The 72089-nt window shown below is 38.1% G+C and overlaps 1 protein-coding gene across 8 annotated transcripts; it reads left to right on the top strand.

The window, feature by feature from the left end:
* Nucleotides 1-34451: 34451 nt before the first annotated feature.
* On the top strand, nt 34452-62259 carry pax2 (paired box 2). 8 transcript variants are annotated; one of them, XM_011488247.3, is made up of 10 exons: nt 34453-34975; nt 36407-36572; nt 36881-37078; nt 39659-39738; nt 39834-39953; nt 47791-47966; nt 50641-50755; nt 57272-57373; nt 59000-59086; nt 60470-62259. In XM_011488247.3, the coding sequence occupies exons 1-10, from the start codon at nt 34933-34935 to the stop codon at nt 60589-60591; spliced, it is 1209 nt and encodes a 402-aa protein (XP_011486549.1). In that variant the 5' UTR covers nt 34453-34932; the 3' UTR covers nt 60592-62259. The 8 variants fall into 8 exon arrangements, with proteins under 8 accessions (XP_011486553.1, XP_011486549.1, XP_004080478.1 ...); XM_004080430.4 differs by having other exon boundaries at nt 60451-62259; XM_011488245.3 differs by having other exon boundaries at nt 36407-36596.
* Nucleotides 62260-72089: the final 9830 nt, after the last annotated feature.

Below are 72089 nucleotides of genomic sequence, written 5' to 3'. Positions count from 1 at the left end.
AAGCTCCCTGCTCCGCTCCATTACGATGCATCTGCTTGAAATGGACTAAATCCATTTACGTCTTTGTTTTCTTTGTCTGAGCTGGTATCTGGCTGAAAACTGTATGGCTGGATAGCTCTAATATTGCTCACCATTTTTGCTGCACCGGTAATGTCAGAAGAGTGTTGAGCTGTAAACATAGAGAGTGTAAACAGAGAGCTCTCAGTAACAGGGAGGGGACGGGATTGCTCAATGCCAATGGTCCTGCTCACAACAAAGACATGATGGGATATAAGCGCAGGCTTACGATAGAAGCGCAGGCTTAACCCCTGCCCACAACTCGGAGGCAAATTTCTAATGAACTCCTGCCGCTCTGCAGAAACAATCTCCCAGAAATGAACACAGGTTTTTCGATTTTGCCCAAAAATGGCATAATCATAATTAAAACACATCTGGGAATGCATTTACATTGATCAAAAGATGATCGGAGTGGGACTTACAGCAATGTCATGTTCAACAAGGACATTGCATCTTCCAAACATGAAATTCCATACTTTTGTGCTACATTTATTTTGCAGTGATGGATGAACTGAGACCCTTTAAACCAGATATGTACTACTGCCACTTTAATAGTGACATACCTATGAATTTTACTCAAATGTTAACAATAAACACTTAAGTAAGTTATATTCTAGCTGTGTATTTGGCGGTCTGGTATTCCTATATCATGTAAATGCACATTTCTTTCAGTTTTTTAAAGCAATAAACAAAACAATGAAATAAAAAGTTAAAACAGAGAAAACGTTATATTCCTCCATCTTTCTATATTCAGGACAAGGTCAGCTTACACGGTATGGTCGTTATGAGCTACTAAATATGTCAATACATGTTTTTTTTAATAGAGAACAATTTGGGTTACTCTATAGCCCAGTTCAATTCAAAAGTAAAACATCTGCACAGCAATGATGCTCAAAATGGATGGTTTCTTTGTGTTTGTTTTTTATAAAAATTTTAGAATTAAAAATTAATTACATATTTGCTTGATTTACATTTGACATTGAGGATAACGACCTGCTCAGGGTGTACTCTGCCTTCGCCCCAACAGTAGCAGGGACAGACTCTGGCCGCCCCATGACCCAGAGAGGGATACTTATAAAATGAATATAGATGAATTGAGGATAGATCAAAAGATCAGGTCATTCAATGCCTAAAGTTGATGTGTGACATTCCCAAACTTGTTTTGCTCATATGCATCTTCACAAACAGTCAGTTAACAGACCTGGTTTGACTGAGGGGAAAACTCAATTCATTGAAATGCTATGAGATAATAATTTTAACCGTCTAATCGTAGATACAGTCTGGGGGTTGCAGGACAGATTCAATTTTTAACTTTTAAAGTTTATTAATCAAATAAAAATATTTATTGGGGAAAGTATTTGCTCTTCTTAGAAAGTGGTTATAGAACCTATTTGAGGAAGCCAAAATTGAGTAAGGCATTGTGATAAACAAGAGATATTTTAAAAGCAAAATGCAACATATAATATTTTAAAAATCTAATACAATGCAGCAAATTTGTTTTGAAGTTTGGTCCAACTCACAAATTTGAGAAAGAGTAAGCCAAATGAGAATTAAAAATATACGTAATCAATAAGGCTAAATTGTTTTGGTTCTACAAAGTTAAAGAAATGGCCAAATAATGTGAATATTAATGAGCGGCAGCAAGTAAAGGGTTGTGCAGGTTCCAAACACCAAGGTGAAGACTTATTTCCTCAAGGGAGAGCTGAAGATTTAGACAAATCTTTTTATTTTTCTCTGTCAAGTCATCACACTCCAAAAGAAAGTACAAATTGAGATGGTAGCGACGACAGTTTACTGTTGACTGCAAGGGTTACAGGGGTGATTGAGTATGTGTTTGACTGCCTGAGGCCAAGGGCTAACAGTACTGATGCACAGACAAGGTCGTCTTGCAGAGAGAATAGCCTCAGCACATAATCCCAGGGTTCCTGACTACTACAAACAGAGGCAGGCCACAAAATTGATTAAGGTGAGAGAACAATCTTTGGGGAACAAGATGATCAAGACAAATGGCAGAGTGTGGCTTTGGCCAAGAAACAGTAGACGTTATTTCACTCTACTCTGGTGTTCGCTCTTAGTTTTTAAAATTTTTGTCATTTCAGAAAGCTTTCAATAAATAAAAATTTGACCATTGCTGAATAACATGGCTAAACATGGGTTCAAAAGGGAAAAAGTACAAATACTGACCAGAGTCTCAAACCAACCTCAATCTGGTTCCCACATTCTCATCAATAACATTAAAAAGAGTAAAGTTATTTCCCACATAAAACTAATCTCTTCTTTTATTGTATTTTAATGAAACAGACTTCGTTCTAAGGCAGTAATTCATTCCATTTGTTATGTTTGGACAACTCATTACCATTATCATCTATTATCATTAGACGGAAATTTTAAGCTTCTTCTCCCTTGAGATGTCGTGCGTTTCTTTTCTTCAGTTTGCATTAAAACAAATGTGGATCTGCTGATGCATTAGATTAATCTGCTCACTCCCTGCCTGCTGCAAAGCTTTACTCCAGCTTTGAAACTACAGCTTTTTGAACTTTAAAATCTCCCTTTCCTGTTAGGTTTCTCAGCATTGCCATTTCATTGTTTGACAGTGTGAAAAAGCAGAGTTTTAGATATCATCCAAAAAAAAAACTCCTCTATTTTTGGCATTACATGTTCCCACATTATTGATTTTACTTTTTCCTATGTTAACTCACTGACATGTGTAGCATGTCAGTGAGTTAACTCATCACTGAGTCCATGTAGCATTTATAAAATCCTAATGCTAATGATTTATTTAGACTTCCAGATTTAAATTCAAACTTCCTAATTCTTGGTTTTGCTGCACCAAATCGAGCCCCTTACTAATTAGCGTTTTCTTGAATAAGTAAAATTGATTAATTAGCAAGTCAAAAAGAGTGAATTTGATGCATGCTGCATAAATCACTGTCATAAAAGCTTACTGAAACGTTTCATTTGCATTGCCAGACTTCTAATTACAAACTTTAAAGATCTGATGGAAAATGAACAGCAATGTAAAGTGAAAAGTTTCATAGAAAAGGGGAAAAAAAATCAAGCTGTTGAAAAGGTTTTACATCCCTATCCATACTTTTTTATAAAACGTTCAACGCTTCCAGCATTTTCCATCATCTGCACTGTTTGGATGATAGAGTAAAATCCTAACTGGCTCCTGAAAGTTAATTTTAACCTCTTTTACGGCAATGAAGCAATTTTCCATAGGAAGTGCTGTAACATAATTTATGCAATGTCTTGTGAAATGACAGAAGAGGAGCCTTCTACTTCTAAAAAAAAGAAAGTTACATTTAATAGACTACTTTTTTTTGCACCATGAGAGGGGTAAGGGGAGAGGATGATGACACCTGTGCGATTTTCAATGACATGTGTGTCACATAAAAGCTCAGATTACACATTATCACGTTTCTGTTCCAGCTTCATTGTTGTGTTGCTACAATAATCGTCCGCTATCATCTCAAAGACCGGTCCGTGAAAACTTTGTCTGACATCATACCGGTCAAAGGCGTTAAAAAGGTTGGGGACCACTGGTTTAATTGACTATCCTTCTATAAAGCTTAAATATGCCTTTACATTGGATTTGCTTTCTTCTCATTTTTAAGTTGGTTTTATTTTTTTCTAATTTTTTCCTTTGTTGTTCAAATTTTTGCTTGTTTTATCTTACCATTTTTGCCACGTTCGTTCACGTTTAACCACATTCCGGCACATTTACCACAAAAAGCCAAATCACAAAAGACTGACTGCTTTAAGACTACTTTTACATCTCTGTGTGACATTTTGTTCTATTAATCCTCCACAACACCTTTCTCCTATTCTATAAAATCATCCTGCAATTGATATTTAGGTAACTGATATTCCCTCTGTGAGTTATGTTGTCAATTTTAAACCTAAATCCTATTTTGGTGGCCATCTGGGTTCACTTAATTGCACCCATGAGAGCCCAGGTTGTAGACAGTAATTATTTAGAAGACATTCAGATTGAGAAATGACATGAACTTAACATGTTATCTTCATCACATTTATAATGTGGCAACAATTTGAAGCTAATAAAACACATATAGCGATTCTCAAAATCTATTTACATGTTTTTATATCTAGAAAACAAAATATTGGGACAAGCAACCTTTTTGGATGTCATCTCTTGGAAAAAACACTTTTAGAGAAAGCAACTCATTCTGAGCTTGAAAGAAATAAGTATTTTTATTTTTGTAGATGAGAGGGGAGATGGCCAGGTGGAGTTTCCGGCTTTTAGGCTCTTTCTTAGGGGATCTGTGACAAATACTAACCTTACACAGAATTGTAGTGTCTGTGCAAGTCGCCCACTCATTGCTGAGGCACTCTGTCAAATTGATTATCCAGTCAACTAATTCCCAGTCTATGTTTAGCTAAAGTATGATAGACTCATTGTTTCCCATGGGTGCGATTCTCATTTGTGTGTCTGTCTGTGTGAGGGAGTATTTATGTGAAAGAGGCTAACTAATCAGCAAACTGGGCCAGAAGCAGAATATTGAGCAATCTGGGACAGTTGTGGATGGATTTTGAGGCTCATCACAGCCAAATCTATGAATGTGGCATCTGACGAACACATAGATGAGCAACAATAGTCAAGCTTTTTCAGAAAGTAAATTCCAACCAATTGTCATTTAATCCAGAATGTTTCCCTCCTCTAAAAAGCTGCTGACTGGTACGAAGCCCATTGAGACGAATAAAACTGAACAGTGGTTTCTCTTGATATAGCCAATAGTTTATGTATTTGATTACATATTTCATGCTTATAGTCTAACAGTTTTTGTAATCCGTTTCTGATCCCATAGATTCTTTTCAGGTAACAAAATCCAGTGCTTATGATTGATTGTCTTCAGAAAACATTCATTCATGATTTCAGTAGACAGTTAGCGATATGTAATAATCATTGATTATCATAGAACACATTATCACAATAAACCAGTAATTATTGATACACATTGCAGATCAAGTAAAGAAAATCGATAGCTTATTGATTGTAATTTAAACATTTCAGTAATCATTATTGCACATTACAATGTAAAACTCCTTGATTATAATTAAATGAGCTTTGATTATTTCACCACAATCAAGTTCACACATGTATTTGGAATTTCTGCTTTGCCTCAAAGAATATTTGATGTCACACAGTTCCCATACATTTGACTGCTACAGATGGAGAAAGAAAAGACAAGAAAAAGTAAAACTTCTCAAAGATTATTTAGTATAAAAAAAGCATGTAAATTTGCAACATACAGGGGCGGAGCTATGGGAGGCCAAAGAGGGGCAGTTACCTCCTGGCAAAAAGCAAAGAGGCAACTAATTTTTGAGTCAATATTAGTATTGTTATTGAAAGAAATAAAAAAAAATCATCAATTCAAGCTTTTTTAAGCATTGAGAAAATAATAAAGGCAATATTTTTAAATTTAAGAAAAATAATAAAACTGTTAGAAATATATATTTTTGATCTTTTCATTTGTAATGGCCTTCCACTCTGCTTTTCTTATTTGCCCCCTTTCCAAAGTCTTTTGCTCCCCTCCCACACACCAACATATAAAATCATCTAGCTCCAGCCTTGGCAACATAGCTTTTAAAAAATATATATTCCTTAAAAAATCATCGTTAGAGCAAAGAAAGAAAGAAAAGTGAATCAAATCAACCAATTTAAGTTGCATTTTATAGTATGAAATATCTTGTTGCTATGTTTGGTGAAGTTTTGCTGGGATTTCTAGAATTAACTTTATTCTCCTTTGAGGAATTTTGGTACCTAATTGTTTATTTTTGTGGTTTTGGGGACTTTTTTGCTTTTATATAAAAGCACCATGTGTTTTAATTCAGTTTTAAAATCAAATTTGTTTTAAAATGTTCTATAATTCCGTTTTACTTGGAAGTTATTCATCCATTCCGACATCTAAAACCAGAATTGGAACACATTTCAACAAACCCATATAATCCTCAGCTTATTCAAATACAGGAAAATAACCAACCTCTTAGCTGTGTATCAATACACTTTTTGTTTTAAGGCTTTCCTTCCTTCCTCCTGTTTTATGTACAGTAAATGTAGTGTACATTCACCTTGCAAAAGTACTTAACTTTCATTCCATTTTTGTTTTTTGTTTTTATGCTGTATTTAATGGTTTCCTTTTTTTACTTGCCAATTTGTTTGCCTTCTTGCTGTTTTTTTGTAAATGATGTTGTCTTACACCTCTGGCTGTCTGTACTGTGCAGTAATCAGTTTACTTTTGTTCACTGGTTTAGCTGTAATTAAAACAGAGGGACTCAGCAAAGCTGTAGTTACAAGTATATTGGGTTAACCTCTAATCCTCCCAGATTCAACTAAGATTCAACTAAAAAAAATTAAAATTAGTTATTTTAGTTTTTGTAGTGTTTTTTTAATTTATTCTTTAGGAGAAAATTTGGAGCCATCAATGAATTAAATCAAACACTGAACAATAGCTTACTTTCAAAAAGTATTGTTGTTCAAGTATTCCATTCATACAATCTGAACAAGACTCAACAGGTCAAGTCAAAGGCAGAGAGCATCTATTTGTCCTGTTACAGAAATATCTCTATTTCATTAGCTTCTACATGTGGCCGAGTGGAGTCCTGTGAGAAAAGAGCGGCGAGTGAAAGAGGTCATGCTGAACCAGACAGAGACACCGGCGTGACACTGTGACATGTAAAGATGCCCTCCACTGAGCTGTGCCTTGCACGACAACATGAAACGAGGAAATGAGCCGCAAACGTTTTTGTTTTTTTTCCCTCCCAGTAGCTTACATGTACACAAGAACAAATAAAACACAACTGTAATAATGTAACAAAGGTGACGCTAAAGATAGATTTTAACTTATATTATTTAAATGTTTTGGCAAAACAGAAGGATATGTGGAGAAGTGGGATTGTTAAAGCAGACAGCAGTGATTTGACCATGCGTTTGTCTTGTTTAGTACACTGAGTTGACAAGACTTCACTAAAAGGGGAATTATATGTCCTCCGCTGGGTCTTCTCTCTAAATGAGAGCCATTGCCCCTATTAGCTGAAGGTTAATAGTCATTTGGTGAAGGAAACAGCTGATTTTATATCTAACCCAGAGCGCAAAACAACCGAGCGAGGCTCGCATTTGTTGTTCGCTTTATGACACCCTTTCATGTTCCTGCAACCTCTAAATATTTTAATTCTGACCATGTGAAAAACGGTTTTGTTCATTTTGTCTGTGCCCTGCAGGCAAGAATCAATGACATTTGAAATAATTGTTGTTACAGGAGTAATCTCTGGAGGGAGAATGGGGCAAAACTGTAGAGAAGATTTGAGTAAATTACTGTGTCAGCTTCTATTTATTTGCAACTGGATTGCCAGAGGCAGCACTTGAAGATAGCCATTAAGAGTCAGGGCAATAAAGACAGAGCGTGTAGCCATTGTCGAAAAGTTAGCGTGTAATGCAGCAAGTTATCATCAAAGTGCTCCCCGTGGAGAGAGCAGGGCGCACACTGGGGAGAATACATGTGAGGAGAACCAATTATAGCTCCTCAAATCTCTCTTTCTCAGAGGGAGAGGTCATAAATAGATGGCTGTAGTTGTGTACACTTGCTGTATATCTCACCATATGGTGGCTTTTCTCAGTGTGTATCATTAAAGGTAGCAGTTACTCTTAGACTGAGACTGCAATTACCGTACATTTTAAAAGTACAGTAAAAGCCAAGAGTTGAGAAAATGTCCTAGAAGTTTTGAAGTTAACAAAATCAGGTTCATATATTTGCAAAGTAAATAATTGGAGCCAAAACAATGAAAATCCCCCAAAAATGTACTCTTATAATCATAATTCTTTAGGATCCCTTTTGAGAGGTGTTTTTACGGAACTGAAAACCCAACCCGAAAACCAGACCAAAAAAAATCACTCAATACAAAAACATGAATGATCACAGCGACAAAGCAAAGTAAATAATTTTAATAAAAAAACATTGCATTTTAGAAATCAAAAGAAAATTCTAAAAACATGAAATAAAATAAAAAATGAAGTGTTTTGGTTTCCAAAATTCTTTTTTTACACGGAAACAAGAAACGAAAAGAAGGACATCGCTGACATGATGACGACGTTTGCCATCATTTCAAGCAAACGTCATTTGGCATGAAGTGACACGGGAAATGCTCCGTCCTAATCATTACACTTTTCTAAGAATGCAGACATTGAAGACGCATTTAAAAAAAACTCAAATGTCAAATATCAAATTTGTTTTGATTCTAGTGTAATGTTATAATTATTATTATTATTTTGTTGCCGTTGTTATGTTGTGGTTTTTTGCATTTAGAAATGTATTGCTCTGATCTGCACTTCAGGGCCACCATACTTTTTTACAGTCACAACAAAACAAAATGTTGAGAGTTTTTCACAGCTGTGTCAGTGAAGAAATCAAATAGGGACCAAAAGCAGCCACTTAATACACAAAATGAATAAACAAATGAATTACTGACAAAATCCTTGCAGGCTTGGTTGACTCAACTTTCAATTATTTACTTAATTGATGAAATTTGTGTTTGATGGGAGTTTTTACTTTTTTGAAGATGTTTTTCGACAATTTTCTAGATATATTTAAAAGGCTTAAAAAAGTTTTTTGTTTTTTTTTTCTGTGAAAGATAGAATGAGGTTCTCAAAGATTATTTGCAAGCAGTGGATGCAGCTTATTTTTTAAAAACCGTTCAGGTTGCTGTTCACACATGAGGGACAGCATGTAGAAAAGAAATGTGAGGCTCCAGTTCTTCTTAATTCAGGAAAAGTCTTAACTGGAAGGATGTCATGAGCTTCTTTAAATAACAGTTAAATTTTGCATTTCTGTTGGCAGCAGTTAAGTCTGTGGTTAAGAAAGTACAAGGTTCCGGGAAGTCTATTTTGGTATTTATTTAGAAAAAAAATGTTACACTATTATTTCTGCATGTATACTTTGTCCACAATTGTTATTTATATTGTTTGTAAAATATTTTCTTTAAAAACATTTTAATCCCAATTTTTCATAAAGTTTAAATTAAGTATTTATATTGTATTTTTATGACAGATGGGCGCACAAATAAGTTAAATTAGAAGTTCATATAAGAATATATATGCTTAGATGAAAAAAAAATCTTAATATTGTGAAAATAACTCAGATAAAGAGCATACTGTACAGTACATGTCAAGTTTTGATCACTGTAGGACTATAATAAAGTCATTTAAAAAAATGTCAAAGTGTTATTTGTGTAATTTTCTTTATTGTAGAGGACTAGTCTTGGGATATATTACCTTTTGATATATCCTGATTAAAATGCAAATTTCAAAAACATAAAATAGACAATTAGCTGCAATTAAAATCAAATGAAGCTGCTCAAAGCATGAACATGTTAATCCTTTGACTCTGAATCAAAAAAATCCATGTTTAACTGCAGTTCTGAGGATAATGATAAAATAATGAATATGTAAGAGAGTCATTATCTGCAGGAAAGACACCTTTTTAATCCCCTACCACTCAAATATGTCAGGATAACGAGTGAAGGCAGTAACTTTTTAATCTGGGATTTAGGAAATGGGGAGAGTGAGGATCAAACAATGAACAGGAAGTGGAGATAAAAGGAAGGTTGCATTAATTAGATGATGCTGATGGGCTGCAGCAGTGAAGACAAGGCAGACAGAAAGGGGATTGAAACTGTTTGCAGGGTCTGCCAAACAAATGGTGCAGGTCCCTACGGGAAAGAGATTATTATGGGCTCTGTGTCTGTCAAACATGTGAAAACAATACAAAAAAGACAGGGAGGTGGGGATGCCGGGGGGCCTGAGGCAGTGTCGCAGCCTGTGAGGGCCCACAAGGAGAGCGGCTCTCCGGAGCAACACTGTCCCTGCCAAAGAATGTCTGTAATCCTCAGACTGACTGAGGTGATCCCGTGGCTTTCCCCGGCAATGCAGCCAGCTCTCTTTTGTCAGCAGTGCTCAAAGAGGGAAGGGGGGGGGGGGGGGCATCAAGGCTCAGGGGAGGTGGTGTTCTTTCTCAGCCTTGCCTTATGACTTTTCCCCACCATTGTCCAAAAATTACAATTGCAGTTTTCTGATCTTTTGTCCGGTCCTGTTGACGGTGGTTATTGACAAAGCGGTCGGACATGGTAAGGATATGACCCCCACCTTTACCCCCCAGCCCCCCTTTTTTCATCTTTGGGAGGCCTCAATGAACAAGAGAGGAAGCAGGTTTGAGGTTTACATGTAGCTTTAGCTTTTAAAAGGGTCTGAGGAGGCTTATGCCAAAAAAAAAAAAAGGATGTTAGAGGAGGGCGGGGTCTTTGCCCCCCAACGTCAGAAGATACAAAAAACAAGAGAGCTTGTTGAAAGAAGAAAAACGAGACGAAGAAGAAAGGGAGAATTCACTTATAGAGAGAAAAGTTTTCTTCGCTGCCCTTCCACTCAAACAGATGCTGAGGCAGATGGTGGAAAATTAGCAGAAAGCAGGCGAAAAAGGGAAATTAGACAGTATGTGTCCAGGGAGGACAGACATGAAGAAAATAAAGATTAAAGCACCATGGCAGAGGGGGGAAAATGTTACCCAGGGGTCATTGGAGGTGTGAGGTGTCATCCCAGAAACATAATGTACTGCTGTTTTGGTGGTGAGTGATGTGCTCTGGGCCCTGTGTGGCGAAAGACCAATCATGTGGCAGCAGTTGGACCCTCAAAAAAGGGATTGTGAGTAATCTAGAAATGGTTTTAAACGTTTTTTGACAAAAATGTCTCAAACTCAGAGAAAAGAAATTTTAAAAAAAGTTTAAATAATGATAAAATTACAACTAATAAATCAAAAAGCGATGACGACGATGAAGATTAAAAGGATTTGCACCAATTTCTTTCAATAAAGAAATGTAGAACATTCTGTGGATATTTCTGCATCCATTAGCTTGAGAGATTGACAGAAATAAAAATAGTATGAGAGCAGACTGGGTTAAGACTACACAACATCACAACCAGTAATTCTGGCTGCCTATTAGATTTATCTGTTGCAGGCTGAGGGAAAGCATGCACTTTGTCTTCAGACATGAAAACAGCATCTCAAGTGTTACAATTCCAGAGGGGGTAAAGTGGAATTGCTGTTTTTACATTTCCGTACCATTTTTGCCCATAAGGAATATGGATAACAAATGAAATATTCAGCCACATTGTCTGATTTATCTCTTTTATTATCTGCAAATATCACCCTGGCAATTTAAAGGATAGCTTGCTTCATTCTGGGTCTTTTCGCTGGGGGCTTGACAACCTATCAACTTTATACCGCATAAACAGGTCAGGATTGTATGAGCATTCCTATTTGTGAGGTTTTGAGCTAACAGAATTTCTAAATAGAAGCTGAAAAAAGGGAAAGAAATGGGGGTGGGATTCTTAAGGGGATGTTACAAAGCCTGCTTTGCCAGGAAATGATAAATCTGCACAGTGTCCATTTTTGAAACGGAGGAACAAAATGTTATTAATTTCCGTATCACAGTTTCTCAGACTGTAAGTAATAAGGCTTTCCTAGAGGGGGTGATTGACTGACAGGTGCTTCAGTCTGCCTTTTTGTTTAAGCTGACTTATTTTTTCTTTTGAAGCAATGAAATAAATATCTGATTTTTAACTCAAACCCAGGACAAAATTGTGGTCAAACCAAAAAAGACTCTCAGTTCATTTCAGACAATTTTGATATATCAGATTGAATAAGAATTGTTTTTAAAGAACAGTTTCAATATGTCTATAATATGTTTTGCAAAAGACAGGGATGAATGCAGCTGTTGTTGTTTTTTTTCATTTTATTATGCATTAAAATAAAAGGTGTACGTATTTGTTTATTTATTAAATGCACAGTTGTATTTAAAGTGACTTAAAGAGGCTTAAACCCATTTTCATGTAGTTGTAAGTACTTAACAGACATCAAAAACCATTTTTTTGCAAGGGGAAAATAATTTACATTTTTTGTTTTTCATCGTTTAAATTTGGATATAATTAATTTCAAGCAATCGAAAAAGAAATTAAAACTAAAAAAAACAAACAACCGAAATATGGTATATATCTATACTGAGATGTATCAAACTTAAGAACACAAAATATGTAAAAGTATACATAGGATACATCTACATACACATGTAAATAATTCAATTATAATCACTTTTGATCATAATTAGACCAATAATCTCTTGTGCGTTGACACAGAAACCATAAAATAAGTTTGTCAAAAGAACAAAAACGTACAGCAATAAAATCCACTGCACAAAATCAATCAAAAGCAAAGCCTTTAAGGCGAAACAATTCCAAGTATCATCCAATTTATATTTTTCAAAAGTGCAACTGTGATGAAAAACAAATGCAAAAAAGCCTAAATACTGAAATAGGAGGTCTGTTGTGGCTGATTAACAATAGACTTGTGAATAAATACTTTAAAACACATTTCATTAAAAAAAGAGGCTCTGCCCTATGACCTTGAAAAGAAGTGGTCTGTTGTTCCTTGCAGGTTCCCGTCCCTGGTTTCTTCTCTGCATTTTCAAAACACTGCATGGCTAAAGATAGTTATTCCACCTTGAACCGATCTCCATCACCTCCCCCGAGAGCACAAGTCCCTCATGTGAAACCTCATATGGCACAGCATTTCTCACTTCCTAAAAGGGGAATAGAATGGCAGGAGAAGAATATTCAGCAAGCTTCACTTTAAATCAAGATAAAAGACTGAAATGAAAAATTATAGGAGGAACAAACCCCTGGATAGTCCGGGGCTCCTAATGGAAACACATGGCTGAAGGCTGAAGTGTTGTCAGCAGCCAACACTGTGACATTCCTTTTTGATAATCTGGCCTGCCATGAAATTAGAATAGCAAATACTTCCTGACAAAGATGCATGTCCTTCTTCCATTGTACCATCATAAAAAAAGAGAGGAAAAAAGGAGAACTCCAGTGGTGACTCTGAATGCCACATTACTTCAATTTAAATTTACAGCACTACACAAAGAGAAGTGATATGCATTCAGAAATTTTAATAACCTATTAAGTTACGACTTCAATTTCATTTTATGAATATTTTCCTTGGGGAGCGCAGCCATCACAGGAAAAAGATCGAAATTTAAAAAAGATAAATAGTGCCATTAATCTACACTATTTCACTTTCATTATCCCTGAAAATGAGGAGTTATTTTTGCTCAGATCCTCACGTAATTAGCTTCTTACACTTGATTCACTAGCCAGAAAATGACCATGTTCAGAAAATTAAAAATTTGTCATTAAGTGGAATTTAACATAATATCATTTATCTTTATATATTCCTCAGCTGACAAGCAGCAGCCTTGGATGCTGATCAGGCTTTGTGCTGCAGGACCTGAAACTGGGGGGGCTGCTAATGTGGTGCTTGGCTGCCACGTGGACATTTTGGTTGTTTCACATGGAAGATCCATCCTTCTAATGCTTCTGCCATTTAAACAAAGAGTTGCTAGTGGGGGAAGAAAAGAGAATTGACACACAGCAAAATATTATATCATACTAGTGGCTTTTTTTAAAAAGTCTAAAACCAATAATGTAAGACATTATACGATAAAAATGAGGACATTTTTTTTTCATAATAGAAAATTAAACCTCCACTGACCTGTTTATTACAATAAAAGAGCAACTATGTTTTTTTTGCAATTTTAAACGTTTGTGGGATCCAAACTATAAAACATACTTTCACTCTATTATTTAAATTTCTATGAACAATTACATTAGATCTTTTGGACAACTAATCATCACTATAAAACGCAGTTTGGAGAACACTGCACTTCTTTAGGTCTTTGTAAAGACTGAACGAATATTCCTAGGTTTAATATTTAACCTTCATATTTCTGTTTTAAAATTATATATTTTTTAAACTCATGTAGAAAATATTATTATAGCTAAAAGAATTCCAATTTCAATTTGTAGAACCAAGCACTTCAATGTAAAGAGAAATACAATTGATCAAACAGTAAAAAAGTACTAAAGAAGCAGCTTTTGCTAAAATGCATCTCTAAGTTGTTGCGTTCAGCTCAGAAAACTACGGTGGCCCTAAAGTGCAAACCACAGCAACAAATCACTCAATGAAAAAGCATCTTAAAGATCGCAACGACAATTAAAAAAGCAAAACAATAATTAAACAAAATAAAAATTAAAATTAATGTCCAGAAGTCAAAATGAAATGTTAAAAAATGAAACACAATGAGAAACTGGAAAAGGTAAATTTTATGGAACATCGCTGATTGGATGATGATATCCATTATAGCTTCACAGCAAAATCTTTTGGTTAAAATGATGTTAAAATGTCATCATCCAACATTACATTTTGATTCATGGAAATTACTTTGGTTTCCCCAAACATTTCATTTTTATTTCGTTTCATTTTTTTGGGAATTGTGTTTTGGTTTCTGGAATTTTGTTTTGATTTATAAACTGCAATGGTGGTAATTTATTTATTTCATTTTTTTTTAATTGTCGTTGTGATCTTTAATACGTTTTTGAGTTGACTGATTTGCTGGTGTGATTTACCCTTCAGGGCCACCGTAGAAAACAGATTTAGGAAATCTAGACCAAATAGCTTCTTATCTGAGCTCAGTGTTGAGCAATAGTATGCAGAAACTCTGAAAGCCAAAAGAGAACAAACAAACAATCGCTAAGTCTTCTGGAGCCATGATTGATTTTAAACACCAGAAACCAAAATAAATACACAGAAAATATTAGAGCAAATCCAACGATGATACATTTAAAAGAATGTAATCAATGACTGAACAGACAGCAATTTGAACTGGGAGTTCAGTTCTGTGCTGGTGTCTGTGGTTCCGCCATTTACTTAGTTCAACACAAAAACACGTTGGTCATCATCTCACGGCACAGCAGGCTATCCATTAAGATCTAATTGATCATCACGAGGAATGGAAGGAAGAAATGGAGTTGATAATGGTGGAGGAAACCATTTTGCCTCCCTCCCATTATAGAGTAACAACATTCTTGTTTAGTTATTATTCTCCTGTGACTATGAAAATAAGAAGAAAGGGGCCACATGCCGCACTTTGGTATTGAAAACTTTCACTTCTTATAATAGAGCTGGGACTCTTTTAAACCTATAACTGCCTGCACGCAGAGACACTAAGGAATGTGTCTTCAAACATGTGAAGTAGTAATAAAAAAGTTTAAATCTGAAGATAAAAAAACTGCACTTAAATCATTTACTTTTTCATTTTAGTATAATCATGTGTTTAAAAGGAATAGTCTTATTTCTTGTATGATGCCAATGGCCCTATTCAGGAACAATCTTCACATCACATGGCCATCAGTATTAACGTCCTTACAAAACTCCTTTTTTCTCAAAAGTTGTGTTTTTCCTGTGAAAAAAATCAGGATAGCTGGAGAAAGGTTTATTTTTGTCCTCGGTGGAAAGAAAAGACAAAAAAGGATAAAAGAAGAGAATACAGTTACATATTTGTTGTAGTGCAGTGGCTCCTAACCTGTCAAAAAATATTTTCCTTAAATGACCTGTACGAGGCCGAAGTAGGTGTGTTGTTTTTCTTTTTCTTTTTAGCATTCAGTTTCCCTTAACTTCTGAGGGTAAGGTTTATCTTCATATTCTGTAAAATAACTGCAGCTGCTTTAAACTTTAAACTAGACTTGGTTTAGGAACATTTAAGATGTGATATAGAATTTCCCTCATAACCCATAAGTGTCGAAGTGGAAGCTAAAAAAATCAGACGCCAACTTCAGCCTCGTCCGACTTTTACAGAGCGACAGATAAATACAATAAGGTTACTAAAACTGATATTTATATTTTCTAAATATGATAATAAATGTGGACAGCCAGTTGCTGAATATTATGCATTATCATTATGATGTGTGGGAACAACTGTTGTAATAAATCCATATTTTAAGCAAAGACCACAGGTTTTTGTCTGTTAAGCGCAGCTTTCTCTCATTATGAGGTCAGAGGTTCTTCCTCTGTTTCCTCACCGACTCTTTTCTGTGAAAATGAACTTTTCTAATACGTTAGTGTTTGTTAACTTTGCTAGCTTGGAGGTCTCAACTTACTGGTTGGAGCAGTCACTTCAAGAAAGTAGCGGATCTGACCAAGCGACTTGACATGCAACAAGAATGAGTCAGATGTGGTGGAGAAAATTCAGTAGTTTTCCAAAATAAAACTTCCCTTAGAGTCAGATTATAAATAAAACCTAACATGAACTCTGCCAACATTATCCTTCTTCTAAAACCAGACAAAGACCCCACGAGTCCTTCAAGCTATCGCCCCATTTCTTTAATTAATGCAGATGTAAAAATTATCTGCAAAGCACTAGCACAGAGAATAGAAAAAGTCACTCCTCACATAATTGACTTTGATCAAACTGGATTCATCAAAGGCAGACACTCGGATGACAATGTCCGCAGACTCGTTAACATAATAGACTTTGCCACCATCAAAAACCAGGAAATGACTATACTATCACTGGATGCTGAAAAAGCCTTTGATAGAGTAAATTGGAAGTTCCTTATTGCTGCCCTCCATAAGTTTGGGTTTGGAGAATCATTCATCAATTGGATCAAAATATTATATCACAACCCCAATGCATCAGTTAGAACTAATAAACAGACTTCCAACAGGTTTTTTCTTGGAAGAGGAACTAGACAGGGTTGCCCACTCTCCCCCTCTCTTTTTGCAATATTTATCGAGCCTCTAGCTGCAGCAATAAGACAGAATGAGAGTATTAAAGGAATTAAAACCAAACACAGCCATCATAAAATTAGTCTCTATGCAGATGACATATTACTGTTTTTAAGTAATATACATTCTGTAAATGAAACGGCAACAATCATTAATGAATTCTCTTCTATATCAGACTATTCTATTAATTGGAATAAATCTGTTTTATTACCACTGAACAGTAATGCGGAGCAAGGACTCACAATACCAGTTAAATCAGGCAATATAAAATATCTAGGTATTTATTTTTCCCCCAAAATATCAGAACTGGTGCAGCTAAACTACACCCCATTACTGAAAAACATACAGGACGATCTAACACGCTGGACCAACCTGCCTTTGTCCCTTATGGGCAAGGTAGCCACGGTTAAAATGAAAATCTTACCCAAAGTTAATTATCTCTTCTCAATGATTCCCACACAACCGCCATTAAAATGGTTCAAAACATTAGACTCATCCATATCAAGCTTTCTATGGAACAATAAACCTGCAAGAATTAGTCTAAAAACTTTAAAATCTGCAAAAAGCTGTGGAGGATTAGAATTACCTAACTTCCACAATTACTTTCTTGCAAATAGATTACAATACATCTTAAAATGGTTCAAAAATAATCCAGAAACCAACTCATGGTTAGACTTGGAACAGGCGTTATGTGGAAAGATCAACCTGTCAGATCTTCCATTTATTAGTCAAATAGTTAAAAAACAGGATTGTTTCAAAAGTATTAATATAAATGCCACTTTAACAGCCTGGTGGGAATTTCTCAAAATATCAAAATCATCAATTCAACCGTGCAAAATGACACCCATCTGGAACAACCCAGACATCCTCATAAACAAAAAAATTATCCACTTCCCAGCTTGGCAAGCAGGGGGCATAAAACAACTAGAGCACATAATTATTGATAGAAGATTCATAACTCCCCAGGAACTTCAAGACAAACATGGAATATATAACTTCTTGGAATATCAGCAACTTAAATCAATTATTACTAAAAAGTTTAAATACAGAGACAACGATTTAAAGCTACCAGATGTAGTTACCACTCTGATCAATTTCTCAATGAATAAAACTCTCTCCAAAATATACAAACTTTTATGTAATTTAGATAACAATATTTCACTTCCGACAACAAAATGGGATGCGGATTTGAGCATCAGCACAGATGAAAGTTTTTGGTCAGAACTTTGTCTAAACACCTTTAAAATGACAAAAAGTCCAAATCTGCAGCTAATCCATTTCAAAACTCTTCACAGAATTTACTACACTGAACAGAGGATGTTCAAGATGGGTCTCAGCACTGTGACAGTAATCTACCCGACAATTACATGCATGCACTATGGTTCTGCACGCCTGTCCAGGCTCTCTGGCAGCAGGTATGTGCCGATCTATCAGTCTGGCTTAAGGTTTCAATCACAGCTTCACCGTCACTGTGTGTGCTTGGTGACATGAGTGCCATCGATGTAGAAGGAGGATTGGGCTCTATCATTTTCATAACTCTTTGCATTGCTAAAAAAACTATTTTAATAAATTGGAAAAGCAAAAATAATATAAATATAAGTCAACACAGAAATCTGCTGCTTGATCATATCAGCTTGGAAAAAATGTCAGCCCAAAGTTCAAGTAACTTTGAAAGAATTCGGTCTCTCTGGTCTCCCATAGCTAACTCCGTGACTTAGGGGGTGGGGGGGGCATGGTCGTCGCTGCTCCTTGCCCTTCTGCCGTGGGCCGGGGTGGGGGTCGGGGCCTCCGGTGCCTGGCCGGGGGTGGTGGGGGCTCCGTTGGTCGGGGGGTCGGGTCCGGCGCCTGGGTGGGGCGGCCTGGGGCGCTGCGTGGTCCTCTGGGCTTGGGTGGGGGGGGGGGGGGGGGTGGTCTGGCTTGGCTTGGGGGGGTGGTCCCTTTGCCTGTGCTGGGGGGGGTTGGCGGGGGGCGCTGCTCGGGGGGGGGGGCCCAGCGGCGCTGGATGGGCTGGATGGGCTTCCCATCTACACCTGGGGCTGGGATCGGCAACCCTCTTGGGGCCCCCGGTCGCTCTGGGTGTCATCCGCTTCGGCTGCGGGGTCTGGGGGTGGGGTGGGGGTCTTGTCGGCCCTGTCCTGTGGGGGGGCATTCTGGGGGAGGGGGGGGGGGCACTATTGGTACGGGGCAGGGGGGGTTGACGGGTCGGGGTCTCCGCTGAGGCCATCGGCGGTTTCCCCGGCCGGTTGGCTGCCTCGGTCCCGTCGAGGCCTGACCAGAGCTCTTCTAGGGCCGGCGTTTGGGGGTGGGGGCCTGGGCTTGCTCCGGGGGGGGCTGGCGCTTTCTGGCTCCTCTCTCTCTGTGTGGGGGTGGTGGTGCTGGGCCTGGGGTGTCTGCGCCTCCGGGGGTGGGGCCCCGGGGCTGGGTGGGCCTGGCCCCCTTGCTGGGGGGGGGGGCGGGGGACAGCTGTTTGACCACCGGGGGACAGTCTATCATCTGTCCCCAACTTACCCCCTTCCTCATATAACCTCATAATAGGGTGAGGGGGTGGGGGGCTTAGCCTGCGATGAGCCTTGGGGGGGGGGTTTACTAGGCAGTGGCCCCCCTCCTGTGGTTGCCATATGGAGTGGGCCCCCCCCTCTTTCGGTTTTATTTGCACCTTAGACATGTAGGGCCCTTGGTAGGGGGGTGCTTGGACATCACTGCCAGCAAGCAGCGGATGTCCTCCTAGCACCCTACCCGCCAATTTTAACCGCACCTTAGACATTTAGGGCCCCTTGGTGGGGAGGGTGAGGGGACGTCACTGTGAGTAATCAGGAGATGTCCCCTTAGTGCCCTACCCGCCAATTTTAACCGCACCCCCCTTAGTACACACACCCCTCCCCCCTCAATATATACATCCCAACATAAACACACACACATGAACACACACACCCTTTCAAACACACATACACGCACACACATTTTGCAAGGAAGGTGGGACCTGGGTCCGTCTGTCCCCTGCCTCTTCCCTTGTGGGGGTACGGGCCCCTTTGCAGCGGCGGCCGTGTCCCCGGGGTGCTGGCTTCCTGGGCCCGGCGGTGCTCTCTCCGCGCGGTGGGGGGGTTCACATTACATCTGAGCCGGGGGTGTCTGGTCCCTGGGGGGTGGGTTCTGGTCCTTGCTCCTGAGTGCTGGGCCCCGCCATATTTCCAACTGTGGCCGAGCCTGGTCGGGCCATATTTACAACACCCCTTGTGGGCCCTCTTTTTTCCCCGGGGTTCCCCCCTCCTGGGCAGGGGCGGCGGGCCCCTGCCTCGCTCCTCCCTGGACCAACCGTGGGCCGGGCGGGTGGCTGCCTGGAGTGCGGAGCGGGTCTCCCTTGGGGGTCCTGGCTCGTACCTGGGGTTGGGGCGGGGGGATGCCCGGAACTCCTGGGTGGTGGTGGGGTGCTCGTTTGGGGCTGTGGGCGTCCTTCTCCGGTGGGGCCCTGCGTTGGGTTCTCCCGGCGCGGCGGGGGGGCTGCTCTCCTGGTTGGGCTGGGGCGGCGCTCTCTTTCCCTCCGTGCGTCCCTGGCCTCTGGCTCTGGGGGCCTTGCGGCGGCCCTGCTGGCCCTGGCCTGGGTGGCGGGCTTGGTCGCCCGGGCGGCGGTTGTTCCCTGCCGGTTCCCGTGTGGCGTTGGGGGGATTCCGGCTGCCGCTGCTGCTGCGGTGGGGGTCTTGGGGTGGGGATGGCTGGGCACTCTCCCTCCTTCTTTTCACGTTCCACCATCCATTTTAGAAGAACATAAACACTCACCTGAGCACTGGTGTTAGCTCACCTTTGCACTAACAGTTTGCATGACTGAATGACTGAAATATTTCACACTAGTTGGTTTTAAGGCATAAGTATGCGGGTGAACACTATCTGTTTTGTGTACATGTCGACAGGTGGACATTTTTGCAGCTAGCAGGTGTGTTTATAACATTTGAGTGTGTGTGTGGACAGGCTCCGCCCCCTTTTTTTTTTTTTTTTTCTACATTTGAACCTTACCATAATGATTAACAACGAGTAAACTTGTTGCTTTATGCTGCTTCATGGTCTTATCCCCCTTCCCCTCCTATTATCACCCCCTACCCCCCCTCTCTCTAACGTCCCTCTCTCTTCTTCCCCTCTTTCCTTTTCCGTCCGGTCCAACACCAAAGATTTTCAGACATGATTGAAATTAATAAAGTTTGGCCTCAATTACAAAAGGGGTTTATTCAGACATACCTTTGGTTTGTCTGAAGATTAATAACCCCTCTTGTTAAAGTAAAATATGTCCAACACAAGAGGCCCTCAGCACCTAATCTGTCTGCCCAGCTGTTGGACAGGACAAGTTAAAAAAAAAAAAAAAAAAGATTATAAATAAAACAGAACAAATGAAAGTCGTGTATTTTTCTCTGCGGTCCGGTAACAACTGTCCCACAGACCAGTGCGGGACCACAGCTCAGGGGTTGGGGACTACTGCTACAGGCACCTTTTGCAACACTGTGTGTATTTTCCCATCTTTATTCAATCTTTTTGGAACCTGGGCCTAACCAACTTGGTTTGATCATAAAACCAAAGTCAAAAGAACTCAAATTTGACAGGAAAACTGTAAAAGTTGAGGAATGCTGTGCTTTTATTCTGAAGGCACCCCTCCACCTTTAAACATAACACTTCTCAACAATTCACATTAGACTACACACGAAAGGCGGCATGTGTCAACAGCCGTCAACAATCAGGAAATTCTATAAAATAAGAGCTTTGTAAAACTGTAATAAAACAACAAATATAAAAATGTATCTTTCTGCATAGCTATGGTGTTTTTTTCAGAGGGATTTTGCTTGCAGCTGTATGTGATGATTCTATTAACCCCTTTAAACACTATTACAAAGGCATCAACAGAATCTTAAAAAAATAAAATAAAAAACTGATAAAAAATAAGATGATGTTTCTATGAAAGCCACAACACACCTTTATATACTCTCAATCATAACCAAAACGATCCTTAAAACATTTTGGCTCCCTGGAGTTCACACCAGTCTCCTGATTTCATGTCAGTTTTCAATTCAACCTACAGAAGCCATTGAATCCATTATTCCATCTGTCAAACGTGACTATGAGTGATCTCGCTGCCAAATAATCAATTTCTGTCTTTCTTACTCTCTGTTATAGTGTCGATGTAAGGAGAAAAAAAAATCAAGTATCATTGGTGGTTCCAGCAGTGCGATACAATTGAGTAATAAGGCAGTCAGCACTTGACCTTGGACAGCACTTAATTTATCTGCCTATCCGTCTCAATAATTTCCTCTGAAATGAATACAGAAGACAACCTGAACATTTCATTCATTGTCAAATGACACTTCCATCTTGATGCAGGGGGATTCCATTTTTCCTTTCACATGGCTATGTTTTTTTCTGTCATTAATTTCAGGAACAGGTCAAAGGAAAATGCAGGAAAGACTGATGTTTGCTACACACAAACCCTCAGATTAGAGCTTAAAAAGAGTCAAAGGTAAAAAAATTTTTTTTATTCCCTGAAGTGGTTTTCTGCAAGCAGTCTGCAAGTGCTGTAAAAATAGATACAAGTAATACATACTTTTTTTTAAGCTTAAAATAATCAAAATAAATGACAAAAAGGCACAACTGTGGAATTTACCGATGAGAACTTGAGAATACTTATCTAGAGCTCTTCTTTCTTCATTAAGGCCCAAAGTGCTTTCAAGCTGGAAGTCCTATTCACCCATGCACACACTTTCACACACTAATGGCTGCTATAGGTGCAATGTGGGGTTGCTCAAGGGGCAAGGCATGGGCAGAAAAAGCGGAAATTGCACCTGTGACTCTTCTATCTAAAGTCGAACACTCTACCTCTGCAAGCTTGAGCTCAAATCTTTTGGTGTGGAACCGGACTTATGTTTTATGTTTAAAACTTCAGAACAATGAAATTTTGTTCCACTTTATTATTAATTTAACCCATCACAGCTACAATGTATTTATTTATTTCTACATTTCAGTTGTTTGATTATCTTTTGTGGATTTTTCTGAGCCGAATGGCTAGAGGTTGAATCTGTCTGCTGTCAGCTTCAGAGTGCTGGCAGTTGGAGGCATTTGTGGCTTGTCAGTCTCAGTTGGTCTTCATTCAGTGGTCTTTGATTCTGACAGATTTACTGCGAGCGCTGGTTGTCGGTCAGCAGCTAACAACTAGCTGAAATCTCTTTGTGAAAACTGCAGAGATCATGTAAAAGACCGCAGGACATTTAAAAAAAAAAGAATTCCCGGATGATAAAATACTCCGATTTGTAGCCATAAAAAGCATTTAGCAGGATCCAATAGACTTTCAACAGCCTTTCAAAGAGTTCATAGTGAGCCTTATGAGTATGCAAAGCAGACCATCTGACAGCAGAAAGCAGAAGGAGGCATGTGCATGGGAGAAGCGAGCGGAGAGCATTTGTCAGGACACTGTGACAAAAGGGAGTTGAAGGGGGCCTTGCTCAATGCTATTCAGGAACAATTTGTAAGCCTAGCTGTTAAAGCCAGGCCAAAGACTTGCGAACAGCTGGAGCCCCGCCGTGATTGATAAATGTGGGCCTCCAAGAACTTCATTTCGATATGAATGAAGACAAAAGCGCGACAACATTCTGTTAGTGTTTAATATTACCGTCATTATGTGGCAACAGTGGACAAACGCCCTGTCCTCAGCTGGGGATACACAATGCCAAAAGGGAGGTCAGAACCCCATTGTAATTAACATTTTATGGCAAAAGACCCTTTTTGTTGTGGCTTTGTAATTAATTCAGGTTTCAAGCTAATTAAAAGAACATTTCATCTGCACAGAAAGGCTGATGGACAACAAGGAAGGACAATTTCTTTCAGAGAATTCAGAGACATTTATAAGCCAAAAACAATATGATAAAACTGAACGATGTGCCTTTTTTTTCTCTGGGATGTTGCCAAGCTCCACACACAGAGGCCTCACTAATCTAATTTTACTGCAGGACATTTCTCATGCTAATCATGCAATAACCGAATTTCAGCATGTATCGACAACACACCGTGAAAAGAGTTTAGCCGCTTCTCTGTCACAGGCTTTTGCAGATGTTGTGACCCATGTACACATGGGTCAGTGAGAGCACTGGTCACCAGCCATGATCTGCTCGCTTACTGGGTTCACTGACTTTTAAACCTCTTTATTAACAGCTCAGGTATATATTACATCATGGGGAGGCTTTTCATCGACCTTTTCTGCAAATGCAGGGTTTTTTTCTCCTTTTTTTCTATAACTAAAATTGTGTTTTAAACAACAACAAAAAAAAAATCCTATCTCTGGGAGCAAACAATGCACATTCAAGCCTGACCTATTTAATGGCTGGATAGTGCTTAAAACCCACATGGGAAAATTGAAAAGTTTTCTGTCTTTAAGTGATATATATGGATGTGACTGAAGTCCGTAGAAACTGGGAATAGTTCTATTTTCATTTAAAAATTCCATTTCAGATACTTCTCACTGCAACAAAAGAGAACATCCATCCAGTAAAATGGTTGAGAATTTTGCTGCCAGGATTCACGATGAATGAGTGAATACTGATGAAGTAAAAAAAACAAAAAACTATCGGGTCCTGTTTTCTACATCACTCCAGCAGAGGATGGGATGGGGGGGGGAGGGAAGGGCCATAAAAGGTTTCCATGGAGAGGCACCTTTCTCCATATTCACAATCCCTGTGTTCTGAGTCTCAAAAGAAGATCAATCTCACTTTAAAGCACTGGAGGCTTCATTTGTTTGTGAAGAATATGAGGTGCTGCCAAAATGACTGTGCCAATTCTTCAAAAACCTGCTTGCCGCGATGACACAGAGTGGCTCTGAATTCATTGTTTTTTGGGGGCTCAAGTTCACAGAGACGTGAACAAAGCCACCCAGCAAAGGTTTAGACACTTTAGTTTTTTCACTCAAACATAATGATGGACACCTTACATACAAGAACAGGGAGTACAATAGAATTTGGTGAAGGGAATTAAAAAGACTGGAGCAACAAAAGGACAAAATAATTGTAAATAATAATACCGAAATGCTATAGGCACCTGTAAAAATAAAATAAAAAAAATGTAACCTATAACAACCCAGAGCTATTTTTCTTACAAATAAAAAAATAATGTGTATTTTACCATAGGGAAAGTGGACTAGTATCCATTTCTAATGTTTTTTCTGTTAAACTGATGTCCCCATGGATTGTTATGGGTTATCACAAATAAAAATTGTTGATCCATGTTTGATCAGCTAAACCTGATTTTCTGTGAGAAAGTCTAAAAAAATAAATGACTAAAACTAGAAAAAAGGTTTCTTATAATTTTTAATTTACCCAATATCTAATTTCTGATGGAAAAAAACTTTTGAAATTACATTTCTAACCTAAGATTAATAATAATTTGCCTTTTTGCATTCAGAAAGATTGAAATCAAAAACAGTTACCTAACCCTAAAGATATCTATGTAAAAATGTTTGACCTCAGTGTTAATTTTGATGATGTTATAAGGTCTTAAAAATGCACAATATTAATAACTTTAAGAACATTAAAACAAGAAAATATGTGTTGTTATTTCAGTTACATAGAGAGATTAAAAAAAACGTTTTATTTTATTAGGTTTAGGGATTTATCTTCATCTCTTGTTGAAAATGTAACCATTTTCAATAAAGCTTTTAAGAAAAAAACTGGTTTAGGAAATTCTAAATTTTGAAAAGCAGCCCTCAGCAATATATTGCAGCTTTGAAAATACGACTGCAACAATGTTGGGGAAATATTTATGAAGCCTCAGTGAAATCTTTACATATTGTGCTTTTTGAAATTTTTACATTAATAACTGAGTGCTTCATTAATGTGTTAAGATAAAATAAGAAAAATAAGAAAAAGTACAACTTTATGAAATTATAAAAAACATTCCAAAACCATGCATTATTTGTTGGTATAGAATGTGATTTGGAAGATGTCAAACAATCTCTCATTGTCTGCTCAGAAGACTCCACACTTCTGCCCGGCTCTGCCTGGTTTACCAACACTATTGATTGCAGGTGATGTTCTGGACAGAGTCCATCTGACCTCTGTAGGGGCTTAAATACATCATTGTCCAGAGAGGGACCTCCTGAGACTCGACTTATATAGTGAGAGCAAGGCAGCACCTCACTCCCAGACAAACTGATGAAGTGGCAACACACACACACAAAGTAAATGGGACACATGGATAAGCACTTCTTGCTCCTTTTCACTCCCTGGCAAAATCTAAAAATACAGTTGGAGACAAATAGTATTGCCTGGTGGAAATGTTGTCACTAACATTTTTTCTGTTTTGAAATGGAGCACAAAATTGTTTCCAAAGTGGCTTGAATATGTGATCATTTCAGACCCTTCTACTCATCTTGTTGTTTATCGGGCTGATCCGATCTTCTTTGTTTTCTTCTTGTGAATTCTAATTGGCTTTATTAATCAGCAATCATGTTAACACTCTCCCCAATCTGTGTGGCAAGCTTTTGTTCCATACACACCTCAAAGCCATTGATGGAAATCCAATGAGACATAGCTTTACCTGCTATGAAACCTCAGCAGCAACCATCAGTGCAATGTAGGGAAAGAGGTTGGGAAGTACACCTTAAATTAATTAACATCAGACCTCATGTAACACTTCATTTCTGTAAACAAATGCTTTAATATGGGTAATTAATTAAATATGCCAAGCTTCCTCTCTGTTTGTGTTAATCTCTGATCATGTTGTTCACTTTTAATAGATTATCTTTGGTTGAGAATACTGGACATAAACTAGTTTTGTTTTGTTGCTATTTTACTTTGATTGTTATATTAAATCCTATTTTAAAATAACTTTTTATGTATAATATGCTAGTGTTGTTTGGGTTTTTAAACCCATTTACCCAACATCATGCTTTACTTTTGTTATTTTGGTCCTAACATGAATATGAGTAGATTTTACTATTAATACATTTATGTGACACACATGGACCAAAAGTACCTTTTAATTTCATACCTCTACTTTACTTTTGCTCATACTCTCTTTTAGTTTAGGAAAATGCTTTTTTATTCACATGATGCATTTATTTTCCTTTCGTTTTTTTCTATATTTTAAAAAAAACCTTGTCACATCTTTATTTGTAAAAAAGGTCAAATAACTAAATGTGTAAAACTACTTTTCTCTTAAATTTAATGAGATATTATTTCTTAAGTGACCCTTGATCCGTAAACGGCATCAAACTTTGACAAGTTGTGCATTGATATATATTCATTTATTTGAACTCGCCCCTTTATGTGAGATTTCATTTGTCTGCTTGTTTGATGCTTGTTTTAAAACACACAGCTCAATGTGTTTTAGCTTTCCTGATTTCCATTTCATATCTGTACCCTTCACGTGCCCAGCTCTGCATGAGAGCTGCTCATGGGTGATGATTCTTGAATTGATTTGCCATTCTCACAAACGAAGGGCACAAAAGGCTGAGCAATCAGTCCAAGGCTGGCTGCCTTTGGCCCGGAGAGAGGAGAGATATTCTGTGAGTGGAGGCAAGCATGGGTGATCTGAATCATGAAGAATAATGTTTAGCCTGGCACATGATCAGGGATGTTAATTCTTCTTGAGAGGGGGATGGTGCAAAGGGGGCTGGCACTTGGTGATGTCATTTTGGCTATTTGAACAATCTGGCAGGGCCGACGCTGGCGAAACACTGCTCAATTTGCCGGGGCTCCTGCTCCATTTGCCTGTTAATGAGCACTGTTGCTGGAGGTACCCATGTGTACCATGTCATGAGCCGAGCAGGCAGCACCTTTACCTGACGCTCTGACCACAGAGGAAAATGGCAGCTGCTGTGACAGATGTTTTCACTGTCCTGAGAGGAGAGCCATGGGACGCCGGTACAGTCAGAAGGCCTGGATGAATCACTGGCAACAACTGCTACAGCGTGTCTGCCTGAGTGTACAACCACATTGCACCGGAAACAAGGAGAAGAACAAGGAGTCAGACCTTTCCTCACAACAGCATCAAACAGAACAAGAAAAGGCCCCCACTGGGTTCTGAAATGTGGAAACAAAAGTGGAAAAGATTTAGTGTTTTCAAAATACTTACTGTATCCCATTCAAAAGGGAAACAAATATAGAATATTACTTTTATGTTTATTTATTTGAAACTTCCAGTTTTGCCTAAATGAAGAGCTCCCAATGTTTTACACTCTTAAAACAATCGGTTATTTCGTTGACCCAATTTCTGGGTTATTCGTGTTGACATGTATTGTTGGGTAACTTTTTGGAGCAATACTGGTTTTGGGGGTTATAGTGGTGTCATTTTAACCCAATTTAAGTTTTTTTTTCAGATTTTTATTTATTTTTTTATTTTTTTTATTTTTTTATTTATTTAATAGTTATCCTAGTTTAAAATAACTATGAAAAGAATGTACCGGTAGTCTTTTTTTAACCTTGGAGTTGGGTTAAAAGCAACCCAACTTGGGTTATTTTAATAGAAATCAGTGTCTACGGCTGAAATGAAGGAAAAATAAGAAAATTACATCCTAATTTTCTAAATGGCCACTAAATTCCAAAATAATTTACTTCTGAAAACAAAAATCAAAAAAAATATAGTTGTATCCCCATATGGCTTGATGGGGAAAAATATATATGCAGCACGGCTGAAATAAACATCAAGGAAATGAAATAAAAATCAAGGATTTGTTTGGTAAAAAGAGCAAAATTCCTTAGTCAGTGATACATTGAACAGATCCATAAAACAGAAAAACCAGAGTACAGTTTTAATGATGGAGCGTGGATGGGAAATAAGCATACATACAGTGTAATTCAGTTAAGTTTCATGCCTGGTTAAGCATGTACATCTTTTGGCGGGCCCACTAACTGATACCACTTCAGTGCAATATTTCAGAGCACATCAACATGTCTGTGAAATTAACTCTGATGTGTGAGTGGAGTCGAGTCTTGAGCTTTAAGCTGTCTTGTGATTATATCGAGATAGATAGAGCAAGTTGTTGTTTTTTTGTTGCTTTTTTTGTTTTTTCCAAAAAACTCCCTACAGTCTCCAAGCTGTCATGGCAAATTTAAATACACCTCAGAGGAAATAATGTCAGAATCATTCTATAATGTTCGTGCTGCTGGAAAATAGGTAATAGATGCAACCCCCCGAGAGTGTTTTCAGAGGCAGTTGATTTTTCCTGCTAAATCTTGAGTTGAGATGTAAATATGCTGCTTACAAGCATCATCCTCCGACCCCCCTATTTCTGATTTCTTCCATCTGGCAGACAATAGTTAAAAATTCTTAATCCATGAGCAACCATTGAACATTAGTGAAGTGCAAATTACAGATGTTTTACTGTCTCTCCCCCTTCTTTTTTCCCCTGTTTTGATCTGTGCATCCCACTGTCACTCAGTGTCATTTTCGCATCCCTCGCTCCTCTGCATTCATTAGACACCCTGTGCCATCATGGCACCATATGACACTGTCATCATTTGGTAATTAAACCTTTGCTCGTTTAAATATGAAAAGCTGGCAAGGGTGGGATCATAAACAATGTTGTGCAAACCAGATTTTCCCTGACTAAATGGGAATTCAAAGAGAGCATCATGTTTTTTTTTGTTTATTCTCAAAGCAAAATAAAGAAGGTAAAAGTTCATAAAGTGTGCGGAATTTACGCACAGATGTGTAAAGAAGAATAAAAAAAATGTCCACAACTATGTATTTTCAGAGATACACAAAAAATGATTATATGCACACTCAAAAAATATGCATGTTTGCTTTTCAATGCAAGGACTTCAACGTCTTTTTTCTTTCATATGTGAATTTGAGCCACGCAATAAAATCTCTTCTCTGCCTTATTAGGACAAGATTCTCCTATTTTCGCATCCACGGAAGCCTTCATCACTCCAGAATTAAGCAAATAGCTGTGAAGAGGAGGAATGCCCGAACCATTACAAGCCAAACGGTGGCTTTTTATTACCGCCTAACAATCTTCCTCAGAGCCGTCCTTTAGCGCACCTCCGCGCTTGGAGCCGGCGAGAAAGTGCGTGGGAGGAGGCCATTCAGTCACATTATGCCTTTCCATAGATCAAGGTCACAATTTTCATGATCATTACACCACTGAAGGTGACAGGAAGCATTTACAGAAGTGATCGGGAGCTTATGTGGAAGCTGCTCATCCGTAGATTTCCGTGGAGAGGAAGATGTGTATAAACAGCCCGGCGCGCACCCACGGACCCACAAACTAATCAACAAATCACACTGAGCAGCTCCTCTTCACTGTTACACCGAGGAAAACTAACAGGATTACACACAAAAAAGATAAAAGTAATAACAATAAGAGAAACAAAAGCAGAGAAAATCCGTCCTCCTGTGTTGCTCGCATGAAACCAGGAGGAGTCTGCTTCATTATGCATTCACATGCCATGGGCTAACACATGTCAGAGGCCCACTGGAAAGAAGCTCTGTTTCCCATATTGCTGACATGTGATTGGAAGCTGTTGGCTGTCTGGTTGGGGCAGAGGCAGCTGGCGGGACACTTTATAGTCGCCTCAGGCGGCTGACATGCGCATGGACACACAAACTGATGCGCTGGTGGGTCTTGAACCTGCAGCTTGTGGGAAATATATGTTTTATCTTCTTTCATCAGGAAAAAAAACAAACAAACATCATACAATACAAAAGACATTACGTGGCCATGCAGCTACAGAAAAAAAAATCAAATTACTGCCAATATTTCTGACTTCAACTCACAGTGCGCACTTTAGGTTACAACCAGAGGGGCGCACATTTAACTATTCATGTGGAAAGTTTGATGGGGGGAGAAGGGATTTAGCCCTTGTTCCCAGTGCAATAAATGCAACGTGGAGAATACTTTTAAAAATGACAAGATACAGTCCTATTTTAATCCGGCACTGCAGGGCACATTTAACAGTACTTGGGAAGCTGCATAATGAATGAAGAGCTGCAACTTTAGCCCCGGATTTAGTGTCTCAAAGCGTGCTGGGAGATTTTAAAAAAAGGAGCCACTGCACAAATTAATATTCTTTTGAAGTGGATTTTAAAGATACATTGTAAAAAGTCCCCCATTTCATGTTCCACGTGTATGTAAATGAGATGTTAATTTTTCTTAATGATTTGTTCTACCTGAGGCATGGAGAAGCTCCCAAACTGACTGCTTTTGTGCTCAGGGTATGAAAAGTCATTTGGCAAAGGGGTTTTTCCAATCAGTGCAATTAAAACCTGCATGGTCTCACCTGCATTTGAATCTTAAGTGCAACCCAGAATCACCCCGGAACTGCTCAGAAGGGGTGATGGAGGGTCGCGTACTGACGGAACACACCATCAGCTGAAAACATTGCAGGAATCAGCGCAGGTGTAATTGGAGCGCAGGTGGCAGCCTTAAAAAGCCCGTGAACCTGTACAGTTACAGTGCAGACTGACTGTGAGCTGCAGGGAGCTCCTCCTGCACCGGTTTTTATCATCTAAAATATGACCCTGCCAGCTGTAAACTGGATGCATCGACTTTTACGCATGCTTTTAATTTTTGATGCTTTGCTATGAATAGTTGATCTGAGCTACAACCTTCCTTTAAACCATGAAATGCAAAAGATTATTTGAATTTTTACCCTGTAGATGCAAACAAAAGCCAACAGTATTAATTTCGACAAAGTATATGTTTTTGTAACAAAAAAAATCAAATGTTATTTTTTTTTCTTTAATCCTGACTGTATTCCAATTATCGAACGGCAATTAAATTCGCTCAGTTGAGTGTAGATTTACACCTCACTGAATTTCAAGGAGCTTATATTATTTAATTGCTCCAAGGGAGGGATAGACACCATCAGCTGAAAGTCCAGCATATTTTTCATTTGCAGAGTTTGACACGAGTCTGGTTTTATTTATTAAACACTATTTCCAAAGCAGTTTGGCTATGTTAATTTGAGAGTGAGAAGAAGCAGCCACATCAATCATTTAATGTGATGTGAATTGTGCATATTACTGAGGCGTTATAAGGTTATAAGGTTGACGTGTCTGCTGCTCTTGGTCAGTATTAAAAATGTAGGACTTTGGCAAAAAAGAGCAGAAGATAGAAAAAATAACACGTTATGAGATTAATACCTTCTGAATTATGCTATAAAAGAAGACAATATTTATTTTAAAAAGTTAAATAAAGATTTTTTATATAGTAGTTTCTCAGATTAACAAATGAAAAGGAAACTAATTAGTCAAAGATACAGCTTTAATTTTAAAATGTGAGTGATCAATAGAAAATAGCTGTAACGAGCCAAATAATTATGGACAAAATTAAAGCAAGTGCAAAATCAATCTTTCACGGTGTCGAGGATGGAATCAAATTGATGCTCCATCTGTTCAGGCCACCGATCTTCGTGGCCCGGAGTGACTCCAGGAGTCCAGGAAAAAGAAAACGCGTTTGTGGATGAACATGTCAGCAGAATCCTGCTGAATTAAAAGTGTTGTTTTGTCGCACTATTTTTTCTTTTAAATGACTAATGCCATGCAATCATTGTGTGTGAGGGTGTGTGTGATTATTATTATTTTTTGCCTAAATAAAGTCAGATAATACATATATTTATATAAAAAAGTGTGTAACCGTTTAACCCCCCCCCCCCCCCCCCCGATTTTTAAAAAGGTGAGTCAAACAAAAATTTCGAAATTAACCCAAATCTTCTTAAAACTCTTCTTCAAGTCCAAAACGATCAATATTGACCTCTGAATGGAGATCGATTGATGGCTGGCAGCCAACACGAGAGAAAAAAGAAGAAGAGAAAGTTGATGTGACACCTTTAGAGGAAATAAAACTTCTTTAGGACTTCTTGGACCGTCCTCTGACGCGCCGATTTCCCCGAGAGTGGAGGCTGATGTTCGGCGGACGAACTGCTGGACCATCGACGCGTCTTCTTCCCTCTCTCCTCCTCTTCCTCCCCCTCCCCACAAGCTCCTGCATTCTTTTTCTCTGCTCTGCACAGGCCATTAGGAAGCGGTACAAAAGATAAATTGCTCTCTGTCAATGCATTACACCTCTCCTAATGGGTGCACGCAGGCTCCGAAAACATTTTTGCAAACTCTTGACATGCAGTTGCGCCGTCTAAACACCGCATCTGGCAGTCGGAGTGGACACCGAACAGGGATTTGGGCTCCAACTTTACATCTTTAGGACATGTTTTGATCATTTTTGGAACAATTACGCGTCAGTTTTCCAAAGTTATCCTTAATGATTTCCATGTGAGTAAACAAACAAACAAACAAAAAAAGATTTATTCGTGACAATGAATATTTAATTTTAAAAAGGAAGTGAGCGCAGGGCAATGAAGGAGGAGAAGAGGAAAAGGAAGGGGGTGACTGAGGGAGTGAGTGACGGTGGATATGTTGTTGGTGGGGGTCTTATAGATGGGGGTAGAAAAAAAAGAATGTAGCTTTAAGGGAAATGTGCAGCCGGGTGTGAAATTACAGCCTATAGTGCTACATATTGTACCAGAAGCTCTCTCCAAAAACAGTAACAAAAAGAGAAATCATCCTCTAACCTGACCAGGAGGCTGCACCCGTCTGCCCCTAAGAGATGCCCCCAATAGTCCCATCATGCCCCAACACAGGACCCACCCCCACCACCCTAAATATACCAAATATACATCAATACATGCACATATGTATTTTTTTATTTTTCATAATTAGATATTATATTTGCTATTCCATAATATGATTATCATAAAAATAATTACTTTGTTGCATGAAAAATTTAAGCAAAAAATCGTTTTTTTCTGATTCTCTTAAAAAAATTAATTATTGCGTTAAATGTTTAGAAATATTTATTGTTTTTTTATTATGTTATTTAAATAAACATGTGAAAAACACTTAGAAACAAACAAGATTCAAAGCAAATCACCAACAACAATATTTTTATCACCTCCCATGAAGCTGTTTTTTGCTCCAATATAAGTTTGACATTTTTTTTTAGCTTTTAGTTTGCAGGCCCACCTAAACTTTTACTTTTTTTTATTATTTGGAGCTCTGCCCCGCTTCCTCCTTGAGAAACGATGCAGCGCCATCTACAGAGGCTGAAGGGAATGATGCGCAACGGCACCTGAGCCACCCATCGTCCGCCGCTGCATGCGCTTCCACTTTGTACCTGTTATCATCACAATATCAGCTGCGCGCAACAAAAGGTCAGTAAACCTGCGTTTAAACCTCCATGCAAGTCTGAACATTCCCCATATAAACTAGAGGGAAGGTAATTTTGGACCTCCATGTGGCACTGTACGATCAAATCTGAGAAAATGGACAGTGCTGTTTTTAAAAATCCAATCAAGAATTTAGAAAACGCTGCTTTGTTTATTCAAAAATTGAGAAACATTTTCTTAATTTTATGTTTTTTCAAATAAAGAAAAAAAAACATTCCAAAAAACACAGACAAAAAAAATTCTTTCAATTTTCAAGATATATTTTTTAAAATTCTTTCCATCCTCGTTGGTGTGTTCAACACAGAAATCCCCTCATTTGGACTCCCTAAATTGTAATCATTTCATTTTTTTAAAGTTTTCAATGTATGTATTTATTTTCTTCCGTCGGCGAATCAAAGTGTTGGCATCTATTGCCTTTGTCTGACAAGTCATCCATATAGGAAAAAAGGGGGGTCTGAGAAGGGGAGGAGAGGGGGGAGGAGGGGAGGGTTGCAGCTTTTAGAACCACAGACACAGACAGAGGCTTCATTCCTGGCTCCACAGATTCAGCCTGACGCATCCAAGGCGCGCGCAAGAGAAAACCCCGGCGTGTGTGAAACGCGTTTCCTCCATCAGAGGCCGCCGAGATTGAGGAGATACTTGGCCCCCCGCACGCTGGAAATCTCTTTATATATTTTTTCTTTTTTTTCTTCCTGACATGCTGTGAGATTTACCTCCGTTAGCCTCGCGGCTTTGCAAGCGCACCGAAAAACTGAGCAATCCTTCGGTCATGTGCACCTGCCAGAGCTCCGCTGCGGGACCGGACTGCTGAAGAAAAACAGGGGGGCAACTTTGGAGAAGAAGTTGCCATATAGATCGTTTGTTGGCGCTGGGGTGGAGGGGCGAACTGAGTCCCTCCATCGTGTAGAGTCACCTTTTATTTTCTTCACGTTTTCATCCCTTGACAGAAAGGCGAAACGGCGACTTCAGTTGATTATCTGTCTTTCCTTTGCTATCCAATGGATATTCACTGCAAAGCAGACCCCTTTACGGCGATGCACCGTAAGTAGCACAACCCCGGTTTCTTGGTAGCCTTTTGCATGCACGCGGATAAAAAAAATAAATAAAAAAAACACAAGATTTTTTTTTTGTTGTCCCCAACAGTTTAAAACGTGCATCCGGCATGTTTCCATATAAAAATAACACAACCCAACAAGAGAACACTGCTCACTACGACAAAAAAAAAAAAAAAAAAAAAAAAAAAAAAACACTTCATACTTAAGCATTTGGATTCACGCATGGCGTGCGCAAAAGTTCTACTTGCCAGAGTAAACAAAGAACGTGCTTTAGCAGGTGTTCTGTCATTTGAATCACCCCAAAGCTTCCCGCGCGCCACGCATGTGTATGTGAGCGTGAGTGTAGGCCTAATAAGTCAGGACACATTAGTTACGCATCTAATATTCAAATTATCCAACAGAAATCCACTTCAATTCGTGTATGTTTTATTCAATGTGATTGATGTTGTTATTTTAATAATACCTAACGTTATACTATATGTTGGCGCAAAATAACGCATAATTTCAGTAATAAACTTTTTCTAAATTACTATAATAATTTAAAAGGAAAGACAGAAGGAACCCTCGTGCAAAAAAAAAAAAATCTAATTTAAATAATATTAAAGACCATATAAAATAACCCTTTTTGACTAAGCAAAGCATTTTAACATACATTGTTTTAATCTGCACCAGTAAAACCTAATCAACATGATAGACATGCTGCTTAATTGGTGTATTTTGTATTTTTTTTTATTTGAGAATAGAATTGTATATGATCAAAATAATTACGTAAAAATGTCCTTCGCTTATTCTTTGACCAAATAAATATAATTTCTATTTTAAACAAAACTAGAATGATAAAATCATAGCACACAAACTAAAAAAACAGATTTTATAAACCTTATTTTTTTAATTAACTGCATTTTTTCCATAATATCTAAAGACAATAAAATATGTTTGCCTCATTATGTCTTGAAGTGATTGTTTTTTTCTGCTTTTTCAGTCATGTTTTTATTTAATTAATGGTATGTATATATAAATATTTATTTGTTGACTTTGTTGCTAAATAAAAATTAGAAATATGTTATCATTTCTACCAAAAAGATAAAATAAATTGCCGAAAATGTTATGTTAATTTATAATATTCCTAGGGCATTTAATGTCCATCCCAGATCACAAAAGATTTTCTCCATTTAAAATAAAGAGCACAGTTTTGCCTGCTGCAATGAGATGATCCTGAAAACTGAGATTGGTTTGTTGTTTACGGGTTAACCCCCCCCCCCCCATCCACACATAAACACATACACTCCACACACACATACACACACACTACATTCAACACACACACAAATAAAGACTCACATGCTTCTACCCTCTCCGTTACGACCTTATGTAATGTTACGTATGTGTGCGTTTGTTGCTGTTGTATCCCACGTAGGGCACGGAGGTGTGAACCAGCTCGGCGGGGTTTTTGTTAACGGCAGACCCCTCCCGGACGTGGTCAGGCAGCGGATTGTGGAGCTGGCCCACCAGGGTGTCCGGCCCTGCGACATCTCCAGACAGCTGCGGGTCAGCCACGGTTGTGTCAGCAAGATCCTGGGCAGGTGGGTGAAGATTCCCCGGCCAAGGTAAAACCCAGGGTCCACCTGTTCGTATTTGGACACAAAGAACGCATATAAAAAAAAGAACTGTCAATTAAGAAAAGGGAATAAATTATTGTTGCTACTTTAAAATATATTATATTTTTATCATGCGCCCTAAATGCGTTTTATCTGTTTTATTCGTGCGTAAACTTTTTTTTCCTGATACGTAAAGCGTTTCAAACCTAGTCCATTCTTTACGTTAGCACTAAAAAGATTAGAGTGGGCATTTTAATATGGAGAATGTTTTTGTTCTAATTGATTTTCTACAGATATTATGAAACGGGAAGCATCAAACCTGGAGTGATCGGTGGGTCTAAACCTAAAGTGGCCACCCCTAAAGTGGTGGAAAAAATCGCAGACTACAAAAGACAAAACCCAACAATGTTTGCCTGGGAGATCAGGGACAGGCTGCTGGCAGAGGGCATCTGCGACAACGACACCGTCCCCAGCGTCTCGTCTATTAACAGGTAAGGACAATGTGAAAAGACGCAAATAAATGTTGCGCATTTTTGTTGTCTGTGTGGTCTTGTGGAAATTCCGGGCTGTCGAATGGAATCACTTTCATAAAAAGAGCCCAAATAGATTTTTTTTAATCAAAAGAGTCAAAATATCGCTACAGGCGCGCCGCCACCCACAGCAAAAGACTGAGCAACTTAGCGCCGCCCGGTGCGCCGAGGCCGCCCGCGGTCTCTGAGGTGCAATTCAATCTTCCGCAGCGAACTCCCTCAACAATCAGCAGTACATCCAGGACTGAGTGAATCTGTCGAGATGAAAACCGATCAATATTCGGTGACCAGATCCCGTGGCGCTATAAAGCAGGCCAATTTTCTTTAGCACATCTAATGTGCGGGAGCAGAAGAGCAACGCAGACTCCATCCTGCCTGCAAGTTGTTGCTTAACCAACTGAGATCCGGTGATAAATTACATCATAATGTCCGTCACAATTTGAAGCGATGTCTCAGTGTAATTAGTATTGATGGGGAATTGTAAATTCCACCTTTACTATGGTGTCAAATCTTTGATTATAATTTCAAGTTATTTTTTTCCCGAATAAAATCCTCAGTTTGTTCCATTTAAAAAGTGGGACAACCAACACAAAGTCCTCACCCCACAACCAGCAGCACCACCAGAGATCCCCGATGATGAACTTTGGTTAAGAGGCACTGTTCCATAGAACCAGCATCAGCATTACATTTTAATGAGCTGACGGGAGAGCGCGGACAGCTCCACACAAGACATCTTTTAAAGAGAGAAAAGGCTGAAGAAAATTCATTTCATGCTTCATGGCTGCTTAAAAAGCTCCATTTAAGGAGGCTCAGATACATGTGTGTGATAAATTCAAAATGTACATTAATATCATTAAAAGAGCCCTATAAAGTTTTTCAATTCCAATTAAAGCATGGCTTTTTGGAGAGAGATTGGAGTAAGGCCTTATGTTTCTTTGTTTGCCAGGAAAATGAAAATGCAAACAAAGAGATGTAATTCTATCAGTCAAATATGAGACCATTGAATTCCTAATGTGATTTAGGACTGAATGTCTTCTTTATTTTCTATTAAGATTTCACTATCCTGCTTTGTAATCCAGTGTAGTAATATTTGGTGGAGCTTGGAAACAAAATATTTGAAAGCTATTGACTTTCTGAAGGAATACTTTTATCCAACTATTCAAAAGAAATAATAAAAATGTCAAAAACTGCAGATTTGGTGTCAGCTTTTATAGTAAAACTGAGAAGACGCTTTATTTTTAAGATCCTATAAGCGATGCTGAAAAGACACATCCTTATTTAAAAATGGAAAAAAAAATGGTGCCAAAGCGTTTTTCAGTTGAATGGTTCTTGATTTTGACTGGGGCCAGTTGCAAAGAGTCTGACCTCAGGACTGTTGACAAAACAGGAAGCTTTATTTAAACCTTTCCTCTGCCTGTTTATTCAGATGCTGTATTGTGTGGCATATCAGAATCACACTTGCTAGACATTCAAATCTAAAAAAATAAATAAATAGAAATGAAAATGTCTTCGATGGTGCTCGATATTATTGATTCAGAGGTAAAGCAATTTTAATATCTCTTTAGGGGATTTTCACAAACAGCCAGGTCATTAATTCATTCACCCAAATTGCTTATTCAATATGAAGAACACGGATACCATATGAAGTTTTTAAATTTATGTTACGTGCATGAGTCAGGGGTCGAATGACTGTTATGAGGAAAAGTGGGAAAACTTAAAAACATCAATAGGCACTTTCTGGAAGCGCATGTTGTTTGGTGGCTTTTCGTTAATGGGATTTTAAAAAAACATGTAAAAAATAACTGACAGCATATCATGTATTAATGTAAAGGTTTCAGTAACATTGATGTCAAACAAAAACCTTTGTTTCTGGATGATAGAATCTCCTTCCCTTTCAATTTGAGGGACAAAATATCTACCGCTGAATAAGCTCTTGGCTCCTCTTTTAAGTAGCTCCTTCGACATACATGATGAATAGTTTTAAAGTTTACAAATTATTGTGACAGCTCCCTTTCCCCCTCAAGTGCCATTCAGATTAAAGGAATCTAATGCTGGCGAAAGCTTGTGCAAGGCAATAAGGAACTATCGCTTTCCTGTCACATATAATTTATAGCTTTCTATTTGCATCTGTTTGTCCGAGTGACTAATCCCCAACTTTTCTCCCCGAGCCCTGATCAATACAACCTCATCCACGTCGACACGTGGGGGCCTCTGCTGGTTCTGTTTGATCTGGGAAGCAAAGGGCTTCTGTAAACGGCCCTGGCAAAAAGCCCCCAGCAGCACAGTGGGGGGAGAGGGAGATGAAGCTGATTAGTGTTGGCCAGGTAGAGTCAGTGAAGCTGATCATTGAGGTGAATTGATGTGATTTCATGCTTTGTTTGCAAGATCACTCAGACCAAAAGTGCAATGAAGACCTTTCACTGCACCTCACCTTAAAGAGGAACACGCACCTCAGTGCCCACCTGCGTATGACACAATGTTGGGTCTATTTGGGAAATAATGCAAGCATCAGTGACATGTGATTTCCGTCTTTTCCCTCAGGATCATCCGAACAAAAGTCCAACAACCTTTCCATCCATCTCCTGATGGGACATCCCTGTCGACGCCAGGACACACGATTGGTAAAGCAACGGTGCACCACTTCATAGAATCTGCTTTTCCAGGATGAGCGCCTTCTCCGTAAAATGCAACAATGCTGTCAACTTTTTTCCATCAGTTCCAAGCACAGCTTCTCCACCTGTAACCAGCGCCTCCAATGACCCTGCGGGATCTTACTCTATCAATGGAATTCTGGGAATTCCACGATCCAATGGTGAAAAGAGAAAAAGAGATGATGGTAAGAGGGTTTTTTTGTCCTTCAAAAAAAATAAAAACTCAAATGCTTTAAAAAAGGTCAAATTGTGTGCAACTTTTTGCCATAAAACTCTTTTTGCTGAACTTGCAATTACAACATTAAAACCTGCTGCAGCTCCAGCAGATGACCCTTATAAAACACTTGAGTCTGAACTCTGTTACTCTGCAGTGTCAACCTGCCAAAGACTCTTTTGATTTGAAGACACGACCTCCGCTGTTGTCTCCTGCAATTAATCTTTATGGAAGTGATTAAAGGGCTTTAGATAATTACATGTCAAGATGATGTAGCCAAGCAGCCAGGTCAGTCAAGAAAGGCTTTTCTTTTCCCTTCAACAAAAGTGGCTCCACTTCTTCTGCTGTTGGTGGGTATGAGGGGGGCCTGAGGCGATATAGATTATTGGTTCTGTAAGCAATACGCTTCCTTAATGTCACTACATAAGAAGCTGATGAGAATAGCTAAACAGATGCGCTCTTGTTGCAAGGCGTGCACGGCTGTGGAGTGATGACTCGGCTGCTGAAAACGGGCAGTTATCTCAAACAGGGTGGGGAATGAGTGCCTTATTTCTGCAGTTCTCCGGAATGAGAGCTAATCAGAACACGGCAGCAGTTTACATAGCGTCTTCTTTGTTCTGGCGTTTGCTGGGGAAGCACAGGGGTTTGTGGGATATTGAGTGGAATTGATGTTTTATGTGCGTGCGGGGAGGGAGGGATGACTAATGACCTGTCAGAGGTAGATTTCCTGGCAAAGATATAAAAACCAGCATGACGTGGACATGGCAAATGACATAATCAAGTCTTTCCCTGTAAGAGATGCAATCGCAGAGGCATAATGCAAACGTCTGGCATTTTCAAGGGTTCATTTTCCGCTGTTCATGGTCCTCTCATATTAAGTAGGGTGTAATGTCTAGTCACTGAATGATAAAATGCACATATTTCTATGCAGATTGCTGCTGAAGGGCAAAGAGGTATTAAAGGGTATGGAGTAGAATAAGGTGTGTGTGTGTGTGTGTGTGAGAGAGATGGAGAGCTGGTCTGCTTTGTGGAGGTCTTCCAGGTGACAGCACCATGTTTCTACAGCTATTCAGCCTCAAATGATTCCCCTGATGTGCTGCCATCTCAGTGATTTAGGTGTTCGGCCAGCATTATGATGAAAAGAAGAGGGCTGTGTGTACATGTGCGTGTGCGCTGGAGCCAGTTCGCATCAGGGGTAGGTTTTGCACAGAAAGTGACGGGAAATCTTGGTTCTCATATATCCGCGCAGAAGCCAGCTGGTGCCTACCTGGAACCACGGGTCACGGATGCTTTATCCTTCCAAAACATAAACCTCTGATCTTGGCCGCACACAGCTGCTAAAACGATGTCTTGCCTCGAGCTATAGTTTGTAAGAATAGTATATTATGTAGGCTTTCACCCTGTAGACACACTAGTCCTGCTGCTGTCTTCTCTTTGAAATGCTTCTCACCAAAACAACGAAGCAGAATTCAAAGTTTTTTTGCTGCTGGAGAGTCAAATCCAACAAAAGGGGGTTGCAGTCACAGAGTGTCAGTAAATTATGGTAAACTGAGTTTTATTTCAAATTATGTGTGAAGCTGATTTTTATCTTTTATTGTGCAAAAGAAATCCCATCATCTTTGCATTTAATTAACAAAACTTTCAGAATAAAAGCTTTTTCGTTTTGTCTTTTAGAACACTCGGTTGTTTATTTCTCTTCACTTTCACTGAGCCTTGTTTGCTATTTAAGCATATTTTCTTTGATTCACTAGGCTGTAGTCTGTATTCAGCCAGTGCTCGGATTAAATTTCAGTTGCTTGCCTGAGCCGTATTTGAGTTGGTAAGCCTTGTGATTATTATGACACAAGCAGTCATTATAAAGCGCAGGAAACATGAGAGAAAATGAGAAAAGAAGTGGGGGGCTGGAGCTGAGTACAGCACAAACCTTGGTGAAATGGATCGACTGTGCAGCCAGGCTTTGACTCACAACCAAGCAGACAAATCCTAAATTTTCAATTCAGCAGTGTCCTTAAAAAAGACCACCCCCCATTACAAGAAGGATGTAGAGATAATGTAGTGTGACACACGTTATGTACACTAGGTCTCGCAACGAGGAGTTTCAGGGACACAGGTGTCATAAAAGCCATTAATCTACAGTCGTCACGTGTTATTGCAAATTAAAAGTAGCATGTTACACTTGGCGGCCATTGTTGCAGACGGACAGAGTGTGGGAGACGCCTGGACAGCATCTCCAGCAGTGACCACGACTGTTCGCTCGTTTTACAAATTGACACGTATTAGAATTTGCAGTTCTGCAGAGAAAAGCTATTACCTCACAGATTAACATCCAAGTAGCCCACAGCACATTTCACCTCAGCTCTACCCCACCACCCCCACACCTGACATTTTCCATCTACAAAAATGATCTTAAACTACCTAATTGAGAAAAAATTAAAACTGCGTCTGAATATTTCTTATCTTATATCTTTTTTCGTGCAAAACTGACATGAACAAACAGGTCTGCAGATAAAATTAAATTTAATCGTACAAATCCCACAACCAGAATATTACTTGATATTTAATTTCCACCTCTCTAAGTAGCTTCTTTTTTAAAGAACCCTCCAGTTTGATTTATGCAAGAAACACCAAGAGAGAAATTTCTTGATAATCTGATCATTATATATGTGAAAAGCCAACAACACTAGTCAGTGGCAGTCAGAATGGATGTGATTCTGTGCTTCAGTAGCTGTTGAATTAATTATTTGTCATCTCAAAGCGCCATGAGGACTAAAGCGTTGCGTGTGCATGGAGATGAGTGATGGAGCGGGTTGCCGTCACACCCTACTCTGTGTATCAGCATCTGTTTTGGGGGAGAGGATGAAACAACACAAGACCTCAGCTCACAGCAAAATGTCAGCCTCTATATGCAACAATCAAAATGTGATTAATAAAGCCTCTAAAAGCTGGGAAGAAATATCAGAAAAAAATATTGACCAATCATAAATAAGGCCTTTGCAACCATCTGAATCTGGAAATTTTATATTTATTTTTTATTTTTTTATTTTTTTAATGAAACAAAAATAAAAATAAAAGCCCCAATATTAATATATATTACATATTTTTGAACAGATTTTAACCTAATTATAAAGAAATTTATTTGATCCATTTATTTATTTGATCTTTGTTGATGCAAATAAGTGCAAATAGTATGTTTTAGAAGCAATGTTTCATATTTTTCTAAATAATTAAAACAATAAAATAGAAAATTTAAACGGAGGTTCTAGAAGAACAATATTGTGCAATGAATAAGCGCATTAATGACTGAGATATATTTTGACATATTTTCCAACAACTTTCAAAGCAAATGGAGCAAAAGGTGAATGGAAGGAGAAAGTTCCTTTTTCTGTTTGAGGCTTTCATGACCTTAAGGTGCCATCTCACCTCCCCATTTTTTTTCTTTAAAGAAAAACAGCTTTCACTTTCACTGCATGACAGACATTGGGCTTTTATTCTGAAATAGCTTCCTTCCTTAAAAACGTCTTGCAGAGCTGGATTCTGCACAGTCTCATTTAAGATAATTGTTCTGTTCTTGTGTGGAGGGCAGTCGCTCAGTCTCAGTGCAGGCGTCAGAGTTTTGTTGGCTGAAGTTTCCTACAGGGGGTCGCGACCTGTTGGTGCCAAACCCACAAAGAGGAGTCTGCTTTATAGGGCTGGTTATCTGATCTGATGGAGGCGGTTCCCTCGTTACCAGAGTGTTAATGCGGACCGATGTCAAGCTGAATACACTCAGTGCCAACAATAATCAATACATGACCACAGAGTGGGACAGACATGTAACACGCCATCAAAGACGCTTTGGTAAAAGACTGTTATCTCTGTTCCATTATAGATTGATGTGGGAATGTCAGAATAAAAGTCTTGACGTTTTATTTGGATCAAACTTTTTTAGACACTTCAAATAGAATATTTTAAATCCAAATTCCTGTTAATACATGTTTGTTAAAATAAAATAAAAAAAATTGCTCATTGGGTTTTACATAAAATATATGTATACAATAAAACGTATCAAAAGTTATATAAAAGCTGTATTCCAAAAGTAGGAAACTAGACTCTAATTTATATAAACACATCTTTTCTTGTACTTGGCTATTCAAATCAGACTCAAAATGTTTCAAAAGGGTATTATGTTGAAGTTTAAGCCTTTTTTTCTGTACAGTTTCAGTATCTTTTACATTAGTTATGAAACCTAATATTGTGTGGCATTCTGATGCATTATTGTCAGATGTTCTTAAAATTTAAAATATACAGTAGCTCAAACAATAGCTAAGTTTATATTTGGAATTGTTGTTTTTGACATTTCCACAACCCAGTCAAACTGTTTCTCTTTTTAAAAACTAATCAAGATAGAGGAACCACAAAGCACAGCTTTATAATTGTTCCAAATGATGCAAGAGTCATCTTCAATTGCTGCTAATTTGTCAGTACTGAAGAGGGCATGTGGGACTGCCCTCAGGTTGAGTGGGAGGAAGAGTGTGTAGGCTGACCTAGGATGGTTTGTCTTGTGTGTGGGAAGAAGTCTATTCCATTGTGGTGAATGACAAATATGGTGTGTGTGTGTGGGGGGGGGGGGGGGGGGGGGGGTATTGATCAGCTGCTGTGGCACAGGCTGGCTGATAGAAAGTAATTAATGACTCTATTTGCCTTGGTACCAAAGAAAACAATAGAGTTTGATAAACTGACACACAGGAGTGTGAAGGGACCTTCGTGTGGCCCTGCACAGGCATGTTGAGAACTTACTGGATGTGTCAAACTCAGCAGAGGAAAAGGAAAGCTGTTGTTTGTGAATACGTTGTACATAAACACTTTTCAATCCTGGGGTCTTTGTGTCTTAGATATAAAGCTTTATCCTTTGTGTTTCTGTTTATGAATCAACAAGTCTTGTGGGGTTTTTTTTTGTTGCAAAGTTAAAGCTAAATGTGTATTTATTTTACAGTCTGTATGTTCAAAAATTGAACCAAAAACATTGCAATGTTCCACAAGGTTGGTTGTAATATCGTGTGCACAATAAAGGAAGACTATCTTTAAAACATGCAGGAATCATTACATTTCTGACCATAACCCCTTGATGCTTAATGATTCAAGAGGTTTGGCTCCAAAATTACCTACTTTAGCATCTTTTTGAAAGCAAGCACATAAGCAAAACTTTTTTTCATTTCATTCCTGAATATAAATTCAGGCGTCAAAGGGTTAATTAAAGCATCAAACATCTAACTCTTTTGACAAATCATTGCCTGCTGTGTCTTGTGTCGTTTATTTATTTTGTATATTTTGCAAATGATTGATATGATTTTATTTTTCCAACATTCCAATAACAACTAAACAAGGAAACACAGTTGAAAATAAAGAAAAACACCTTAAACATAGTTAAAAAAAAAGAATGGGAATATTTTTAACAAATGTGGGCATGTTGGTCAGGGAGTGTGCAGAAGCCGAGCTTACTCAAGTACCTTTTATTTTTCCTGCTGGTTTTACAACTCATGCTCATAATTTATCCGTGTATACATTTTGTTAGGATCAAAGACAATCATAATGATAAGCACATTAAGGTTTTTGTCATCCCCACCATTCTAAACATTGTTGCAAATCTCGCGTTCTTTTTAATACTTTTTTGGAAACCTTTATATCTAAAAAAGAAATACAAACATTTTTAATAATTGAGACAATTTTTTTTAATCTCTGCCACAAGAAATCTACTTTTGCTGTTAATTCAAATTTGTGCTCATTTTTAGCCAGCTGACTGGGTTTTATCTAGATGGATAGAAGCAGCAGTATTTGTGTTTAAACTTTTGAGATTTTATTTGTCTGTGTGGTTCATTTGACATTTTTTCTTTAAGATAAGAAAAGGTTAAAATAATGTTTGGAGATAGCAAACCAACAAGTAAGAAGGGAAAAACAACAAGTAAATCTAAAAGTAAAGAAAAAAAAGGAACAGGAAAAGAATATTTTTATTTCTAATAATATATTTTATAATATGTTTAAAAACAGCAACAGAAATGTCACATTTCTGATTTATAATTTATACAAAATAAAGGAAAGACCCTGTTTGGATTTATACAATTCCTTCCTGTGTTGTAAAGGTAAAATCTGAGGTTTAACGTTTTTGTGGGTTAACTATTTATAGAACAAGAAATAACAACATTTAAAGCATAGAAATAATTAATAGTAAGAAAAATATAAAAAGAAAGAACAAAATAAGCAACATTTCAAAATGAATTATGAATGAATTATTATTATAATAGTTGCTTGGAAATGTAAAAAAGACTCGTTTTTGTTATATTGCATCTTATAATACGTCAGTGGCCTTCTTTCTTTCTTCCTTTATGAGCATCATAGTTGCTGCCCCTGTCGACAGGTTTGTCTCTTGACATAAATAAATGTCATTGCACTGTCAGGCACTCACTGAAATAGGTCACAAGGTCAATCTCCATCTCAAAAGTGATGATACTGAGACATAAACATTGCTTACTTTTCCTATGTCCAATGTTACATTTTACCAGTATTGTCTGTAATGCATGTTTGTTCACCAGGAATTTAAAAATATTTTTATGTATAACTCAAAAGTTTTTCCCAGCTAATGTAGTATTAGAGCAGACATAGGGATTGGACGCCCACACCTTTCTTTCTTTTGCAGTTTTATTCTGAAGCTGTACTCTCTTGCACATGCTCACATCGACACTGCAGCTCACATTCTCTTTTATAGCTTCTTCAGCTTTGAGTCGGGTTCATCCACTGGCCTCAGCCTTTGAAAAAAGGTCAAGCAGTGGAGTAGAATGGCAATAACCCTCCCAAATGGTACTATCACACAGACATGATTGATCAATTGAATTTCATGGCAGAGAAAAATGTGGGATTAAGTAGAGTATTATACGCACAACGAGTTGAGGCATGATGTTCATTTCAAGTTCATTTCAGCTCCCTCTTGCCACCAGATCAGGCAATCAATAGTGGGCCTTGCATATCATATATCACCTCTCTCCCACGGAGAGGAGAACATAATCTGCCGCAAATTTAGAATGACAGATTTGTAAGGGAGCTTTCTGGAATCCGGGGAGGAGACCTAGAGACTCAGCCACTACAGCCAGTAGAGGTGGTAGAGACGGGGCTGAGGATGGAGGGAAAGAGGGGGCTGTGAAAAGGACAGTCAGTAAAGGTTTTCCAGCTTTGCTCAAAATGAGAAGAACAAAGGCATCCTCCTCCCAAGAGTCCAGTAATCAGGTCAGGAGTCGGGAGGAAATTCTTGTATTTGGAGAGCAGGATGATTGAACTAGACTATACAATTTTATTCAGCCTCTTGTCCTCTGTGGCTGCTTCCAAATGGAACCACAAGCTCAGAGAGAATAAAAGCAGAATTGAATTGTAAAAGGGAAACTGCGCTTTGGAAAACATCACTAGGTTTTTAGTGAATACTGGGCTTTTTGGTCAAGAGAAAATAGAAACATAATACGATATTGGAATGGAATGAAATACCATTATACAGCACAGTTGCTGCCATCATTAATACACAAGATTGTATATCTTTGCAAAACACTGTGATCTATTAATTACCAGAGAACTTCCAGATCATTAAGGTGTAAAGTCTGTGAAAAAGTGTTGGACACCCAGTGACTCATGCATCCATTAGGCTGAGAAAACCCACACTATCCGCTTTTTGCCCTACAGGGCTGGTAAAAAAAAAAAAAAAGGTTTAAAAAAAAGGGGTACATAAAGTGCTTGAAGTGAAGCTGGCTTCATGGGGTCAGTGTCTCGAATGTTGCTCTTTCTTCTTTTAGATGGTTCAGATGGTTCTGGCCCAAACAGTGATTCTCAGGGTAGTGTGGAGAGTTTACGGAAGCACCTGAGGGCAGATGCTTTCACACAGCAGCAGCTGGAAGCTCTGGACCGGGTCTTTGAACGCCCCTCGTACCCCGACGTCTTCCCCACAGCAGAGCATATCAAACCTGAGCAGGTTGGTAGCATGATTGCTTTCTTTCTTTTGAATTTTCTCCAGATATAGTGTTTCTTATCATCATGTTAAAGCCCACTACATTAAAAATTGACAGTAAATTTAAATTGTTTGGAATTAACATGTTTTTTAAATCCCTTGATTAAAATCAACAAAATATATTGCATTCCCATGTTTTATGAGATATATATAGTATTAATTATGATTTGTTGTGTGATTTAGTAAGTTTTTGTTTACAACAATGTTAGTTTAAGATGCAAAAGTTTTGACATGAATGTTGAGTAAAAAAAGTACCTTATTTTACACACTATCTCAAATTTGATCCACACATTTTAACATGGTGTAACTCTACTATAAATAATACATTATCAACAAATTTTGTCTCATTCCAATAAAATAAGTAGTCATTTAAAAAAACGAATAATAATTACAACGTTATTCTCACCATAAAGATGTTAAAATTAGTTTCCTGCCAAAAGTGTTTTTGAGATTTCCTGGTAGCAGACATTTGGAAATGAGCAGGAAAAGCCCTTCTACTGCCCCCGGTGGAATGATGATGAACTGCGGCACCGAAAACACAGATCAAGCTATATCCAATGGGTTTTTAGGGAAAGTTTGAATCATACTAATGAGATAGAGGTCTCAAAAATGCATGTTTCAAATATTACATAAATAAATGGTAAAGATAAAAAAGTTATAAATTGTCGAAGATGGTGAATCAACTTATCCTTTACAGATGCCCTTGACATTTATTCTTCCCAGAGATGCATAAAACAGCGCAAGTAGTCTCTATTTATTCCCAGCCCTACTATAACAGCCCCTCTTTCCATCTATCTTCATTAAAAAAATTAAGAGACATTTGGGGAACAACTACCCCCACACAAAAGGCCAAAAATTCAGTGCTTATTAAAACTATGAATGAACTATGGGCCTATTGCGAGGGATAACCTTTATTTACTTCCATTATACTATTAAACAACAAAACACTATTAACTTCTCCCTCCAAACTACAAGTAACACCCATAAAGCAAAAGCAGTCACCTAATTGAGTTCATTCTAATTTCTCTCCAATCGGGGCGAATTACGCAGGTGATAAATCAGTGGGACAGGCCTCACCTCCAGAAGAGGGCCTAATTTGCAGCTAATTACAAAACTGATTTCTACTGGAAGATCAATACCAAAACGAATTGGAAATGACTTGCAATCACAAAGAGCGTCAGGAAGAGTATTAAAAGGCAGTGGGGGGAAAGGGTTAGAATAAAAAAAAAAGAGGGCGGGTACGCTACAAAAAAGAACAGAGCCTAGAAAGGGTCCAGAAAAATCAGCTTTAATTTACTGCAATATTAATCAGAGCACTTTCCCATTTATGGGTCCCTCAAGGTCCCTTTTTTGTGGTCTTGGAAAATGCAGCCCTATTAGCCAGTGTCTGGGTTCTGTAGCATGGCATTAAAATCCATTCTGGAAATGCAAAACTCAATGGATTCTCCCCTCCCACACTTCTGCTAGCCATTTGGTCATCCTTTTCACACCCATCCTTTCAGTTTTCCCCCATCCTGCCCTTTATCTGCATGATAAAACGTCTGTTTGGCGTCCAAAGCCCGCAAGAATAGAGGAAAACATCCGACATTGTGCCAGTGAACAGTTGTAGCAGACAATTAGAGTTTATCTGTAATAGTGGCAGACAAGAGCGGGGTCACAGGCATCCCCCTGTGAGAGCGCAGTCCAATGAGCCACTCACACTGGGCTTTGGACAAACACTGTCAACACTCAGACTCCGGAAGTCTCATCTCATTAAAAAAAAAAAACTGCTAACATCTGCTCATGGGCCATTTGGGTGCATTTACAAAAAGAATCATGTAAGAGGAAGTTAAGACAAGAGAAAAAGAGAAGATTCACGGAAATAGATATTGGTCAACATGCAGATTTTAGATGATTAACCTGGAAAAAAATTGAATCTTTACATGGTAATTTTCAAATAAGCATTTTTACAAGAATTTTAAATGTTCATAGAATATCCTATTTTTTTTACCACATAAAAGACGCTTGAAAAAAACTGAAGATGTTGGCATAATTTATTTTCTGAAAGACAAAAAACAGGAATGCATTTTTATTGCTTCAAGTTACCTGCCATTAAGAGCACAAAAAACGTTTTCCAGCTGTCAAAAGTCAATGTCATTTCGAAATTATATGTGATTTAAGTGAAGTATTTCTTTAATGTTTCCTTTGATGTTTGAATGCTGCCTTAAACAGGTTTGAGGTGACAAAAAGTGAAGTTAAACAAGTAATTCCATTCAGGGATGAAATGTAAGGGTGGTTTAGACTTCAATATTAAAAGTGAAAGAAAAAAGAGTGAATGGTGTTTCTCTAACAGGACCACATGGTGTGTCTGTAACAAAGCAGATCTGCTTTCTCCCTTGGCTGATCAGGGATAGGACTGCAGTCAAGCACAAAGGGCCAGCTGACGCCTTGGCTTTTCACTCATCTTAAAATCCCACTTCCTCTCAGACAATACCAAAATACATTCATGATATGCTTGAACTGCCACCCTGCAGCATGAACACACTCACAATGCTCTCATACAAATTTATACGCACACAGAACTGTGTGGAGAGCTTAATGGAGGATTTCCATCTAGGTATTGTTTGGCTGTGTAATGATTCAACTGTCCCTTTCCCAGGCTAACGAGTACTCGCTCCCTGCCCTGAATTCCAGCCTGGACGAAGTCAAGCCCAGTTTATCCTCCACCGCCAACCCAGACCTGGGCCCCAGCGTGTCGCAAAGCTACCCTGTAGGTAAGATCAAGTGCTAAACAGTACGCCTTTATGCTACGAAGCCACAGCTTCAGCTGAGGGGCTCTGAACAATGTAAACCAACAAGAAAGTCATTGATAAGACAAAATGTGTGCATTAAAACAAGTGAAAAAGTGAAGCATGTACTATCTCTTTTATTTCCATTTCACACAGAGGTGAAGGGGGGGGGGGGGGGTTACATTTACAGTTTAGCAGCTATGCTCGGTCTGCTCTTTTTTATATATATATATGTTTTTTCTGCTGAGCAAGCAGCACAATAAGAAAGATTGCACTGTTCAGTCACCGCTGGACAAGGACCTTTGGGTGTCAGCACATCAGAACAGTGACTGTGTATCAGTGCAAGGTCTCGGGGGGGTTGGAAAAGGCCGTCACGCAGGACCGACTGTTCGTTGGGGGGCTGCTGCATTGCTCCTGTGATTTGTCTACCAGGAGACAGTTTGTGTGTATCAAAGCACGAGTAATGTGCCGCGGTAAATACGCTCTGGCATTTCTGCCGCCTGCTTCTAACACCATGATCATTTATTTCACCCTCCTATCTTTCCCTCTCCCCATTCCACCCCCCCTTTAGTTGTCTCCTCTCCTTGTCACAGTTAATGACTGCCTGGCTAATTGAAATATTGTTCGGTTGTTGCAGTTATTACCAAGAAGAAGGTTAAGTTTATCAAAAGTTTACGATGACTGTCGCGAGGCAGAGATTAATATACAGTTTTATTAAAATGTATATAATTATGCATCAGCCATCTAAGGCAACGAGGTCTGCGCGTGGGGGGGTGGGGGGGGACAGGATGATGGAAAATTGCAGCAGCCCTCCTTCCCAAGTGATAGTTGAGCAGTCTTATGAGAAAAGAAAGAGCCCTTTTCTCATTAATATGTGGGAGGTAGATTTCCCCCTGTAAGGCAGGCCTCCTGAGAAGAAAGGTGTGTGTTTGTCCTCTGTGCACTGATGGCCCCACAGAAAGCAGACCTGCTTCTGCGGGCAGCTTTGTTTGCACCTGGGATATTTTAGATGGTCTCCACAGAAAGGCTCTCCTTACAGCTTTGCAGGTGCAAAGAGATACGCAGAGGAATGTGTGTGTGCGTGCATATGGAAAGCCCACAACATTTTTGTTTTTTTTTTCATTTTTTTGATAAAATAAATACTTTCTCCATGCCCTTCTTAAAAAAAATAAAGGTCAAACGATTGAAACATAGTTCCATTTGGTAATTGCTATTTGGTTAGTGGCTCCTCTTGTGCGGAGGTGATACACAGGTGTGTGGGCCCTCTAATGGCTGAGTATTACAGTTTACTTGCCAGCGATAAGCTTACCAAAGGAATTTTAAGCCATGCAAAGAGTAGTAAGTTATCTGCAGTATTTAGGCTGAGATCCAATTTCAAATTAATTGTGTCTTTACGGGGGGAAGAACTGAAGATTAGGTTCATCCCAAAATGTGTTCTGAGCACCAATTAAAACCCTCACACTTATTGATCTTTTTGATTTTATGCCCTCCAAATTAGCATAATCTATTAAAAATGAATGATTCATGAAGTGTTGGTTGCCAGAAATCCGGATTCTCAGTGAACTGAACGATTTAAGAGATAGGAATCTTTTGTGTCCTCTGCTTATCCTATTAAGGCTCAAAAGTACCTGCAGAGAAAGCTCAAATAAGAGAGGGATTTAAGGGCATTGTGCCCATCATCAAAATTCAGAGGCAAGAAGCCACTTCCATTAAAACCGACGTTTTTTTCTATCCCTCTCCTCCACATTAATGCTGAATTACCTGCTAAATAGTCATCTTTATACCATAAAAAACACCAAAGGGTTCCATGAATATGTCGAAAGGACAATTGCATATTGTGAGGTAATTTCTATTGTTGATATGGGAAGTAATTTCTTTGATGAATTCCCTTTGAGAGAGATGGATTGCATCTGAAGAGCCTCTCATTCTTGTTCATTGAAACTGCTTAAAATTCAAATAGTGTGGGAGTTGGAGTTCTTCTAGAGTTCTCCTGGTAATAGCTAGAGGTAGAAAGTTTTTGTGCATTTTGAGATAAACTGAGGAAAGTTCTGGGTTTGGTTAATGGTCCACTCTATGAAAGGCAGATTGTGTGTTTCCATGAGGCAGAGATGTTTTGAAACCTTGAGACGCCAGGCAGATTCCCATTGAGTTTTAAAGTCCCGCTGTAATCATCTTTGCATTTATTTTCTAAGCGTTCCCAATGGTCTTTTAATTAAGATTTTCCATTTTTAGCCAAAATCAAACAACTTGTGTTGCTTCCTAGGACATAGTTTCTGCAGACCAGCCTCTGAATTGTGGACGGGACTGTTGGCACAGAGTAAGCCTGCTCTGACTTCCCATTATCCTTATAGTTTACAGCCTCCCTTTCCCACAAGCCAACATTAGCGGGGCAACAAAAGTGGCGCGCAAAATCGGAGCTATAAAGCCATACTGGTTGGAACTAGATGCAAGCTCAGACAAGGAAAACAAAGACATACATGGATCTATTTGTCTGCAAATGGATGCATCAGAAAGGCAGGGCAGGGAGCTTGGGGCTTGCCAACTGTAGCACCTACGTCACCATTACAAGCTTTTTTTTCCATTTATGCCTTTTATGCTTATTTTCCTTAATAAATGTCTTCCATCAAATTAAAAATGCTAAAAGGACATTTTAAAAACACAGAAAAATAACATTTTCAATGGAGTGGGTCTTTAGGTGGGAGTGTTTCCCGCTGACTGCATACTGAACAATCTTTCTTGTTGGGCCTGTTAGTGGAGGTATCCGCTACCCCGAAATCCCTTGGAGGGTAAAGCCTCTCCTCCTCAAGCACCAGTTTCTGAGCGCTCCTTTATCCCCTCCTGTTACCGGTTAAAGCAAAACTTCATCCAGCAAATTAAACATCCAGTTAAGGTGAGGGTGAGTGCTCTCAGGGTGAACTACACAAAAAGTATCAAGACCTGCTGTTGTCCGCCGAACAGCGAGAAACGAGCACACAATGAAGCTGCCATCCGTGATGTGTGGCCTCATGACAAAATCGCTGGCGTGTCTCCCCACAGGGGAGAATGCAGGCTCTGAAATTAATGCTCATTTTGTCTTCACAAAAGCAAACTAACCTTTGAGCACACATTTGATAATGAATGACTTTCAGCCGGTGGTTGGGGAATTAAAGCAATTTGGCTCTCCAAACATTCTTTACTTAGTTGTAATTAATTAGGGTGCTGAGATTTTTTAGCTGGTGATGAATTGCCCCTTTCTGCACATAGCCCAGAAAATGGAGGTCAAAGATTTTTGGTTGTTGTTGTGGCAAACATGAAGGTGTCCCTGTCATGCTAAATTTAATACTCTTGCAAGTGAAAGAGTCATTCACAAATGACTTTGTTCACGTGCCAAATAAAATGAAGGTCATCCTGCTTTTCTGCTGGAGTGTTAAGAAACCGAGTTTCGAATGAGAGTAAAAGACATTTTTTGCTGCAAGATTGAACAAAAAAACAGTTTTTTGAAAAAAAAAACATATATTTATCAACTTTAGAATATGAATAGGAATCTTGTAGTGTTGCAAAATTCTAAACCAATCCCGTTTATGGTGAAATTTATGCCAAATCAGGTGCAAACAGAACTGCATTTCCAGCTTTTGCTGCTGCAAGTCCGTTTTCAAATTAAGACAAAGATCAACGGACTGTTGAAACAGCAAAGCAAACAGAGAGAAAAAAAACACCTAAATCTTCAAATTGATTTTCTGCAGGGGACAAAAAAGAGGAAAAAAGGAAAATAAATAGCTTGATTTTCTGGCGTTCAATCTAAGGGGACTGTGAGTGGAAGGAGACAATATAAAGAACCCCATCTTTTAATGAGAATCTGGACACACATCGCTGTTGTAAAAACAACAAAGGCTAGAAGCAGCTAATGAGGCTATCATTGCTGTACAGAGAGTTCTCAGAATTGGTGCCTCTCTGAAAGAGTGCTGTAAAGGGGACATAAAGCAATAGTTGCAGAGCTGTTGGCAGTCACTGCCAAATGAATATACAAAAAAACAAGCTTCACAGTGACAAACAATTGTCATGTACATATTTTTTGTTGCCCTTATTAAATATTCTCTAATGAACTTTTCTAAAAATTCTACTTTTTTCACTCTCAACATGGGGGGGCACAGAAATGTGACTAATATTGATGCTGAGGTCAGGATAACAGGAGAGTTTTCCACTGAGTTCCATTATTGATCTCTTGATCTGATTCTCTGGATTGGTATCGGAACTAATATTGACAAAGTGACCACCTCCATTTAACCATGGTTTCTAAGCTACTTACCAGTGTTTTACATAAATGGGAAACTTTTCTATGACTTGGTTGGCATTGATTGTATGGAAAACTGAATTGTTCTGATTTAAAAATGACATGTTGCAGGACTTTGAACATTTACCCCCAATGCCTTCCCCCACTTAGCAAACTATAACTGCACAAACAGCATTTGATCAAAGAAATAATTTTTTTAATAAAATAGTTAAAAGTGCAACATTATTGTTTTATAAATTATGAAAGAAGAATATACCGACCAGCATCAACACACACACACACACCCACACACACACACACACACACACACACACATTCATTCACAATAGCTTCACCCTTGCGGGACCCCCCACTACAGTACTCCAGTGGGCCCCCTTTGACTTCTGTTCACTGGCTTGTGGCTAACTAATTGTTATTATAAATAAGAGGTCCAGCAGGACCTCACTCTCCTCTGTAAAGCTCTTAAACTCGCTGCTCGCCAGTCAAAGCGCTTTAACCAAAAGACACACAATATAACCATCAGCGCTGAAAAATGACAACAGTTGTTCAACAGGATATGAAATAATTTCCTCAAATTATTCTTGATCGCAAATGGATTTCTCTTTTTTTATTCTTTTTTATTTCTTGGCTGTGCTATTGTTCACTCGTATTGTCTGTCTTGTCTTTCCTCATTTTAAGAAATCTTCCAAATAAGTCCTAACATTTCATGAAGAAAGCTTGACATTTTATTAAAGGACAATTCAAAACAATGTGATAGTAATAAACAGGTTAAAGTAGACATGTTTCATTTATTTGATCATAGTTTTTATTAAAATGTGCAGGGTCCATTTATTAATACTAGATCATGTATAATTAAGCTTTAATTAACTCAAAAAAGTGTTAACAAATACTTTGATGTATTACTTTGTATTATAGGTAATAAATAATACTTTCTTTGGCAGTTAACTGATCCTTATTGTTCAACTTTATGTTATGCTTCACAAAGCATTAATAAAAGTTTTCCTATTCAATTTATAAAGGACCCCATTATAACAATGATTAAAATATGCATATGTAGAAAACACATGTTTGTCAAAAAGAAGTACTAAAGTTTTTCATTTAAGTTCATTTTTTGGTTACTTTTTCGTCAGCAAAGAAAAAGTTAACGCATTTATCTGTGAATTTGATTTGCTTTGCTTTTCTACTTTGCTTTTTCTGCAGGCAACAACATAACAAGGACAACCATAGTCTTGTGGAGTTATGGTGCATTTCATCCACTAGGTCCTCATTAAAGCTCCATTGGGAGATGAACTTGCCTTTGATTCCAAGTGGCCCTCACAGCTGACAATATAGCAGGGGCCTCCATTACCCAGCCTCTGTGTAGATTGGGGTTCCGTGCTGCGGTCCAAATGTTCTGTGGCCAGCAAGGACAGCCCAACCGTCACTCTCAATTACAGAGCTGAATATCTGCGGCCAGACTAGTGCCGCTCTGCAGAGAGGCCCGTGTGTTCTGCCTTATGGGGTGCAATAAAGGCTGCCATACGTGGACAAGTTTGAACTGGTTAATGAGGGGACATTTTCAGGCAACTAGCTTTCAGTTTGCCCAAAGCAGCAGCTGTGAGTTTGTGTAGATGATTAAAGGGTGGAGTTTTTTGGTTTTTTTTTTTTTATAAGTTAAGTAACAGGTTTATGTAACTGTCATTTTGAAACTTTTTACTCTGATGTTGTATTCTGAGAATTGTGAGTCGCTTTTGCTTGTTGTTTTGAATTGTCGAGCAAAAATATCAGCTTGTAGTTTTGGAACAAAGGCTGAAAATTAGGCATTTGTCATTTTAAGGTGACGAATTTTTTCTTTCTTGAAGCTTTAAGTCCTTTTACTTCTTCATATTTCATGTTTTAAAAAAAAGCAATTGTGGAGTTTTAAGTTCTAAGAGTTCTACCAATTGTGCCTCTTCTGCTGGAGCAATGCTAAATTATGTATGGAAGATATGATTCATAACAGTGGTATGAAAATATGTTAAAACCAATCCTTTGGTTTTCTTTGTCAGTACGCTAAATATGGAAAAATGAAAGAAATACTTGTTTTAAGCTGAACCCTATTTAAACATTTTGAATTTTATGTAGGGTCCACATTAGAACAACAATGAAAGAACCTAAAACTTAATGAAACAAAATTAATTACCTCCCCTACAAGGTCAGCAATAGAACAATTAAAAAATAAAGTATTTTGCTTGTGTTTTTTCTCCCTGCAGGTCGAGACATGGCCAACACAACCTTACCAGGGTATCCCCCTCACGTTCCACCCACAGGCCAGGGCAGCTACCCAACCTCCACACTTGCTGGAATGGTTCCTGGTGAGTTGACTTCACTTTTTTATTTTCTCTTCAGAGTGTCCATTATGTGTGTTCAATTCAGTGGAAACACATGGAGAAGTTAAAACACAGTGTAGTAAAAATTCAGTGGCTACCAATTTAGAGTGGTTAGCTGCAGATTGCAGTCTACACACATCCTTGTGCTTAGACGGGGAAAAAAGTGATCAGAGATTTCTTTTAATTTTTCCTTCTTGGATGGATGCTCTTGGATGGACAGCCTTTAGAAACAGCAGCACATTTAATGCTTAAGAGCATATCCTTTTCCTTTCCTCCATTTAACCTGCAGTTCAGGTTCACAGCAAATTGTTAGGGGTCAAAAGGCATGGAACGGGGAAAGGCTACATTTTCAAAGTCTGTGTCTTTTGAAGAGAGCCAGCCTGGGTTTTAGATGCTGACAATTTCAGTTTTGTAGGTGGACAAAAACAAGTTTTTTTTATTGTTTTATGTGTAATTAATTAAAAACAGATTTTTTTTTGTTGCAGCAAACTATAAATGCTATCCTTATTTTTACTTTTACCTTCCATTAACTCCTTTATGCCGTATGTCCCTAATTAACAATGTTCTAATAAATCCGGGACCCTACTTAATTTAATTTAGCATCACCTTGAAGGGAAAAAAAAAACATTGAAGAATACTTTTTTCTATAACTGGAAATAAAGTCAGGCATGAAGGGGTTACATTTGTTCAGCTTTCATTGCATTTGACTTTTTTTTTCCATTTCTATATATTTGCTGTTGGCTACTTTAATTGATAAAAAGTTGGATTCATAGAAAATTATGGAAAATATATCCATATTTTCTAGTATGTCTAGTAAAAGAGAGATAGGTTGGAGCTTGGGTTGTCTGTGTGGTTTTGATTTAGCTTGATCTACCTTGGATGTAAATGAAATTTATTTTTACTGAAAAACTTCTCATCAGTTTTGTTAATTTCAAAATTTCTTACCTTAACTCACTATTTCTTTTAATGTGAGTAGACAAAAAGATGAGTGCCTTCATGTCACGGCTTGTGATTTTGTGTTACAAGTGTCCGTTCTACACAGAGCCTGAAAGATTTAGAGACAGGAGCAAAACATTGTTAAAATAAAGCCGTTTCGCAAAGGACCCATATACAATCCAGCTTTTATTGTCTCATAAAAGAAAGAAACATGTTGAACCAACAGCAGTGTTCACTGCATACTGCAAGTAACTTCCCCTGACAGAAAAATCTCTTGCAAGAAACACCAAAGCTCAGACTCCAGAGGCTTCAGATCCAAGAGGCTAAAAGTCACTCAACAATGGCCTCAAGATTTTGTGGCAGCAAATCTAAAATGTATGCATGAAACTGTTTATATCCACTCTCTATTTATTAGATTGTTCTGGAATATGCTGGTGGAAGAAGAATAGGTTTATGCCCATATATGGGACAGGAAAATGCCCTATATTGTTCAGTGTTGCATAACTTAAGTGAAATGAAAAAGAAATAAATTACTTGCTTGACTGGTTTCACATCGATGATTATCATTTCCTGCTTCAAATTGCATCCTGTTTTGAATGACGAAAGATGACTCTATGTGAAGGCGTAATGATTTGATGCATTGAAATGCTAATTGATTTGTTGTTTTGTTTGCAGGGAGTGAGTTTTCAGGGAACCCCTATAGTCATCCGCAGTACACAACCTACAATGAAGCATGGCGATTCAGCAACCCAGCATTACTAAGTGAGTACTTAGTTAGGAACTAGAAGAGGATTACCAGTTAGTCCCCATCTCCATCCCTTTCAGAAACTGGAAGTTTAGCCTTCAGAATGCTTGTTTTTTTTGCCAAAAAAAATGTATAACCTAGCTATTTTGTAACACCCCCCCCCCCCCCCCCAAAAAAAAAAGATGCCTTTAGTGTCCCTTTGATTAATAAGTATTTCATTCTTATTTTAAAATCGCTTTCTTTAAAGACCCACTTTAATCTGAAAATCTGAAAAGTAGGAAGTATGAAAATTAAGTTAAAAATTAATTTCTTTATTCAACTGGTTGTGATTCAGGAGTAGATGAAAAAAATGCAGTTGAAAAATGAGAGACGACTGGATCAATGTACGTCTGAGTTTTTCCTCATCTAAAAACTGTTCTGCTGTAAAGCTCAGATAGTGCTCGCCATTTTTGTTGCACCTCTAATGTTACGTTGGGGTTGTGAGATACTATAAGCTAGCGGGAGAGCATGGAAACAGAGCACTCTCAGCAACAGGAAGGGAAAAGGTGGCGGGTTGCTCTGCGCCACCAGTCTCGCCCACAACTCATAGATGAATTTCTAATGAACTCCTGCTGCTTTGCAGAAACTATATCCTAGAAAACAACATTGCTTTTTTTTTTTACATTTTAGCGAAAATCTGCATCATCATAATTAAAAGACTATTGGGAATGCTTTTAAAATAGATCACAAAGCTTATAGGAGTGGGTCTTAAATGTGCATTTTACCATCTAAGTAAAAATGTAGAATTTTCTAATTTCTTTAACAATTTTCATTGCATATTTTGATCATTTTTTTTAGATTGTTTTCTGGTCAAAAAGGGTATATTTGCTCTAGTAAAAAAGCAAAACTGTCATTTACTGAAGAAACAAAAACTAAAGTCAGCTTTTGAACCAAATTTTTTGTCATGTACGGACATAACATCACAATGGACTTCATTGTAAAAAAGTACTGCCTAAATATGCCACTTTCAAAATAAGAGGAGCAAAATTCCTGTTATTTAACTGTTTTAGTGTCGTATTCTGACAATGACTCACTCATACTAACAAGAGAAGTAAAACTTAAACCGAGCTAGGAACCTAACTTTCTACATTAAAAAATGTTTATCAATGTAAAACAAAAGTAGTTATGAAGGTAAACAGTGATCAAATTTATGGAAGCTAGGAGTAAAACTGCTTTGGCCTTTTGGTTTTTGTGGTCTATTTTGTTCCAAACACAAACATCTGTTGAGATTGCGCCGTAATATATTTTTCATCAAAACCCCATCACCATACAATGATGTAAACTTAGTAAACTAAAGCTTTATTTGTTGTTTCAAATGGTTCGTTCTTCTGTTAACTTTCAGGTTCCCCTTATTATTATAGTGCCGCATCGAGAGGCTCGGCCCCTCCCACTGCTGCCACTGCCTATGACCGTCACTAGTTACCATCGAAACCAAATCAACCTGCAAGATCATAGCCTCGGCCTCCATATCCCCCCAGTGTGATGAGAAACACCCATTGGACACTGCTGTGCAAAAAAAGAAAAATGCTCATATGAAAAGAAAACTCTGCGAAAATGAAGATAACGGCTGTCCAGCACTGTAGTTTTTTGGAGACACAAAGCCAATATAAATCCTGAGGACATCATCATGGACACCTCAAGACACTTCCAGAAGAGACTTGTTATTGAATAACTGCATCTGTTAAAAAAAAGAGTGCAAGAAAGAGCAAAAGGATCAAGGCAAATATTTTCTGAATTTATTTCCATCTTCTGCAGCCTCACACTTCTATGCCATCGTGGATCAGTACTTCACATTCCTTCTCCTGATGCCTCTCAGCGGGGTCGTTGTTCTGAGCTTCAGATGTAGCAGCAGTCATATTTCTGTTTTTGCATTAGTCTTACATGATTCATGTGGTGGTGCAGAGAGATCGGGGGGCTTCGTCAGGCTGTGGCAGATGCTTTTCCACCGTTTGAACACTCACCAACCAAACATCCAGCATGAGAAACCTGGTTGTTTATGACGCCATGAGAAGATTACGACACGTTCTCTGTGAAACACAATCAAGATGTAAAAATGAAAATGAAATAATAAAACTAAAAACTGGAAAAAAAAACCACAAGTTTCAAGATAGAGGGAGCCATGGCAGTATAGCCCCATGGCCTCACTATTTGCAAGGTTTCAATGGACTAGTAAATATATTCTTAAAAGATTTTTTTATTTCATTTTTATAATTCGTAACGATTAAACTGCAGACTGCTTGGCTAGTGTTTTACTATTTCTTATTTGTGAAAAATCCAGACGTCATCAGGCAAAACCTTTGTACCTTTTTTTTGTGTTAATTTTGCACTATTTTGGAGATTTGAGACACTGGAGCATTATTATGCAGGAAAAGTATGTGTATAACTGTTTTTATTTCATGAAACTGTAAGTATAATAAGTCAATCGGCAAAGGCACTTACAGTTTTTTAGTTGTGAATCAAGGCCCATCGTGTCACTGACTTGACGTGCACTATGCTACTGTATGTTCTCACAACTTCAATTTTTATTTAAGTTGATTAAGTCTTTGGCATTCAACCACAAAAAACACACACGCATCATAAATACACATATACAAGCAACCCCAAATCAAGCCACTACTATCATTTGTCTGATGTTTAACGCTCTGATGGTCTTCAGTAAAATCCAAAAGCAGGGCGATAATTAAAATGCCTTAAATGTGTTTCTTTCCAACTTTAGCTCCTACACCCATCAATCAAGCTGGAATTATTTCTCTTCATTTGTCAGCTGAATGTATTGAATTAGCCAAAGACTTAGTTCTTGTTAATGTTTATTTACAGGACACCGATATGCATCATGAGAGCAGTATTATTATTATTACTATTATTATTATTATTATGAACCGCCCACATTGTTCAAGTGGAAATGTATAAAATTCTATGCAGTGCAGAGATGGTCGTTATATGCATATTCAGCTGCAAACCTAAAGGTAGGTGGAGTTTATTTAATTTTTTTTTTTTTAAATGTTGATTTTTGTAGAATCGTTTTTGTGTGTGATGTGAAAACACTTCGCTGTAAATACAGTAAGGCAAAAACATCTTTCATGTTCATGGGTATTATCACTTTCATTATGCTGGTATAACTTGTACAATAAAAAAAAGTGTCTGAAATCTTTTACGGAAGAAAGACTGCATCATGTGCCTGACTGAGGTTGACTCAGAATTTTATTTTATTTTGTGTAAGACAAATTATTTATAAAATGTAATGCTTTTTTTTTTCCAATACAATATTTGTTCAGAAATTTAAAATAGGTTTTCATTATTATAGCTAATGTTTTACAGAGTTTATCATCTGAGACATTCATCAGTTTTTAACTGGTAAGTTTGACAATTCTAAACACTTCTGAAACAAAACACTGAGGGAAAAAGCTCTTTTTTCAATCAGGTGAAAAACAAATTTAATTTAAAAATTTAGATTTTTTTTTCATGTACCAAAAAAAATCAATGGGTTATTCAAGTATTGATTGAATAATTTCAACTTTAGTCCACAACCTGGAACAAATTCTTAACCTTTTTCATGCCATGTCACTAACTCGCAACATATCATTGAATTCAGGACTGCTCCAGAAATTTTGCATAATATATATATATATATATATATATATATATATATACTGTCATCGGAAACAAATGTATGAAGGCATGAAGGGGTTAAAATGTTGCTCTAAATCTCAATATTTCCAAAATCAAAACTATATCAAAGCAGCGACAACAAGTATATTTACGTAAAAGCAGGAATTAGAAGTAAAATAAACAAATCTATATCAAAAAAAATATTGCTGCCAATGTGGCATTATTTTGGCAAATGTTATTAATTGCAAAAACGTTCTAAAATAAGTCAATGCACAATAAAAATCATGGTTCTTTTTTAATTTCATTTGTAAAAACACTAATACATTCCTCTGGTGGGGCGGGAGCTTGCACTCTGTGCCCCTGTGCCTGGCCATGGCCTGGGTGGTGGGCGTGATTTTTCCTCTGCCTACCACTGCTGCTTCGGCGGAGGCCTTGGGGTTGGTTAGACTGGGGAGTCTCCCTCTTTTTTTTACATTACATCATCCACCCAAGAAGAACATACACCCTCACTCGAGCACAGGTGCTATTTCACCTTTGCACAAATAGTTTTGCGTGACTGAAAGAAACGTTTTTCATGGGTTAGTCTGAATGCGTGAGTATGCATGTGTGAACGGTAGTTGTATTTTGTACATGTCAACATGTTTATATGTGAAGATTTTTGGAACTAACAGGTATGTTTGTAACATTTGAGTGTGTGTGGAAAGGCCCCACCCCTTTTGGAATTATTATGCATCTACACCTGACAGTAATGAATATAAAATCATGAATATAAACATCAAACAACTTGTTGCTTGTTGCTTTATGAGACTTTATGATCTTTTAAAATCATCCTCCTATCCCCCCTCTCTAAAATCGCTCTCTCTTCTTCCGTCCTCTTTTTTTCCATCCAGTCCAACAAAAAACGGTTACAAATATAATTAATGTAAATAAAGCTTAGTTTATATATATATATATGTGTGCTCACTATTCGCTGATCACTGATGCACCATAAAACAATAATTTGGTAAGGGCGTATTCTGCCGTTCGCAAACAGCCAACAAAGGGTTAAAAAGCATCTCCTTAGTGTTTGAGTTGTACCACGAATTATTCTACTTAACAAGACTATTCTGAGATAACAATATTTACTTTTGACAGTATAGAGATCACACAGAGCAGAGGAAACCGGGAGAATGCCTCTGACTGTTTTCTCCATGATTCGGATCACTGAGCAGCACATAAAGTGTTTAACCTCTTCTCGCTTTGTATAGCTGAATTAATTTTCCTAGCAGTGTGCCTGAATTCAATTTGAGCAAAGTTGAAGTGAGAGATTTATGCATAAAATCCCTCCTATAGCTTCTTTTCACTCTTTCTTTGCTCTATAATCCCTTCGGCACCACAGCCTCTCGTGACTTAGTTATATCATTACTGATTTACAACAAGTGGACACTGTTCACTGTGATTGGAGCTGCGTTGGATTAGGTCAGCAAAGGCGACATGTTAATTTGTAAATGGATAAGCTAGTATCGGATTGTAAAACATAATTATTTTAGCTATTTGGATGTTTTTAAAGTTTTAAATGGAACAAAAAGTAATTTAAGCTTTCAGGTCTTCCAGGAAAGATACAAATAATAAACTGTACTGTCAATTAAGGAAGTTTATTTTATTTCAATTCCCCAAATTGAGATACTTGTTATAGCTGAAAGCTTGTTTTTTTCAATATGATCAAATCTTTTTTTTTTCTGTTTTGTAATTCAATTTTCTGCCTGTTGTTTATTTCATATCTCTCCACATGAAGCATCAAAAGCGGATGTTCTGTCAGTTTATAACTGTCATATACGTTTGTCATTCACAGCCTTTGTTTGAGGGGGAGGAAGAGGAGGGAAAAGGGGAAGCTCCAGTCTCTGCTTTCTGCAGCAGAGAATTCCCAGAAGCGGAATTATTCTATTTAGATGGAAACTTTTTTGTCACTTTCCTGTCTAAATTGGCATATCTGCTTCTCTCCTCAGAAACCAATAAACTGTGAACCTGGATGTAACTGTCAATCAAGCTCAAATTGACTGCAGCATGCCAGATGACAACAGCATCCTCTGGAACATAAATATATAAATATACATCTTACTGAATAAAATTGTAGGGAGAATCTGATTGGTTGTAATCAGCACCTGTCACAGTTTTTGCCCATCAAATATTCATTTTGTGAAGGCAAGCAAAAAAATGACTGGTTAGTGTTTAATCCAAAGTAGGACAAATTTGTGTTGAAAAATAAAAACGACCTTTTCGAAAACAAAAATATGAAGTTATTTTTTAATAAGATGAAATGGGCAAACTTTTAATAGAATGCTCAATTGTTAAAATGTTGATTTATTGTTTTTTTTAGGTGTAATTTATTTAGAAGAAAAATTACATTTCATGCTTAACATTATACTCTCTATTATTGACATCCATATATTTAACTCATTATCCTAATGTGTGGTTCCCATTCTGCAGATTGAAGTAAATCCAATCAATTAGTAATGGAAAAGATGAAAAAAACCTTATTGTACAGTTGGAACAATACTGAAAAAGCCTGTTATAGAAAAGTAAGACTGAAATGTAGTAAAAAGTATTTTCGTTTATCAGTTTACATGAGAATTTTTTTCATTTCATTTGTTTAATTTTGCAGTCCAAAAACATATAGAATTTTGCCTGAAAAATCTGAAACGTCTAACAAATTTTAGTGTAGAAACATTTACATTTAAACCTAAGTTTAGTTTGAAGATATTTGATTGTTTCCTGTAATAAATTGTGCTTAAAATCAATACAAAAAAGCTGAAAAAATAAATTACAAGCAAAAAAGCTTATAAAATACAGTATATGCTACTAATGGGGTAGTAAAAGCTTTTATTCTGTGTGATTAAGGGTAATTAGCCATTCTGTCAAACATGAAAACAAAAAAAGATTATAATTAACCCTATATGACCATTTGTGTCATATTTGATACATGCATTTCTGCTACGCCTAGCTCATTGGCATGATCCAAAGTTTCATTTAAAAACCCAGTAAAGACAACTTGGTCCAGGTTTTCTGCCCTGTAGTTCATCCTCATTCCAGTAGGGGCAGTAGAAAGGCTTTTCCTGCTCATGGCTGCCTCCGTGAAATCTCAAAAACACTTTTGGCGGGAAAGGTTAAAGCTAATTTTCAAAACTTCACAATGAAAATAACTCATCTATTGTTATTCATTTTTAAATTGACTACTTGTTATATTGAAAAACATGCTAAATGTGTTGATAATTAATCATGTAACTGTTAAAAATGGTGAAAATTCGAGACAGTGAGTTAAATGAGGTTCTTTTTTTCCTGAACTCTCATAAAAAATATTTATGCATAATAAATTAACAGTCTTGTGAGCAACGACTTACCAAATCACCCAACATAACATAATTGATACTTTCTATACCTCATGAAAAAATTAGATTAAAACTTTTTTTGTTAGTTTAATCAAAGGGTTTAAATAACATCTTGATTCCAAAAATAATCAATGAATTCTTTGATGTAAGTGGGCTTTACAGGGTTATAGAAAAAATATCAACTTACTAATTTACTTTCTTCTTTGACCTGAAAATCTCATTTTCCACAAACATTAGAGAAAAACCAGGTCTATAGAAGTTGTTCATTTTTACATTGTGTTAAATGAATCCCCTGACAATAATTAGAAGCTGGTGTGCTGTTTAAAGAGTGAAACCCATTTGGTTTAACTTCCAACCGTTTACAGTGTCTGATCAAACTGCTGACCTTTTGAGCCACTCTGCGCTAATGCATGATGACTGAACGCTCTTTCAAAGCAATTTGTACTGCGCTCCCAAGAATATGCTGGAGACTCTGAATCATCATTTGGCTGCTGGTGTGTCAAATGTACAATAAATCCTCGGGATGTTATCATTTGTGGTGGCAACCTACGAAGTTAGTGAGGGAGAGAAAGAGAACGGGCTGGCTGTGGAGTAAATATAAAAAATGCACTCCACATTTTCATATTTGAGTGGTAGTTTGGACAATCTGATAAGAGGGAATGGATCGGCTGCTTTATGTGCTGTGTCTAATTGGATATGGCAATATACAATATGATTTTCCAGTATCCATCAATTCCTGTGTTAGACCTGTTTGTATGATCATGTCAGAGGGGCAGCCTAGCTTGTTATGATGCCCGAGCAGCAATTATGAGGTAATTTTGACTCTTGCTGTGAGAGGCCATCCAGAGGATACTTGAGGGGAGGTTCTAATGAGTGAGCATTGATTGATTGAACATAACAAGCGCCCTGCTTGATGGAAAGCAAGTGGGAGGAACAGGGAAATCATTTCCACACATTACAACAGAATAGGTGAGCACTACAGCTCTGCCAAAACTGGGTTCTGCCCAGCGCCAAACCTCATTTAGCCTTCATCAATAAATAATTATCCTAATGGCTATTGTGTGATACATGATGTAATTAATGCCTAATATAATGCACCTACTTATCCTGTCAGGTTCCAAAACCTGCAGCAGGCACTGGTGGTTCTGGGGTAACTCTGTTCACTACCTGACTGACCAGTAATGAGGGATAGCCTCCAAAGCAGACAGAGGAGCTCTCTAATCAGCTGGATCTGTCAGGCTGGATCTGTTTGTTTGCAACAGACGGGACAGCTGGATAATATTCAGAGAGGAGGAGCAAAAAGTAGTGCTGGCTATTCCAGTTAGCACGAGAGGATAATGGAGGCAAGGCGAGGAGAGGGCACAATCATCAACCCCCCTCATTCTATCTCCCCCTCTCATGTAACCCCAGCTTCTCCTGCATCTCCACCCCCCCTACTCCAACACCTCTATGCTCCCCAACACCCCAGCCACTGTCAGGCCAAACACATGATGAATTGCCCTGTCAACAGAATTCATTCAGGGACCAATTAATTCAGCAGAAATGAACTAGAGCCATCAGTCGCTGAAAAACTCCGAGCTAAGAGAGCAAAGTATTGCTCTCCTCTGAAGAAGGAGAGACGTGTGTGCGTGAGGAGGAAAAAGAAGGGGAGAATGCGGGAAAGGGTGCCAAGGGAGTGCAGTGGAAGTTAGCCTGACAGGAATTGGTCATTTAATGCTTTAGCGCACTGGAGACAGCCCCTGTCATAGAGGAAGCCATGACAGGACTCCCCTGGTACTTTATTTATTAATTATCCAGAGCAGCAAGGGGCACTTAACTGTCTCACTCCAGGCCTGTCAACTCGACTTCTTGTCATTTCTGTAACATAAACAGTTCTTTTAGAAACAATCATCGCAAGAGTAAATGTAATTATTCACAGAACAGATAAATATTTTTGGTTGCAACAGCTGTTGGTCTCAAAAATTATTCCAGTTGCTGTAGAGAGGTGTGAAGCTCCCTATTAAGATTTAATTGTTTGGTTGGCGTTCATAAACAGACCTGTGTGACCACACAGTCATTCCACAGGGTGACTGTGTGTTCTAAAATCAACATTAGACATTTTTTGCTTGGTTTTCTACAAACTTTTGTTCTGTAAAAGTATAACAAAGCAGTGCTTGAAACATTTAATTCACAAAAGTAAAACATTTATTCACAAAAGTGAAAAAAATTAATTATTGGAGATATACCACCCCTGAAACCAGAAGAAAGAAGCCACTGTGTAGGATTTTTGTTAACTTTTTAAGCGTAGTTGGTTTAGCTATTTTGCAAATTTTAGAATAGTATGGATGCACAATTTTCCCTAGAAAACGGCTCATCGTAGCTGCTGAAAATAATATCCTGCATTTCTAACAATATGTTATAAGTTTAGGATGTTTTTTTCTTTTTTCTCATCTTGTCAAAAGTCATCCAAATTGTTGCAGTAAACATGAAAACTTTAACTATAACTATCAATATTTTTTCTCGTGCTGATTGATTTGTAGTTGTGTCACACAGTGGGAAAATTTGAGAATGTGTCATGTTTTTTTTCTAAAATTGTAAAAGTTTGCCTCAAACATCCATAAGATGTCCATCAAGGGAAACTTTAGACCAAAACAAGCTAGAAAACAAAAGACGGTATATCAGGAAAAATTAGCAGTTGTTCTAAAGCCAACTCTATTTGGGTTTGTAATCTGGAAACGTCAAAAGTCCCATTGCTCCAAGATTTGATCTATGTTTTTGTGTTGATCTGTAGGGGTGTAACGATTCATTTTACCGATTTGCAAAATATCATTGGTTGTGGTTTACAATGTGATTCCTAACCAATATTGGTTCATTTTGATCCGATTCGATACTATTCACTGACCTAAAATCGATCCATGACATCTTTAACCAAAGATTCAACCATTTGATCATTTTTTGCTGTCATTACATGTGTGTTGTCTGCTGTCATGTGCTTGGTCATATTTATGTTATAGTAAAATAAACCTACCGTGAACCCAATCCAGGTATTTTACAAAACAGATTGTAATCAATTTATTTTATTTTGAAACAATTTTACAAAGGTTGGATCACAGGAATACAAATCAATTAATGGATTAATCGTTGTACCTCCATTGAGTTGGGTAAACACAGCAAAGCCTCCATTGATACCTCCATTACAGATTGACAGGAGTATAAAGGAGTAGGTGGATGTATAATCTCAGGTTTTCTGCATCAATATCAACCAGAAAGCAAAAGAAACGTCCTCAGTGGTATTTAAAGAAATTTGATAAACGTGTAAACGGAAACTTCAAGAAGGAAAATGAAAATGTGCCATGAGTCCCAAAGCAGAAACACCTTTTGGCTCCACAGTCTGACAAAAAGCAGCCCCCAACTACACAGCGGTGCTCTCTCAAGTTTCAAACAAAGGCAACGGAATCCAAATGGAAGCTAGAACTAAAGAGATGTGCTGCAGAATATAATTAATTAAATGAGACTAATTAGGAACATGAGAGCAGGTGCCAGGCAATGGTCTGACAGCATAGACAGCCAGACAACAGAAAGGGAACGGGGATGAGGAGGGAGTGCTGGTGGTGGTGGTGGGGGGGACGTGACAAGAGGAGGGACAAAGCAACTTTCTATGTTTTGTCACATGAAACCTCCAAGGAATATATGTGTGACAGAAATTGTAGACCCAGACGCCATGGGGGTCTCTTTCTTTGTTTAAGACAGATTTTCATTTCGCCAATTTGAGGTTGATGCAAGCAAGAGACTTTTCTTCTCATTATCACTGTATGTTGATTTCAGTGAGGTGGTGGTGGTGGGTGGGGTGGAGAATACAGAACTAAGGTACTAGTATAAGGTACTAGTATATGAATATATGGTTTGATTTAGAAAAGACGTTAAAGAGAATAACAGTAAACTCAAAACTTTTTCTTGCAAGTTGCATTGTGCAACTTAGTCATTTATTACTTTAATTATGGACATTATTACAACAGCACATCTATCCAAAATAGCCTTAGAAGTATTCTGTAACATTATAAAATTCAGGGAAATCCTGAATTTCTGCCAAAAAGTTGACCCTCGTTCCCATTTTTCTGTTCCACCAATGTTATAAAAAGTCCATCTTGTTCAGAGTGAAAAGCTAAAAAGGGCCATTGGCCTATTTTATCACAATTTACTCACTAAGCAGTTACAAATGTGGCATGTGATGACAATAATGAGTCTTGATGTCACTTAGCTGTGATTCGAGTGTGCGTGGAATAGCAAAGCAGGATGTCAGGGTGTTGCAGGTCCTCCACTCTGGCAAGAAATGGCCCTCCTGCACCAGAGGTGACAGACATCCCAGTTAGGGAGTAAACCGCCTCTAACAGCATTATAAATTACTGTAGATCTTATATGTGTCTGTAGAGGCAAGTGAGGGGAAAATTCAACATCAGCCTATTTATTCATTTACTTATTCCCCAGCTTTGTGTGGCTCTGCAGTGGTTCTCTGCCTCAGAACAAATGCTGGGTGTTCTCTGGGACACTTCATAGAAGAGACAGGGATATCAAAGTCAGTCAGGCAAACGGCAAAAGGGGCAGAGCACTGCAGGATAGTTGTTTGCAAGGTTGCATGGCCGTGCAAGCCCCAAAAAGCATGTAGAATTCAAAATAAAATACAAATGTTACAGAATAGAGCACAGATCAGCACTCCAAATTTTGCTCCATGAAACAGTTGATAAACCAATTAGGCAAATAAATAGAGTAAAGCATGACGTCTATTGGTGAGCACACGTTTTGTGAAATATCAGCAGGCACATAGCTAAATATTCTAATAAATCTAAAAATATTAGTTTGAAAAGTTTGTCTAATTGTTGCATGTATAAAATATTTGCTATAATGTTCATAAACCTTGAAGTTTTACAGAAAAATGTATAATATAGGTATTTTGCTCCCACTTTTTGTAAATTTGAAACATTAGATACTTATAATATTATTGAAAGATTGCTACATTAATATGCACACTCAACCTTTTTAACTTGAAACAGAACAAAAGTTTTTAATTTTGTTTTCTGAAGAGTACAAGGTGACTTTGAGGACCCAAAAAGTGTCCACACAAGCCAGGATATGTCCATGCTTTTTATTTTTTACATTAAAACCTGGCTGTACCATCCAAATGTTGCAGTAGAGTACACTGCATGGTTGCTTTATTCTGTTTAAAAGACCCACTCAAATGAAAATCATGTTTTTGGTGTTTTTAACATGTTCATGTTCATGCTTTTAATATTGCTCAAAAGATGATTGGAGTGAGTCTTTAAGGCTTTTTATGATGTAACCTTCGTAGTCAAAGGTTTGGAGTTAGGTTTCTGCCAAAAAAACTGGATACTTTCCCCTTATTTGGGTCATTATTTGGGTATTTTCAATTCTGCAGTTAACTGGCATTTTTTATGTTAGGATCACTCTGCTTTAAAAACTGTGTTAACAATTTAAATGCTCGCTATTAATTTTTAGCAAGTATTTCGGTGCATGTATTTAATGAATGCAGCTCCTGCGGTCAAACCAACCATCTTTTGATCAGGTGTAAAGCTATGTTTACACTTTCCTCAGTTAAAAGCGTTCAAGCGTCCACTTCCAATGAAAACTCTATGAAAACACGTATACATGTGCTTTTCAGGCTTCCGCGTTTAAAATTCTCTCATAGCGACACAAGTTTCTACTGCCGTTTTTGGGCTCTACGGACAAAACGTGCAGCCATTGAACACGTTGCAAGTTGAACTAGGTTAAACTCTAACCAATCAGGGATTCTGATTTGGTAGTGTCGAATCGATGACATCCCCGTTAATACACAGTAGTACCAACAATTTGAAATTGATCATGGAGGAGAAATAAATAATTGCAATTAGTGGCCAACCAAGATTATATGTTAACATTTTTTTCATATATCATAACAGAGATGTGAAAGAAAAAGCCTGGAGCAAAATTCGCGAGATTTGCACCGCTTCGACATTTCGTACCAAGCCTCTTCCAA

Source organism: Oryzias latipes, chromosome 19 (assembly GCF_002234675.1).
Source record: "Oryzias latipes chromosome 19, ASM223467v1".
Classification (NCBI taxonomy): domain Eukaryota; kingdom Metazoa; phylum Chordata; class Actinopteri; order Beloniformes; family Adrianichthyidae; genus Oryzias; species Oryzias latipes.
This window is presented reverse-complemented; position numbering and strand designations above follow the sequence as displayed.

What these genes read in the sequence shown, in the direction of transcription:
- pax2 (XM_011488244.3), top strand. Translation starts at nt 34,933, where the DNA reads ATGGATATTCACTGCAAAGCAGACCCCTTTACGGCGATGCACC. An exon ending in AAAGAGAAAAAGAGATGATG is followed by an intron (nt 39,954 to 47,790) that starts GTAAGAGGGTTT and finishes TTCTTCTTTTAG; the next exon opens with ATGGTTCAGATGGTTCTGGC. An exon ending in AGCATATCAAACCTGAGCAG is followed by an intron (nt 47,967 to 50,640) that starts GTTGGTAGCATG and finishes TCCCTTTCCCAG; the next exon opens with GCTAACGAGTACTCGCTCCC.